The sequence below is a fragment of the Salvelinus namaycush genome, chromosome 24 (genome assembly GCF_016432855.1).
Source record: "Salvelinus namaycush isolate Seneca chromosome 24, SaNama_1.0, whole genome shotgun sequence".
Lineage (NCBI taxonomy): Eukaryota > Metazoa > Chordata > Actinopteri > Salmoniformes > Salmonidae > Salvelinus > Salvelinus namaycush.
Window position 1 is genome coordinate 26,746,291 of NC_052330.1, and position 72,089 is coordinate 26,818,379.

At 47.4% G+C, this 72,089-nt stretch overlaps 1 protein-coding gene across 3 annotated transcripts; it reads left to right on the forward strand.

The window, feature by feature from the left end:
- Nucleotides 1–19,311: 19,311 nt before the first annotated feature.
- Nucleotides 19,312–43,681, forward strand: LOC120019123 (mRNA decay activator protein ZFP36L1-like). 3 transcript variants are annotated; one of them, XM_038962395.1, is made up of 2 exons: nt 19,312–19,497; nt 40,743–43,681. In XM_038962395.1, exon 2 carries the CDS (start codon nt 40,752–40,754, stop codon nt 41,730–41,732), a length of 981 nt encoding a protein of 326 aa, XP_038818323.1. In that variant the 5' UTR covers nt 19,312–19,497; nt 40,743–40,751; the 3' UTR covers nt 41,733–43,681. The 3 variants fall into 3 exon arrangements, with proteins under 3 accessions (XP_038818323.1, XP_038818322.1, XP_038818321.1); XM_038962394.1 differs by lacking the exon at nt 19,312–19,497 and adding an exon at nt 39,216–39,335; XM_038962393.1 differs by lacking the exon at nt 19,312–19,497 and adding an exon at nt 39,239–39,426.
- The last annotated feature ends 28,408 nt before the right edge of the window (nt 43,682–72,089 follow it).

A 72,089-nucleotide genomic window follows, 5' to 3' on the forward strand; every position in this document is an offset into this window, starting at 1 on the left:
ATTGTACGAGCAAGAATTGAGTACGAGGCCGTTTGAAATGGGCACCTTTTATCCGGCTACTCAATACTGCCCCTGCAGCCATAAGAAGTTAATGCAGGGAAACTTAAATCAGTTTTACTGAATTTCTATCAACATTTTAAATGTGCAATCAGATGTAAAAAAATTCTAGACTACCTCTACTCCACACACAGAGACGCGTATAAAGATCTCCCTCACCCTGCACATCTGACCATAACTCTATCCGTCTGATTCCTGCTTACAAGCAAAAATTAAAGCAGGAAGCACCAGTGACTCGGTCTATAAAAAAGTGGTCAGATGAAGCAGATGCTAAACTATGGGACTGTTTTGCTAGCACAGACTGGAATATGTTCTGAGATTCTTCCGATGGCATTGAGGAGTACACCACGTCAATCACTGGCTTTATCAATAAGTGCATCGAGGACGTCGTCCCCACAGTGACCGTTCGTACATACCCCAACCAGAAGCCATGGATTGCAGGCAACATTCGCACTGAGCTAAAGGGTAGAGCTGCCGCTTTCAAGGAGCGGGACTCTAACCCGGAAGCTTATAAGAAATCCCGCTATGCCCTCCGACGAACCATCAAACAGGCAAAATGGCAATACAGGACAAAGATAGAATTGTACTACACCGGCTCCGACGCTCATCGGATGTGGCAGGGCTTGCAAACTATTACAGACTACAAAAGGGAAGCACAGCCAAGAGCTGGCCAGTGACACGAGCGTACCAGACAAGCTAAATAACTTCTATGCTCGCTTCGAGGCAAGTAACACTGAAACATGCATGAGTGAATCAACTGTTCCGGGATGACTGTTTGATCACGCCCTCCGCAGCCGATGTGAGTAAGACCTTTAAACAGGTCAACATTCACAAGGCCTCAGGGCCAGACGGATTACCAGGACATGTACTCCGAGCATGCGCTGGCCAATTGGCAAGTGTCTTCACTGACATTTTCAACCTCGCCCTGTCTGAGTCTGTAATACCAACATGTTTCAAGCAGATCACCATAGTCCCTGTGCCCAAGAACACTAAGGTAACCTGCCTAAATGACTACCGACCCGTAGCACTCACGTCTGTAGCCATGAAATGCTTTGAAAGGCTGGTCATGGCTCACATCAACACCATTATCCCAGAAACCCTAGACCCACTCCAATTTGCATACCTCACCAACAGATCCACAGATGATGCAATCTCTATTGCACTTCACACTGCCCTTTCCTACCTGGACAAAAGGAACACATATGTGAGAATGCTATTCATTGACTACAGCTCAGCATTCAACACCATAGAGCCCTCAAAACTCATCACTAAGCTAAGGACCCTGGGACTAAACAGCTCCCTCTCCAACTGGATCCTAGACTTCCTGATGGGCCATCCCCAGGTGGTAAGGGTAGGTAACAACGCATCCACCACACTGATCCTCAACACGGGGGCCCCTCAGGGGTGCGTGCTTAGTCCCCTCCTGTACTCCCTGTTCACTCATGACTGCATGGCCAGGCACAATTCCAACACCATCAAGTTTGCTGATGACACAACAGTGGTAGGCCTGATCACTGACACTGATGACACAGCATATAGGGAGGAGGTCAGGGACCTGACCATGCGGTGCAAGGACAACAACCTCCCCCTCAACGTGATCAAGACAAAGAAAATGATTGTGAACTACAGGAAAAAGAGGACCGAGCACTCATCGACAGGGCTGTAGTGGAGCAGGCTGAGAGCTTCAAGTTCCTTGGCGTCCACATCACCAACAAACTAACATGGTCCAAGCACACCAAGACAGTCGTGAAGAGGGCACGACAAAACCTATTCCCCCTCAGGAGATTGAAAAGATTTGGCATGGGGCCTCAGATCGTCAAAAGATTTAACAGCTGCACCATGGCAACTGCTCGGCCTAAGGACCGCAAGGCACTACAGAGGGTAGTGTGTACGGCCCAGTACATCACCGTGGCCAAGCTTTCTGCCATCCAGGACCTCTATACCAGGCGGTGTCAGAGGAAGGCCCTAAAAATTGTCAAAGACTCCAGCCACCCTACTCATAGATTGTTCTTTCTGCTACCGCACAGCAAGCGGTACCGGAGCGCCAAGTCAAGGTCCAAGAGACTTCTAAACAGCTTCTACCCCCCAAGCCATAAGACTCCTGAACAGCTAATCAAATGTCTACCCAGACTATTTGTACCCCCCACGCTGCTACTACTCTCTGAAATTATCTATGCATAGCCACTTTAACAACCCTACCTGCATGTACATAATTATCTCAATTACCTCGACACCGGTGCCCCCGCACATTGACACATTAACTCTGTACCGGTACCCCCTGTATATAGCCAAGCTAGTGTTATTCACTGCTGCTCTTTAATTATTTGTTTGTCTTATCTCTTACTTTTTTATTTTTTAGGTATTTTCTTAAAACTGCATCTTTGGTTAACCTCTAACACCTCCCAAACCCGGATCCGGGAGCACCCCCATCAGTAGAAAAGCTACTAGCATAGCCTAGCATAGCGTCACAAGTAAATAGTAGCATCTAAATATCATTAAATCACAAGTCCAAGACACCAGATGAAAGATACACATCTTGGTAATCAAGCCATCATTTCTGATTTTTAAAATGTTTTACAGGGAAGACACAATATGTAAATCTATTAGCTAACCACGTTAGCAAAAGACACCACTTCTATACTCCACCATTTTTTTTTACTCCATCAGCAGCTATCACAAATTCGACCAAATAAAGATATAAATAGCCACTAACCAAGAAACAACCTCATCAGATGACAGTCTGATAACATATTTATTGTATAGCATAGGTTTTGTTAGAAAAATGTGCATATTTCAGGTATAAATCAGTTTACCATTGCAGCCCCCATCACAACTCTCACCAAAGCGACTAGAATAACTACAGAGACCATCGTGTATTACATAATTACTCATCATAAAACATTTCTTAAAAATACACAGCGTACAGCAGATGAAAGACACAGATCGTGTGAATCCAGACAATATTTCAGATTTTCTAAGTGTTTTACAGCGAAAACACAATATAGCGTTATATTTGCTTACCACAATAGCAAACATCACCCCAGCATTGATTCAAGGCAAAAAGAGCGATAACGTATAAACCACCAAAATATATTAATTTTTTCACTAACCTTCTCAGAATTCTTCAGATGACAGTCCTGTAACATCATATTACACAATGCATATAGAGTTTGTTCGAAAATGTGCATATTTAGCGGCACAAATCGTGCTTATACATTGAGAATAGTGTCCAAATACTCAAGCAATCTGTCCGGCGCCATCTTGGAAAGGCCCCTATTCTTATCGAAAACTATTCATAAACTTGACTAAAAAAATACAGGTTTGACAGCAATTGAAAGACAAATTAGTTCTTAATGCAATCGCTGAATTACATTTTTAAAATTAACGTTACTGCGCAATACTGGGTGCGATAAAGCAAGGCTACACTGCACGTAATGGCGTCTTATGCATTTGATTTTTTTCAACAGAACAATGAATTATCAGCATAAATAGTTCTTTCTTTTTGATGACCTCCCATCAGAATCTTGGGATAGGTGTCCTTTGTCCAAAAGAATCGTTGCTAGGTTGTAGAATGTCGTCTTCCACGTTGCAATTAGCAGTAAACATTAGCCATGTGGGCCAGAGACACCCAACTTCCTACAGCGCCAAGAAAATAAATACCCGAAAATCGCAATATACTGACATAAACTGATATAATTCGGTTCAAAATAACAAGATTATGATGTCTTTAAAGCCTATATCGAATAAAAACAGAGCCGGATATAACTAGAAGCTTAAACGGGAGCTTCTAAAACGACATGCCAAGGTCCTCAGTGCGTCAGCGCGAAGAAGCAAAAGGGACACATCGATTCCAATCAATTTATAGACTTTCTGATCTGCCTAGAGACTCCATTTCAAGGCCCTCTATTCGCTGACACCCAGGGGAAGGCGTATGCAGTGCATCTCAACCAATAGAAGACAGGCAAAGTTATACACAGGTCTGAGAACAGGTTGGAAAATTCTGCATTCTCAACTCCACATAGGGAAATTGCTCTAAATCCAGTTCTGTTTCACTTAGACATAATTCAAACGGTTTTAGAAACTAGAGTGTTTTCTATCCAATAGTAATAATAATATGCATATTGTACGAGCAAGAATTGAGTACGAGGCAGTTTAATTTGGGAACATCAAGAAAAAAATAGTGCTAACAGCTCCCCCTATCGACAAGAAGTTAAGGGCTTGTAAGTTAGCATTTCACTGTAAGGTCTACACATGTTGTGCATGTGCATATTAGGCGAAATTGCCCATCCTTAGCTCATTGTTATTGATGTATCTAAAACAGATTAAACAAATGCAAATGCATCTACTTTGCTGTTATTATAGCTGCACTGTTTGACCTGACTATGTTAGCCGTAGTTGGCTAGCTAGCAAGCAAGGGATAAGAGATTTGCCAGCCAGCATGGCAACTGAACATTAGAAATAAGGACTGGGCCATGTCCGTAGATATAGAACAAAAAGACTTAACGACTGGGTCGTGTCTCTGGCAACCTAATCAGAATGAACGGCCAGCCAGCTAGGGTAGCAAACATAGATGTGTCAGGAGTCCTGACTAGGCCTATATTTTCATTGAGGGATGAAATAGTAGCCAATTAATACATTTTTCAAAACAATGTAGAAAAGTAATTGTACACTTGAGATTGTGCAAAACCACTTTTTTTGCACAGCGGTGCTGATCTACTGTACCTGGCTCTGACTCGTACATATGACCGCAGCACGGCTGTGCTGATCTACTGTACCTGGCTCTGCCTCGTACATATGACCGCAGCACAGCGGTGCTGATCTACTGTACCTGGCTCTGCCTCGTACATATGACCGCAGCACAGCGGTGCTGATCTACTGTACCTGGCTCTGCCTCGTACATATGACCGCAGCACAGCGGTGCATATCTACTGTACCTGGCTCTGCCTCGTACATATGACCGCAGCACAGCGGTGCTGATCTACTGTACCTGGCTCTGCCTCGTACATATGACCGCAGCACAGCGGTGCTGATCTACTGTACCTGGCTCTGCCTCGTACATATGACCGCAGCACAGCGGTGCATATCTACTGTACCTGGCTCTGCCTCGTACATATGACCGCAGCACAGCGGTGCTGATCTACTGTACCTGGCTCTGCCTCGTACATATGACCGCAGCACGGCTGTGCTGATCTACTGTACCTGGCTCTGCCTCGTACATATGACCGCAGCACGGCTGTGCTGATCTACTGTACCTGGCTCTGCCTCGTACATATGACCGCAGCACAGCTGTGCATATCTACTGTACCTGGCTCTGCCTCGTACATATGACCGCAGCACGGCTGTGCTGATCTACTGTACCTGGCTCTGCCTCGTACATATGACCGCAGCACGGCTGTGCTGATCTACTGTACCTGGCTCTGACTCGTACATATGACCGCAGCACGGCTGTGCTGATCTACTGTACCTGGCTCTGCCTCGTACATATGACCGCAGCACGGCTGTGCTGATCTACTGTACCTCGCTCTGCCTCGTACATATGACCGCAGCACAGCGGTGCTGATCTACTGTACCTGGCTCTGCCTCGTACATATGACCGCAGCACAGCGGTGCTGATCTACTGTACCTGGCTCTGCCTCGTACATATGACCGCAGCACGGCTGTGCTGATCTACTGTACCTGGCTCTGCCTCGTACATATGACCGCAGCACGGCTGTGCTGATCTACTGTACCTGGCTCTGCCTCGTACATATGACCGCAGCACAGCGGTGCTGATCTACTGTACCTGGCTCTGCCTCGTACATATGACCGCAGCACGGCTGTGCTGATCTACTGTACCTGGCTCTGCCTCGTACATATGACCGCAGCACAGCTGTGCATATCTACTGTACCTGGCTCTGCCTCGTACATATGACCGCAGCACGGCTGTGCTGATCTACTGTACCTGGCTCTGCCTCGTACATATGACCGCAGCACGGCTGTGCTGATCTACTGTACCTGGCTCTGACTCGTACATATGACCGCAGCACGGCTGTGCTGATCTACTGTACCTGGCTCTGCCTCGTACATATGACCGCAGCACGGCTGTGCTGATCTACTGTACCTGGCTCTGCCTCGTACATATGACCGCAGCACAGCGGTGCTGATCTACTGTACCTGGCTCTGCCTCGTACATATGACCGCAGCACAGCGGTGCTGATCTACTGTACCTGGCTCTGCCTCGTACATATGACCGCAGCACAGCGGTGCTGATCTACTGTACCTGGCTCTGCCTCGTACATATGACCGCAGCACAGCGGTGCTGATCTACTGTACCTGGCTCTGCCTCGTACATATGACCGCAGCACAGCGGTGCTGATCTACTGTACCTGGCTCTGCCTCGTACATATGACCGCAGCACAGCGGTGCTAAAAAATTATGTACAATTGCTTTATTTGCTTTATTTACCATTTGACATGATTAAAAACAAACCCTGTTGTAGGTTACCCTTACAGTAGGCCTATAGGCGATAATGAAGACTGGTTCAACAGCAATCTGGTGAGACTTTTTTTATCCTGTAGATTTTATAATATCATTTTCTGACCCCAAGCTATTTTTGTTGTTTTAAAAAAAACGATTGCTTGTTTTTAATTTCATTTGATTAAAAACCAAACTTTTAAAATGATTCATTGTCCTGGCTTTATCACAAGAACATCCATCACGCATGCAATGGAATTTAAGAACCATCTGTTATTTCTGGAGAAGTGTGAATGCAATCTGTAAGATGGTTCCATTATTTTTACAAAACATTATATTTGGGAGCAGTATGAAGGATAAGTGGACATTCTCTTCATATTAGATCTTTGTCAGACTCATGTGAAAAGTTTGAATGTGCATAAAACCCTCCATTGTCTGCGTTGCTTTAATATTATGGTGCATGTAATTGTATTTAGACATAGCCCATTTAAACCAAGTTGCGATTAGAATTATTCACTATTAATAAGGCCTAATCAATAGTTATTGACAACATCTCGCATGTTTTTGCCCAGCCATAATGAAATTATGATTATTATTTATACTTTATACTATTTATACTTTTGGAGTGGTAAAAAAAAAAAATCCTGGATATCTATGATCTTGACGGTTTACACAAATGAGCAGAAGATGGAGTACACTGGTGTAAATAAAGTACATGTCACGCCCTGGCCTTAGTATTCTTTGTTTTCTTAATTATTTTAGTTAGGTCAGGGTGTGACATGGGGAATGTATGTGTTTTTTGTAGTGTCTAGGGTGGTTGTAAGGTTTAGGGGGTTTATTAGAGTAGTTGGGTTTATGTTTAGTATAGTAGTCTAGCTGTGTCTATGGTTGAGTGTAGGTATCTAGGAAAGTCTATGGTTGCCTGAATTGGGTCTCAATTAGAGACAGCTGGTTATTGTTGTCTCTGATTGGGAGCCATATTTAAGGCAACCATAGGCTTTAGCTGTTTGTGGGGAATTGTCTATGTCGAAGTGTTTTGTGGCAGCACTTATGTTTGTATAGCTTCACGGTCGTCTGTTCTGTTTGTTGTTTTTTCCTTCTTTAAAATAAAAGAAGATGTACTTTCCACGCGCTGCGCCTTGGTCCTCTCTCAGTCCCGTTGACGATCGTGACAGAATTCCCCACCAATGCGGGATCAAGCAGCGTGAAAAGCGGCAACAGGAGCAGCGCAAGGAGGAATGGAAATGGGAGCGTAATATGGACTACACTACGTGGGAGGAGATCGACAGGTGGGCGATCGACCCAGGGCGAGTGCCGGAGCCAGCCTGGGATTCTCTGGCGCAGTGTGAGGAGGGATACCGGCGAATGGAGGCAGCACGACGACGCGGTAGGAAGCCTGTGAGTCAGCCCAAAAAATTTCTTGGGGGGGGGCTTAGAGGTAGTGGGCCGAGGGCAGGTAGGAGACCTGCGCCCACTTCCCAGGCTAACCGTGGAGAGCGGGAGTACAGGCGAACACCGTGTTACGCAGTAGAGCGCACGGTGTCTCCTGTACGTGTTCATAGCCCGGTGCGGGTTATTCTACCTCCCAGCACTGGTAGGGCTAGATTGGGCATTGAGCCAGGTGTCATGAAGCCGGCTCAACGGGTCTGGTCTCCAGTGCGTCTCCTCGGGCCGGCATACATGGCACCAGCCTTACGCATGGTGTCCCCGGTTCGCCTACATAGCCCGGTGCGGGTTATTCCACCTCCCCGCACGGGTAGGGCGACGGGGAGCATTCAACCAGGTAAGGTTGGGCAGGCTCGGTGCTCAAGGGAACCAGTACGCCTGCACGGTCCGGTATTTCCGGCGCCACCTCCCCGCCCCAGTCCAGTTCCACCAGTGCCTACACCACGCACCAGGCTTCCAGTGTGTCTCCAGAGCCCTGTTCCTCCTCCACGCACTCGTCCTATGGTGCGTGTCTCCAGCCCGGTACCACCAATTCCGGCACCACGCACTAAGCCTCCTGTACGTCTCCAGAGTCCTGTGCATCCTGTTGCTGCTCCCCGCACTAGCCCTGAGATGCGTGTCCCCAGCCCGGTACCACCAGTTCCGGCACCACGCACTAGGCCTAATGTGCGTCCCCAGGGTCCAGTATGCCCTGTTCCTTCTCCCCGCACTAGCCTGAAGGTGCTTGTCCTTAGCCCGGTGCCTCCAGTTCCGTCACCACGCACCAGGCCTACAGTGCGCCTCATCCGGCCAGAGCCATCCGTCTGCCCAGCGCCATCTGAGCCATCCGTCTCCCCAGCGCCGTCTGAGCCATCCGTCTCCCCAGCGCCGTCTGAGCCATCCGTCTCCCCAGCGCCGTCTGAGCCATCCGTCTGCCCCGAGCCATTAGAGCCGCCCGTCTGTCCCGAGCCGTCAGAGCCGTTAGTCAGTCAGGAGCCGCTAGAGCCATTCGTCAGTCAGGATCTGCCAGAGCCGCCAACCAGACAGGATCTGCCAGAGCCGCCAACCAGACAGGATCTGCCAGAGCCGCCAACCAGACAGGATCTGCCAGAGCCGCCAACCAGACAGGATCTGCCAGAGCCGCCAACCAGACAGGATCTGCCAGAGCCGCCAACCAGACAGGATCTGCCAGAGCCGTCAGCCAGCAATGAGCAGCCAGATCCGTCAGCCAGCAATGAGCAGCCAGATCCGTCAGCCAGCCATGAGCAGCCAGATCCGTCAGCCAGCCATGAGCAGCCAGATCCGTCAGCCAGCCATGAGCAGCCAGATCCGTCAGCCAGCCATGAGCAGCCAGATCCGTCAGCCAGCCATGAGCCGTACAGCCAGGATCCGCCAGAGCCGTCCAGCCAGGATCCGCCAGAGCCGTCATCCAGCCAGGATCCGTTCCTCAGTCCGGAGCTGCCGTCCCTCAGTCCGGAGCTGCCCCTTATCCTGGTGCTGTCCCTTATCCTGGTGCTGCCCCTTAGTCCGGTGCTGCCCCTTAGTCCGGTGCTGCCCCTTAGTCCGGTGCTGCCCCTTAGTCCGGTGCTGCCCCTTAGTCCGGTGCTGCCCCTTAGTCCGGTGCTGCCCCTTAGTCCGGTGCTGCCCCTTAATCCAGTGGGGTTAATGTGGAGGGTGGCCATTTGGAGGAGGCTACGTAAGCGGGTAGTGACTATGGTGGGGTGGGGACCACGACCAGTGCCGGAGCCGCCGCCGTGGACGGACGCCCACCCAGACCCTCCCCTAGACTATGTGCTGGTGCGCCCGGAGTTCGCACCTTAAGGGGGGGTTATGTCACGCCCTGGCCTTAGTATTCTTTGTTTTCTTAATTATTTTAGTTAGGTCAGGGTGTCACATGGGGAATGTATGTTTTTTGTAGTGTCTAGGGTGGTTGTAAGGTTTAGGGGGTTTATTAGAGTAGTTGGGTTTATGTTTAGTATAGTAGTCTAGCTGTGTCTATGGTTGAGTGTAGGTATCTAGGAAAGTCTATGGTTGCCTGAATTGGGTCTCAATTAGAGACAGCTGGTTATTGTTGTCTCTGATTGGGAGCCATATTTAAGGCAACCATAGGCTTTAGCTGTTTGTGGGGAATTGTCTATGTCGAAGTGTTTTGTGTCAGCACTGATGTTTGTATAGCTTCACGGTCGTCTGTTCTGTTTGTTGTTTTGTTTTTTCCTTCTTTAAAATAAAAGAAGATGTACTTTCCACGCGCTGCGCCTTGGTCCTCTCTCAGTCCCGTTGACGATCGTGACAGTACAAAACAAGTCGGTCCAATTACACAGATCAGGTCAAGTAGTTTTATTAGGGAGATAAAAAATAATACAAGATAGTCTCTGTAACCTTCCTCAAAATAACAAAAGCACAGTGTAATATCTTGACTACACCGCTCACGTTGCAAAATAAATTTAGAAATCTGTATTATTCAATTATTGCACCCACACTGCTCGCGCTCGTCAACGAGCATCTGCATTGCCAAGGGACTAGAAACGATTCGGTTGACCGTTATATGTGTGGATTAATTGTCGGAGTAGAGGACCTTGTGCATTTCAGGTAAAATAACAACTCAATGCTTATATCCCAGGACAAATTAGCTAGCAACAGCAAGCTAGCTAAATAGGACAAATTACCTAGCAAGTGCAAGCTAGCTAGCTAAATTGCCATAAATGTTAAATGCTTTTCGACCTGTCCCCAATATAATGTAATTGGTTCAGAGTTTGTTTTGATATTTTAACCTGCGTGTCGTGATTGCGTTTGGTGTTGGGGGACAAAATAACAATGGCTCAATGGCTCACGCACGCAGCCGGCTTGGGTTCCGTGTAAGGGAAACATTCTAAATAAAGTAAAGTACTGAACTGATATCACCCAGACCAAGGAAGAGTGTTTTAATATGGTTTGAAACTATTCCTTTGTAAATATAAAAAAATGAAAAAACATTGACCATTTAATTAATCATAGAGTACAACCAGGTGAGCTGGTTCTACTCTTTATTGGACATGTTGTGGTGGAAAACTGAGTGGGTCGAGCATAACACGTCAACCCTGTTGCCGACAGATAGACAGGATTTTGTGAAGCTTGCATTCAATTGCCACTCCCTGTTGCACACAACAAGCGTCCATTCTCCCAGTCATGAGGGGATTTTTGGCTGATTTAAGATGAAATCATCAACCCTGTTATGGTCAACCCCGTTATGGTCAACCCCGTTATGGTCAACCCCGTTACGGTCAACCCCGTTATGGCCACCCTGTTACGGTCAACACTAGTACGGTCAAACCTGTTATAGTCAACATGTTACGGTCAACCTCGTTACGGTCAACCATGTTACAGTCAACCCCATTACAGTCCACCCTGTTACGGTCAACCCTGTTACGGTCAACTCTGTTATGGCCACCCTGTTATGGTTAACACTATTACGGTCAAACCTGTTATAGTCAACATGATACGGTCAACCATGTTATAGTCAACCTGTTAAGGTCAACTTTGTTACTTTATTTGGCACTTAATTGACACTACAATAGTATTTTCTTTTATTTAACCTCTTGAGATGAAAAACATGTTTTTTATGAAGTTGAACATGTGCTCTTTATGACAATGTTCAAGATACACTTCTTAAAAGGCACGGAATTGTTGGAATGATACCCAATTACACTAGGAGGTGAATGAGGAGCCTAATAGACTCCCTGCAGGCCTGCACTTTGTGCCCTGGTCTTCTACTACCATTACAGCCCTTTGTAATCTGTGTGTTGTTGTCTGCTGTCTTTAGGAGTGATGACATGCTGATATATTTGTAATCAACCCACCTGTCTGTTTGTCGGGTCTCAAACCCTAACCATTTTTCTGACCATGCAGACATCAAGAGTTGTGAAAGAAACTCTTTCTGGCCTTGTTCTGTGTGTGTGTGTGTGCGTGTGTGTGTGCATGTGTAACTTGAGAACTAGAACAAAATCATGTGGGACAGGTGTTGTGCGCAGGAAAGCATTCCCTCCCCATACACACTGACCTATTTCTGTTGTTTCCCAGCAACACTGCTGCCACGTGCAGGTTAGACACACACACAGAAACTGTGCTGTGTGATGACACAATCGTCAGAGCCATCACCATTATTCATTACAAATCAGACCTTGAATAAAATCCAGGCTGCCACATCACTACTAAAAAACAGTAACAGTGGGGACTGTGAAGAGACATACAGGTACAGACACACGCATACGCACACACACGCCAGCACACCCACTCTACACACAAGTACATTGTAATATTGTTTTATGGTAGTGTTATAAATGTTTTATTGTAGATATGTAGTGATGTAATAATGTTATATGATGTACTGTTTAATCTTTTGTTTTATGTGTGCTGTAAGTGCCTTAATGTGTTTGGACCCCAGGAAGAGTATCTGCTGCCTTGGTAGGAACAAATGGGGAACCATAATAAACCCCAGGAAGAGTATCTGCTGCCTTGGTAGGAACAAATGGGGAACCATAATAAACCCCAGGAAGAGTAGCTGCTGCCTTGGTAGGAACAAATGGGGATCCATAATAAACCCCAGGAAGAGTAGCTGCTGCCTTGGTAGGAACAAATGGGGAACCATAATAAACCCCAGGAAGAGTATCTGCTGCCTTGGTAGGAACAAATGGGGAACCATAATAAACCCCAGGAAGAGTATCTGCTGCCTTGGTAGGAACAAATGGGGATCCCTAATAAACCCCAGGAAGAGTAGCTGCTGCCTTGGTAGGAACAAATGGGGATCCCTAATAAACCCCAGGAAGAGTAACTGCTGCCTTGGTAGGAACAAATGGGGATCCATAATAAACCCCAGGAAGAGTATCTGATGCCTTGGTAGGAACAAATGGGGATCCATAATACACCCCAGGAAGAGTAACTGCTGCCTTGGTAGGAACAAATGGGGATCCATAATAAACCCCAGGAAGAGTATCTGATGCCTTGGTAGGAACAAATGGGGATCCATAATACACCCCAGGAAGAGTATCTGATGCCTTGGTAGGAACAAATGGGGAACCATAATAAACCCCAGGAAGAGTAGCTGCTGCCTTGGTAGGAACAAATGGGGATCCATAATAAACCCCAGGAAGAGTAGCTGCTGCCTTGGTAGGAACAAATGGGGAACCATAATAAACCCCAGGAAGAGTATCTGCTGCCTTGGTAGGAACAAATGGGGAACCATAATAAACCCCAGGAAGAGTATCTGCTGCCTTGGTAGGAACAAATGGGGATCCCTAATAAACCCCAGGAAGAGTAGCTGCTGCCTTGGTAGGAACAAATGGGGATCCCTAATAAACCCCAGGAAGAGTAACTGCTGCCTTGGTAGGAACAAATGGGGATCCATAATAAACCCCAGGAAGAGTATCTGATGCCTTGGTAGGAACAAATGGGGATCCATAATACACCCCAGGAAGAGTAACTGCTGCCTTGGTAGGAACAAATGGGGATCCATAATAAACCCCAGGAAGAGTATCTGATGCCTTGGTAGGAACAAATGGGGATCCATAATACACCCCAGGAAGAGTATCTGATGCCTTGGTAGGAACAAATGGGGATCCATAATAAACCCCAGGAAGAGTAACTGCTGCCTTGGTAGGAACAAATGGGGATCCATAATAAACCCCAGGAAGAGTATCTGCTGCCTTGGTAGGAACAAATGGGGATCCATAATACACCCCAGGAAGAGTATCTGATGCCTTGGTAGGAACAAATGGGGATCCATAATAAACCCCAGGAAGAGTAACTGCTGCCTTGGTAGGAACAAATGGGGATCCATAATAAACCCCAGGAAGAGTAACTGCTGCCTTGGTAGGAACAAATGGGGATCCATAATAAACCCCAGGAAGAGTAGCTGCTGCCTTGGTAGGAACAAATGGGGATCCATAATAAACCCCAGGAAGAGTAACTGCTGCCTTGATAGGAACAAATGGGGATCCATAATAAACCCCAGGAAGAGTAACTGCTGCCTTGGTAGGAACAAATGGGGATCCATAATAAACCCCAGGAAGAGTAACTGCTGCCTTGGTAGGAACAAATGGGGATCCATAATAAACCCCAGGAAGAGTAGCTGCTGCCTTGGTAGGAACAAATGGGGATCCATAATAAACCCCAGGAAGAGTATCTGCTGCCTTGGTAGGAACAAATGGGGATCCATAATAAATACAAATACTAAACATGAAGGAATTCATGATCTACAGCGTGCTGCTGCATACACGACATGGCCAAAAGTATGTGGACACCTGCTCGTTGAACATGTCATTCCAAAATCATGGGCATTAATATGGAGTTGGTCCCCCCTTTGCTGCTATAACAGACTCCACTCTTCTGGAAAGGCTTTTCACTAGATGTTGGAACATTGCTGCAGGGACTTGCTTCCATTCAGCCACGAGCATTTGTGAGGTTGGGCACTGATGTTGGGCAATTAGGCCTGGCTCGCAGTCGGTGTTCCAATTCATCCCAAAGGTGTTCGATGGGGTTGAGGTCAGGGCTCTGTGCATCGCAGTCAAGTTCTTCCACACCGATCTCGACAAACCCTTTCTGTATGGACCTCGCTTTGTGCACGAGGACATTTTCATGCTGAAACAGCAAAGTGCCTTTCCCAAGCTGTTGCTACAAAGTTGGAAGCACAGAATTGTCTATAATGTAATTGTATGCTGTAGCGTTAAGATTTTCCCTTCACTGGAACTAAGGGGTCTAGCCCGAACCATGAAAAACAGCCCCAGACCATTATTTCTTCACCACCAAACTTTACAGTTGGCACTATGCATTCGGGCAGGTAGCGTTCTCCTGGCATCCGCCAAATCCAGATTCTTCCGTCAGACTGCCAGAAGATGAAGTGTGATTCATCATTCCAGGGAACTCATTTCCAATGGCGGCGAGCGTAACACCACTCCAGCCGACGCTTGGCATTGCGCATGGTGATCTTAGCCTTGTGTGCGGCTGCTCGGCCAACAAACAGCTCTTGTGCTGACGTTACTTCCAGAGGCAGTTTGAAACTCGGTACTGAGTGTTGCAACCGAGTACAGACAATATTTACACGCTACGCGCTTCAGCACTTGGTGGTCCCGTTCTGTGAGTTTGTGTGACCTACCACTTGGTGGCTGAGCCGTTGTTGCTTCTAGATGTTTCGACTTCACAATAACAACACTACAGTTGACCCGGAGCAGCTCTAGCATGGAAGAAATTTGACAAACTGTCTTGTTGGAAAAGTGGCATCCAATGGCGGTGCCACGTTGAAAGTCACTGAGCGCTTCAGTACGGGCCATTCTGCTGCCAATGTTTGTCTATGGAGATTGCATGACTATGTGCTCCATTTTATACACCTGTCAGCAACTAGTATGGCTGAAAAAGCCAAATCCACTCATTTGAAGGGGTATCCACATACTTTTGGCCATGTAGTGTAAGTGCAGAAAATATCTAAAGCTTCAGAGGCTGAAATGTGTCTCCTTAAGGTTCTAGCTCTGAAATGGTCTGTGACATGATTTAAGGCGATAGCATTCCTCAGAACCCCTGAGATAACATAAAGCAGTGTAAAGAAAGGTGGGAAGAAAGAGTGAAAGAAAGATGAAGAAAGGAACACAAGAGGAAAAGAACGAAGGCCCGTTTGTGGTCGTTCACTAACAGCCGTGAGCATCTCTTTCATTCTAACTCACATGACACCATCTCAGGTCTCTACGGCAACCGTCCACAATGACCAAGATGCAACTGGGAATAATGACCTCATGAATCCTCGTCTCAGGCCGAGGAGAAAGGACAGGAAGCCTAGAGTGAGGTCATTTGTGTTCTCAATGAGTTGGGATAACAACAGCAAAACCGTACAATGACTTTGGAGTTGACACTTGACACAAGCGCTGCCCATTGCCATTAGGCCTTTGAACATTTAGGGGAGAAACATTTACTTGACCATTCTGTGATCTTCAGTTGAGTGCTGACGCACGGCAAAGCTATGATGGTCACAGTTCATTATGGCGGGTTCACTTGATAGCTAACATCCTAGCTGTAATTCAGATATGGCAGTTGACCGTGTGTTTATCAAGTTTTGAAGCGAAGGGACAGATGCATTGTGAAATATGGAGTGTTTGATTTGGCAGCCCAGCTGCAGTGCAAGGTCCACTGTCTGGGGTATGAGACTGTGAGAGAGAAACAGAGAGAGAGAGTCAGAGGGATCGAGCGAGAGAGCATGTGTGTTGTGTGTGTGTATGCACACGTCGGCCAGGGAAAGTCCCCAGATTCTCCAATCAGAGAAACACTCGCCCTCCTCCGTCATTTCATTTTGATGAATGATAGCCCAATTTTACCATACCAATCCGAATGCCACGATTACAAAAAAAATATCCTTCTTTGGAAACAATTGTGTAAAAAATGCTTATTTTCCTAGTAAAAGTGGAGGAATCATTCAAGGACGTAACCACTTCCATCTTTGTGGCTTTGAACATCCTGAAATAGTGTGCTGACTTCTCAGCACAAAGGATCTTGGTCTTTCATGTGACATGACAGAGTATTTCTGTCATGTTCATGGTCGACAGTGAGGTGACCATCATCACCTCTAACCACACAGGCTGGGGTAGATGGTCGGGTAACCTTACAACCATATGGTTTGATGTCACCTCCAGTTTGATGTCACCAAATCCCCAGAATGTCACGTCCATATCATGTCCTGTCCATCCTGAGGCTATGGGCCAGTGACCTCACATAGCATGTAGAGGAATCCCTGTCATAATAGTAGAAACAATAGCTATTCTCTCAGAGAAGTGGAGAGAAATAGAAGACAGCACTGTACTGTATCTACAGTCAACGGCACTGTGATCACACAGAGCGTAGCTCGGTACCCGATCTCTGTACTTCTGTATAGACAACTTGTTCTTCATTACATTGACTACAGGAGTTGGCAAGACAGCAGATCAGGCTACATATAGAGAGCTCAGCAGGAGAAAGTTATTACCATTGACCTACAGTCAGGGTTAGTGGCAGGAAAAAAAGCACTATATCAGTTCAAAATAATCAGATAAACATTATGTCATTCAAGTCAGGCGACTAGTATGGCTCTGAGCCAGGGGTGACATCATCATCACTGTCCACAGAGCTCAAAACATAGCTTGCCTTACTTCCTCACAAATCCTATAAACACATTAGCTCTCTTCAGGTTGCCCTAGGAGGTCTCACCAAGGTTTGAGTTTCATAGCAAAGTTTTTGCGATGGTAACCTCTGATCTTTACCTCTCGACAGCTCTATAAATACGTTATCTGTGTGTGTATGTGCGTGCGTGAGTGCATGCTTACCTGTGTGTGTTTGTGTGTGTGTGTGTGTGTGTGTGTGTGTGTGTGTGTGTGTGTGTGTGTGTGTGTGTGTGTGTGTGTGTGTGTGTGTGTGTGTGTGTGTGTGTGTGTGTGTGTGTGTGTGTGTGTGTGTGTGTGTGTGTGTGTGTGTGTGTGTGTGCTTGTGCTTGTGTGTACAAGCATGTTCCTCATAAAATATCTGCTCTGGAAATCTTTGCCCTCACGATTCGTCTCGTTTCATTATGTGAGGACATGGGTTGGGAATGTGAAGCAGGGGGATATTGCGTGACCAGGGGCTATTTCTGGTTATTGGATATTTACCCTTTACTATGAACGGATAGATATTTATGAGACTATGCCAATAGAAAATGAGAACAGACAAGGCTGTGTACCAAATGGTACCCTTTTCCTTGTACAGTGCACTACTTTTAACCAGAGCCCTAACTCAAATATAGTGCACTACTTTTAATCAGAACCCTATCTCAAATATAGTGCACCACTTTTAACCAGAGCCCTAACTCAAATGTAGTGCACCACTTTTAACCAGAGCCCTAACTCAAATATAGTGCACCACTTTTAAACAGAGCCCTATCTCAAATATAGTGCACTACCTTTAACCAAAGCCCTAACTCAAATATAGTGCACTACTTTTAACCAAAGCCCTAACTCAAATATAGTGCACCACTTTTAACCAGAGCTCTAACTCAAATACAGTGCACTAATTTTAACCAGAGCCCTAACTCAAATATAGTGCACCACTTTTAACCAGAGCCCTAACTCAAATATAGTGCACCACTTTTAACCAGAGCCCTAACTCAAATATAGTATACTACTTTTGACCAGAACCCTATCTCAAATAGAATATAGTGCACCAAATAGGGTGGCATTTGGGACGCATATGCTTTAAAAAAAATAATCTCTGAATATTCTTCACGTGTTTGAATGTTGATCTTACGTCAGTTGGAGATTGTGCTGTTTGCTAGCCAGCTAGACAAGGGTTAGGACATATCCAGAAATATACACAGCGATCATACATGGCTAGAACCAATGCTCTAGATAGTACTCTAGTTCTTACAGATAGTACTCTGCGTTCTTACAGATAGTACTCTGCGTTCGTACAGATAGTACTCTGCGTTCGTACAGATAGTACTCTGCGTTCGTACAGATAGTACTCTGCGTTCGTACAGATAGTACTCTGCGTTCGTACAGATAGTACTCTGCGTTCGTACAGATAGTACTCTAGTTCGTACAGATAGTACTCTGTGTTCGTACAGATAGTGCTCTGCGTTCGTACAGATAGTAATCTGCGTTCGTACAGATAGTACTCTGCGTTCGTACAGATAGTACTCTGCGTTTATACAGATAGTACTCTGTGTTCGTACAGATAGTACTCTGCGTTCGTACAGATAGTACTCTGCGTTCGTACAGATAGTACTCTGCGTTCGTACAGATAGTACTCTGCGTTCGTACAGATAGTACTCTGCATAGTACTCATGTAGATAACAGCTATTTGGTCATAAAAGCATGAAAGATGAAAGTGAACTGCTTACATAGCTTACATATTTAAGAGCTGCTATGGCATCCTTATATTCTTGTATTACTCATTCTAATATTATTCAATAACATTTTTGATCAAAACTGTTTTATATATAGGATTGTATCATATAGAATCATTAGCCTACATAGTTGTAGTATGTCATCACTCTTTCTCTTTACGGTCTATCCTTTAGTAATAGCCAGATTATTATCTTATAATTTTGCCAGTTCTGATTCATTATGAAATCTAATGGCCATGTTCGTTTCCAGATGTAATTCTAGATGATGAGACCCATGAGTCCAACGCTTTTGCCACTGCCAGAGGGACAACGGGCCTTATGTAAGGGTGAGAACGGAGTGGACATGCGAGATAGAGAGAGGGGGGAGAGAGATAGAGAGGAATGAAAACTGGGTCGACTACGTGTGACCCCCCCCTCCATCTCCTCCCCCTTGCCTTTCCTCTGCCCTCTCCGTCCTTCCTTCCTCCTACTTCCTCCTCCTACTTCCTCCTCCCAGCCATGCAGCACATGTTGCCAACACATGGACGGCTTCCTCAGTTGTGAGAAATGGTTAAGTCACATCGGCAAGCGTCCCCACAGTAGTTCTGACATGACAGAGCATTTTGTCCCCACACACTATCTCACTCGGGGGCGGCAGGTAGCCTAGTGGTTAGAGCGTTGGACTAGTAACGGAAGGTTGCAAGATCGCTGACAAGGTAAAAATCTGTCGTTCTGCCCCTGAACAAGGCAGTTAACCCACTGTTCCTAGGCCATCATTGAAAATAAGAATTTGTTCTTAACTGGCTTGCCTTGTTAAACAAAGGTACATTTAAAAAACTATACAACTCTCTTCTTCGCTTTACAACTCTGTCTTTTTCTTTGACTCACTGCCCTCCAGTTAATACCTTTGCTTTCACTTTCTCCTCCCCTCTTTTTGATCATCCTTCTCTACTATCTCCAAATCAATTCCCTCCTTTTTTTCATGCACACATGACAAGTAACAAAAGAGTGATAGACAAGGACAGTAATTCATTTAAATTACAACAATATACAAACTATACAACAACAAAAAGATATGTGTGTCTGTGTGTTTGTTTGTTTCAAATCAAATCAAACTTAGTCACATGCCGAATACAACAAGTGTAGACCCTACCGTGAAATGCTTACTTACAAGCCCTTAACTAACAGTGCAGTTCAAGAAGAGTTAAGTGTGTCCCCTTGCAGCTGTTCCATGAGATGTTGTTGAATCTTTTTTTTAAAGGTAATTTTGCTGTTTGCTTGAGATGGAAGGGAGTTCCATGTGATCATGGCTCTGTATAATACTGTGCTACCGTTCTCTATAGTTTCCCATCCAGGTTGTCTATACCTGGTGGTAATACAGTCTGCTACCGTTCTCTATAGTTTCCCATCCAGGTTGTCTATACCTGGTGGTAATACAGTCTACTACCATTCTCTATAGTTTCCCATCCAGGTTGTCTATACCTGGTGGTAATACAGTCTGCTACCGTTCTCTATAGTTTCCCATCCAGGTTGTCTATACCTGGTGGTAATACAGTCTCCTACCGTTCTCTATAGTTTCCCATCCAGGTTGTCTATACCTGGTGGTAATACAGTCTGCTACCGTTCTCTATAGTTTCCCATCCAGGTTGTCTATACCTGGTGGTAATACAGTCTGCTACCGTTCTCTATAGTTTCCCATCCAGGTTGTCTATACCTGGTGGTAATACAGTCTGCTACCGTTCTCTATAGTTTCCCATCCAGTTTGTCTATACCTGGTGGTAATACAGTCTGCTACCGTTCTCTATAGTTTCCCATCCAGGTTGTCTATACCTGGTGGTAATACAGTCTGCTACCGTTCTCTATAGTTTCCCATCCAGGTTGTCTATACCTGGTGGTTATACAGTCTGCTACCGTTCTCTATAGTTTCCCATCCAGGTTGTCTATACCTGGTGGTATTACAGTCTGCTACCGTTCTCTATAGTTTCCCATCCAGGTTGTCTATACCTGGTGGTAATACAGTCTGCTACCGTTCTCTATAGTTTCCCATCCAGGTTGTCTATACCTGGTGGTAATACAGTCTGCTACCGTTCTCTATAGTTTCCCATCCAGGTTGTCTATACCTGGTGGTTATACAGTCTGCTACCGTTCTCTATAGTTTCCCATCCAGGTTGTCTATACCTGGTGGTAATACAGTCTGCTACCATTCTCTATAGTTTCCCATCCAGGTTGTCTATACCTGGTGGTAATACAGTCTGCTACCATTCTCTATAGTTTCCCATCCAGGTTGTCTATACCTGTTGGTAATACAGTCTGCTACCGTTCTCTATAGTTTCCCATCCAGGTTGTCTATACCTGGTGGTAATACAGTCTACTACCATTCTCTATAGTTTCCCATCCAGGTTGTCTATACCTGGTGGTAATACAGTCTGCTACCATTCTCTATAGTTTCCCATCCAGGTTGTCTATACCTGGTGGTAATACAGTCTGCTACCGTTCTCTATAGTTTCCCATCCAGGTTGTCTATACCTGGTGGTAATACAGTCTGCTACCGTTCTCTATAGTTTCCCATCCAGGTTGTCTATACCTGGTGGTAATACAGTCTGCTACCGTTCTCTATAGTTTCCCATCCAGGTTGTCTATACCTGGTGGTAATACAGTCTGCTACCGTTCTCTATAGTTTCCCATCCAGGTTGTCTATACCTGGTGGTAATACAGTCTGCTACCGTTCTCTATAGTTTCCCATCCAGGTTGTCTATACCTGTCACACCCTGGCCTTAGTTATCTTTGTTTTCATTATTATTTTAGTTAGGTCAGGGTGTGACATGGGGAAGTTTGTGTGTTTTTGTATTGTCTAGGGTGTTGTATGGTTTAGGGGGTTAAATAGAGTAGATGGGTTAGTGTTCAGTGTAGGTGTCTAGGAAAGTCTATGGTTGCCTGAATTGGTTCTCAATCAGAGACAGCTGGTTATTGTTGTCTCTGATTGGGAGCCATATTTAAGGCAGCCATAGGCTTTAGCTGTTTGTGGGTAATTGTCTATGTCTAGTCTATGTTGCATGTTTGCACTTAGTCATTTATAGCTTCACGTTCGTCATTTTGTTGTTTTGTTTGTTCTTTTTCAAAATAAAGAGAAGATGTATTTTGCACACGCTGCGCCTTGGTCCACTCTTTCTAAAGAAGACGATCGTGACAGAATTACCCACCAATCTAGGACCAAGCGGCGTGTCAAGTGGCAACAGGACCCACCTACACAGGATTCATGGACATGGGAGGAGATACTGGATGGTAAGGGACCTTGGGCACAACCGGGAGAATATTGCCTCCCTCGTGAAGAGCTGGAGGCAGCTAAAGCCGAGAGGAGGCGATATGAGGAGGCAGCACGGAAGCAAGGCTGGAAGCCCGTGAGTACAACCCAAAAATTTCTTGGGGGGGGCCTTAAAGGGAGTGTGGCGAAGTCAGGTAGGAGACCTGCGCCTACTCCCTGTACTTACCGTGGAGAGCGAGAGTACGGGCAGACACCGTGTTACGCAGTAGAGCGCATGGTGTCTCCTGTACGCGTGCATAGCCCGGTTCGGTACATTCCAGCTCCACGTATCGGCCGGGCTAGATTGAGCGTTGAGCCGGATGTCATGAAGCCGGCCCAACGCATCTGGCCACCAGTGCGTCTCCTCGGGCCGGCTTACATGGCACCAGCCTTACGCATGGTGTCCCCGGTTCGCCTACATAGCCCGGTGCGGGTTATTCCACCTCCCCGCACTGGTCGGGCGACGGGGAGCATACAACCAGGTAAGGTTGGACAGGCTCAGTGCTCAAGGGAGCCAGTACGCCTGCACGGTCCGGTATTTCCGGCGCCACCTCCCCGCTCCAGCCCAGTACCACCAGTGCCTACACCACGCACCAGGCTTCCTGTGCGTCTTCAGAGCCCTGTGCCTCCTCCACGCACTAGCTCTATGGTGCGTGTCTCCAGCCCTTTACCACCAGTGCCTACACCACGCACCAAGCCTCCTGTGTGTCCCCAGAGTCCTGTGCGTCCTGTTGCTGCTCCCCGCACTAGCCCTGAGATGCGTGTCCTCAGCCCGGTACCACCAGTTCCGGCACCACGCACTAGGCCTAATGTGCGTCCCCAGGGTCCAGCATGCCCTGTTCCTTCTCCCCGCACTAGCCCTGAGATGCGTGTCCTCAGCCAGGTACCTCCAGTTCCGGCACCACGCACCAGGTCTACAGTGCGTCTCAGCCGGCCAGAGTCTGCCGTCTGCCCAACGGCGCCTGAACTGCCCGTCTGCCCAACGGCGCCTGAACTGCCCGTCTGCCCAACGGCGCCTGAACTGCCCGTCTGCCCAACGGCGCCTGAACTGCCCGTCTACCCAACGCCGTCTGAACTGTCCGTCTGCCAAGCGCCGCATGAACTGCCCGTCTGTACTGAGTATTCAAAGCCGCCCGTCTGTACTGAGCCTGCAAAGCCGCCCGTCTGCCATGAGCCTTCAGAGCCGTCCGCCAGACAGGAGCCGCCAGAGCCTTCCGCCAGACAGGAGCAGCCAAAGCCTTCCGCCAGACAGGATCAGCCAGAGCCTTCCGCCAGACAGGATCAGCCAGAGCCTTCCGCCAGACAGGATCAGCCAGAGCCTTCCGCCAGACAGGATCAGCCAGAGCCTTCCGCCAGACAGGATCAGCCAGAGCCTTCCGCCAGACAGGATCAGCCAGAGCCTTCCGCCAGACAGGATCAGCCAGAGCCTTCCGCCAGCCATGAGCAGCCAGATCCGTCAGCCAGCCATGAGCAGCCAGATCCGTCAGCCAGCCATGAGCAGCCAGATCCGTCAGCCAGCCATGAGCAGCCAGATCCGTCAGCCAGCCATGAGCAGCCAGATCCGTCAGCCAGCCATGAGCAGCCAGATCCGTCAGCCAGCCATGAGCAGCCAGATCCGTCAGCCAGCCATGAGCAGCCAGAGCCGTCCAGCCAGGATCCGCCAGAGCCGTCCAGCCAGGATCCGCCAGAGCCGTCATCCAGCCAGGATCCGCCAGAGCCGTCATCCAGCCAGGATCCGCCAGAGGCAGCCAGCCAGGATCCGCCAGCCAGCCAGGATCCGCCAGAGCCAGCCAGCCAGGATCCGCCATCCAGCCAGGATCCGTCCCTCAGTCCGGAGCTGCCGTCCCTCAGTCCGGAGCTGCCCCTTATCCTGGTGCTGCCCCTTATCCTGGTGCTGCCCCTTATCCTGGTGCTGCCCCTTATCCTGGTGCTGCCCCTTATCCTGATGCTGCCCCTTAGTCCGGTGCTGCCCCTTAGTCCGGTGCTGCCCCTTAGTCCGGTGCTGCCCCTTAGTCCGGTGCTGCCCCTTAATTCAGTGGGGTTAATGTGGAGGGTGGCTATTTGGAGGAGGCTACGAAAGCAGGTAGTGACTATGGTGGGGTGGGGACCACGACCAGTGCCAGAGCCGCCACCGTGGACAGACGCCCACCCAGACCCTCCCCTAGACTTTATGCTGGTGCGCCCGGAGTTCGCACCTTAAGGGGGGGGGTTATGTCACACCCTGGCCTTAGTTATCTTTGTTTTCATTATTATTTTAGTTAGGTCAGGGTGTGACATGGGGAAGTTTGTGTGTTTTTGTATTGTCTAGGGTGTTGTATGGTTTAGGGGGTTAAATAGAGTAGATGGGTTAGTGTTCAGTGTAGGTGTCTAGGAAAGTCTATGGTTGCCTGAATTGGTTCTCAATCAGAGACAGCTGGTTATTGTTGTCTCTGATTGGGAGCCATATTTAAGGCAGCCATAGGCTTTAGCTGTTTGTGGGTAATTGTCTATGTCTAGTCTATGTTGCATGTTTGCACTTAGTCATTTATAGCTTCACGTTCGTCATTTTGTTTTGTTTTGTTCTTCTTCAAAATAAAGAGAAGATGTATTTTGCACACGCTGCGCCTTGGTCCACTCTTTCTAAAGAAGACGATCGTGACAATACCTGGTGGTAATACAGTCTGCTACCGTTCTCTATAGTTTCCCATCCAGGTTGTCTATACCTGGTGGTATTACAGTCTGCTACCGTTCTCTATAGTTTCCCATCCAGGTTGTCTATACCTGGTGGTAATACAGTCTGCTACCGTTCTCTATAGTTTCCCATCCAGGTTGTCTATACCTGGTGGTAATACAGTCTGCTACCGTTCTCTATAGTTTCCCATCCAGGTTGTCTATACCTGGTGGTAATACAGTCTGCTACCGTTCTCTATAGTTTCCCATCCAAGTTGTCTATACCCCTGCACACCCTGCAATCCATGAAACACCCTTGCACTCTGTGGAACACCCCTGCACTCTGTGGAACACCCCTGCACTCTGTGGAAGACCCCTGCACTCTGTGGAAGACCCCTGAAATCTGTGGAACACCCTTGCACTCTTTTGAACACCCCTGCAATCCGTGGAACACCCTTGCACTCTGTGGAAGACCCCTGCAATCTGTGGAACACCCTTGCACTCTGTGGAACACCCCTGCACTCTGTGGAACACCCCTGCACTCTGTGGAAGACCCCTGCAATCTGTGGGACACCCTTGCACTCTTTGGAACACCCCTGCAATCCGTGGAACACCCCATCCATTCTTTGGAACACCCCTGCATTCTTTGGAACACCCCTGCATTCTTTGGAACACCCCTGCATTCTTTGGAACACCCCTGCAATCCGTGGAACACCCCTGCACTCTTTAGAACACCCCTGCAATCCGTGGAACACCCCTGCAATCCGTGGAAAACCCCTGGAATCTGTGGAACACCCCTGCACTCTTTGGAACACCCCTGCAATCCGTGGAAAACCCCTGGAATCTGTGGAACACCCCGCCTTCTGCGGTAGTTTTTTGTTATTTCAAGCTTTCAAATTGTTGCATGTGTCTTCTTCTTAAGGGGGTGGAAAGATTTGTTTTTGTTTGAGTGGTCTGAACAAAACCAACTGTGACATGGACCACACAACTCCAGATGTGTTAATTCGTCTAAAGCGCTGAGCCTTTTGTCAGGCCTTCTTCCCAGCTGCGGTGGGGCCTCTCCCTGTGCAAACATTGCTTTTGTACAACATTCAATGTCAATCGGCTCGACATGAAGAAATCTCGGCCCTTTATTATTAGGCTAAGACTTGACATCAAGAAAAACTTCCTTGCATAATAACTTAATAGGCTCTTTCCTGCCTTTCAATCATCTCTCCTTCACTTGGTGGGAAAAAGAGAGAGTTCAAAAAGAGAAGACGTACGGAAGAGTTGTCTCAAAGGCTAAACGAACGCTTTGCATCCAATTCAGTACACATGATGGAGGAGTGACTCAATCCATCATGGATTTTTATGGGGAGCTCTTATCTTGCCATGAACTTCTTGTGAAATAACATACCATGAATGAACTCAACCCCCCCCCCCCCCCCCCCCCCCGCTCTCTCTTCCTCTCCCTCAATCAAAAGCACACAGACTTTAATCCACTAGAACAATAAAAGAAAAAAAAAGTGGGAAAATTGAGTTGCAACATGGTAGAAAGAAAATATGTTTCAGAAAATAAACCACATTCCATTTTGTATTGCAAAACAGCACCATGTCAACAGTGTCAGGCGTCCAACACTCTGCGCCAAGGTCTCTGGGCTCTGGTCAAGCAAAACATTATGGTCGGAAGATTGCCATGGGAGACTGAAATGGAGACTGTACGGAGGGATAGAGAGAAGGGGGAGAGGAGAGAGAGAGAGAGGAGAGAGAAAGATGGTTTACTCGTAATGTGGTTTTGTACAATTGGATTACTGCTTCCTGAAATCTGCACATTGCAAGCTTTGTGGGACAACGACCAGATACTGCAGTATACTGTAGCTATAGCTGTTTCCTTATATTCCTCAGCTACTAGAACAGCAACATTTAACACAATTTTTCTTTCACTATCTACACTCTTACACTATCTACACACTATCTACACTCCTCTGTGCTCACTTTCTCCCCCTCTTTAGATAATCTGTTCATCCTGTATGCGCCACCATAACTCTTTTGGTATTTTTCAAACGCTGTCATTCTCACAGAGGAATAAGTTCCTGTCCTACATTCAATTCTCTGAAAGTAATTACACAAATGATGTAATTAATCAACCAAATTGACATAATGGCTTTTTCCCCACAGCCTGTTTCATTGATTTGATGAGGACCAGTTAAGTCAAGCCTAATGGGTCGTCTTACTAAACAGCAAACATTAATCCATTTGACTTGGCCATCACTACAGATCAGTCAGACTTGGCCATCACTACAGATCAGTCAGACTTGGCCATCACTACAGATCAGTCAGACTTGGCCATCACTACACATCAGTCAGACTTGGCCATCACTACAGATCAGTCAGACATGGCCATCACTACAGATCAGTCAGACTTGGCCATCACTACAGATCAGTCAGACATGGCCATCAGTACAGATCAGTCAGACTTGGCCATCACTAGAGATCAGTCAGACATGGCCATCACTACATATCAGTCAGACTTGGCCATCACTACATATCAGTCAGACTTGGCCATCACTACATATCAGTCAGACTTGGCCATCACAATAGATCAGTCAGACTTGGCCATCACAATAGATCAGTCAGACTTGGCCATCACTACAGATCATTTCACACTGATGATTTTGGATCATTGGTCAGTGAATCAGATCTTCTTTGCCTCCTATGTTTTGGAGAATGCTTTATTTTTACAAAACCGAATGTAAATAGTTGAAAGATTCAGTCGCCCACATTGCATGAGGATGACTCTGTCCCTCTGAGCGTACCCTCCACACAGCACCAATGACAAAACGTAGGCCTACATTGTGTGTGTGTGTCTGCGTGCGTGTCAAAGCATACATTGGTCTCTCTGGTACCAGGCTCACACGGAGAGAGATGTTGAAATTGCAGTGGAATATGGAAGCAGCATGTTACATGATATATTTCCTTAGGGCCTCAAGCAAACCAGCACCTTCGACACAAAGCTATCATCCTCCTGCATGGCATGGGGAATTAAGCAGCACTGTGTTTTGTCATGGCTAGTTGTCATACACCCACTGGGCACAGACGTCAATTCAACGTCTATTCCACCTTGGCTCAACGTAATTTAGTTGACATTTCGTGGAAACAACATTCATTCACAACAACCAGTGTGTGCACAGTGGGCAGTTGTCACACCCTGACCTTAGAGAGCCTTTATATTTCTCTATTTGGTTAGGTCAGGGTGTGATTTGGGTGGGCAATCTAGTTTTCCTATTTCTTTGGTTGGCCTGGTATGGTTCCCAATCAGAGGCAGCTGTCTATCGTTGTTTCTGATTTGGGATCATACTTAGGCAGCCTTTTTTCCCACCTTAGTTTGTGGGATCTTGATTTTGTATAGTTACTGTGTAGCCTGCAGAACGTTACGTTCGTTTATATTTTGTTGGTTTTTTGGTGTTCATCAAATAAAGAAAGATGTACACTTACCACGCTGCACCTTGGTCTCATTCCAACAACGGACGTGACAGCAGTTACTATTATTTCTAATGAATCACCTTGAACGTCTCAGTTAAATGTTCCTTGGATGGAAACTTAGTTTTTTTCATCACTTGATAACACCTCTTATACTATTTTGGAGGTTAGGAAAAACTGTGAACAGGTGTGATAATTACGTCGCTGTATTTTGGCTAATCATGTCACGCGACCTGTATTTGAACCTTTATTTAAACTGTTTTCATCAAACTGTCCCCAAACTGTCAGATGGTCCATCACTGTCCTCAGGCAATTGTTTTCATTTTTGGTCTAACACTCATTTCTGGAAAATGCTTAAAAATCAAGTTTCAAATCCAGGTCATGTGACATGATCAACCACAACATAGGGCCCTAGTAATGTACAAGGCCTTAATGCCATGAGTTGTGTTATATGTTTTTGGTTGGGGAAATACAAGCATAGGTTTCCCTGCCCTGAAGGAAGTTACGGATTATATAATTCTACGAAAACCATGGAAAGTATGTGCATGTCCCTCTCATACACCATGAGGACTCAAACCAATAACCAAAAACTGGATGAAAATAAGCTGACTGCTGCAACACTGTGGTGACCACCATCCAATATGGCAGAATCTAACCGCCTCTCTCTCCATCTCGCACGTTCACACACAATATCAGAGAGAATATTGTCAAACCAAATCATGAAACAGTTTTTCATTAATAAGAAAAACAAACGTGCTTCGACCAACAGTTCATCTAGAAGTGTAACGCTCGTCTTTCTCCTCTGAGGAGGAGGAGCAAGGATCGGACCAATATGCAGCGTATTGTGAAGACATGATCTCGTTTATTTAAACGAAGACGAAAAAACACTTAAACAAACTACAAAATAACAAACGACGTGAACAGACCTGAACTTGCGAACAAAACACATGAACGCACGAACAGGACGGAACACACGAACGAACGAAACGAAACAGTCCCGTGTGGTACAAACACTGACACAGGAACAATCACCCACAAACAAACAGTGAGAACAGCCTACCTTAATATGGTTCTCAATCAGAGGAAACGTAAAACACCTGCCCCTGATTGAGAACCATATCAGGCTAATTGAAAATGAACCCAACACAGAAACACATAACATAGAATGCCCACCCAGCTCACGTCCTGACCAACTAAACAAAGACAAAACAAAGGAAATAAGGTCAGGAACGTGACAGTACCCCCCCCCCCCCCCCCCCAAGGTGCGGACTCCGGCCGCAAAACCTGAACCTATAGGAGAGGGTTTGGGTGGGCATCTGTCCACGGTGGCGGCTCTGGACGTAGTCCCCACCCCACCATAGTTAATCCCCGCTTCCGTGGCCTCCTCCTAATGGCTACCCACCATATTAACCCCACTGGATTAAGAGGCAGCACCGGACTAAGGGGCAACACCGGACTGAGGGGCAGCACCGGACTGAGGGGCAGCTCCGGACTGAGGGGCCGCTCCGGACTGAGGGGCCGCTCCGGACTGAGGGGCCGCTCCGGACTGAGTGACGGCTCTGGCAGGTCATGGCTGGCTGACGGCTCTGGCAGGTCATGGCTGGCTGACGGCTCTGGCAGGTCATGGCTGGCTGACGGCTCTGGCAGGTCATGGCTAGCTGACGGCACTGGCAGGTCATGGCTGGCTGGCGGCACTGGCAGGTCATGGCTGGCGGGCGGCACTGGCAGGTCATGGCTGGCTGCTCCTGTCTGGCGGGCGGCTCTGGCTGCTCATGTCTGGCGGGCGGCTCTGGCTGCTCATGTCTGGCGGGCGGCTCCTGACTGACGGACGGCTCTAGCGGCTCCTGACTGACGGACGGCTCTGAAGGCTCAGAACATACGGGCGGCTTTGAAGGCTCATGACAGACGGGCGGCTTTGAAGGCTCATGACAGACGGGCGGCTTTGAAGGCTCAGGACAGACGGGCGGCTTTGAAGGCTCAGGACAGACGGGCAGTTCAGACGGCGCTGGGCAGACGGATAGCGCAGACGGCACTGGGCAGACGGGCAGTGCAGGCGGCTCTGGGCAGACTGGCAGTGCAGGCGGCACTGGGCAGACGGGCAGTGCAGGCGGAACTGGGCAGACGGCAGACTCTGGCCGGCTGAGGCGCACAGTAGGCCTGGTGCGTGGTGCCGGAACTGGTGGTACCGGGCTAAGGACACGCACCTTAAGGCTAGTGCGGGGAGCAGCAACAGGGCGCACAGGGCTCTGGAGACGCACAGGAAGCTTGGTGCGTGGTGCCGGAACTGGAGGTACTGGGCTGGAGACACGCACCACAGGGAGAGTGCGTGGAGGAGGAACAGGGCTCTGGAGACGCACAGGAAGCCTGGTGCGTGGTGTAGGCACTGGTGGTACTGGGCTGGGGAGGTGGCGCCGGATATACCGGACCGTGCAGGCGTACTGGCTCCCTTGAGCACCGAGCCTGCCCAACCTTACCTGGTTGAATGCTCCCCGTAGCCCAACCAGTGCGGGGAGGTGGAATAACCCGCACTGGGCTGTGTTGGCGAACTGGGGACACCATGCGTAAGGCTGGTGCCATGTATGCCAGCCCGAGGAGACGCACTGGAGACCAGACGCGTTGAGCCGGCTTCATGGCACCTGGCTCAATGCTCAATCTAGCCCGGCCAGTGCTGGGAGGTGGAATAACCCGCACCGGGCTAAGCACACGTACAGGAGACACCGTGCGCTTTACCGCATAACACGTGTCTGCCCGTACTTTCGCTCTCCATGGTAAGCTCGGGGAGTTGGCGCAGGTCTCCTACCTGACTTCGCCACACTCCCTTGTAGGCCCCCCCCCCCAAGAAATTTTTGGGGCTGACTCACAGGCTTCCTACCGCGTCGTCGTGCTGCCTCCATTCGCCGGTATCCCTCCTCACACTGCTCCAGAGAATCCCAGGCGGGCTCCGGCATTCTCCTTGGGTCGATCGCCCACCTGTCAATCTCCTCCCACGTAGTGTAATCCAGATTCTGCTCCTGCTGCCGCTGCCTGTTACCCCGCTGCTTGGTCCTTGGTTGGTGGGTGATTCTGTAACGCTCGTCTTTCTCCTCTTCTGAGGAGGAGCAAGGATCGGACCAATATGCAGCGTATTGTGAAGACATGATCTCGTTTATTTAAACGAAGACGAAAAAACACTAAACAAACTACAAAATAACAAACGACGTGAACAGACCTGAACTTGAGAACAAAACACATGAACGCACGAACAGGACGGAACACACGAACGACCGAAACAGTCCCGTGTGGTACAAACACTGACACAGGAACAATCACCCACAAGCAAACAGTGAGAACAGCCTACCTTAATATGGTTCTCAATCAGAGGAAACGTAAAACACCTGCCACTGATTGAGAACCATATCAGGCTAATTGAAAATAAACCCAACATAGAAACACATAACATAGAATGCCCACCCAGCTCACGTCCTGACCAACTAAACAAAGACAAAACAAAGGAAATAAGGTCAGGAACGTGACAAGAAGACCCTACTGACACAACATACCTGGCTTTTCTTTGAGGTGTTATTGAATCCCCAACCAAAAACATAATAGGTTCTGAATGGACCCTTACAAAAAAAGATTGCATTCAGAGTGCAGTATATCTGCAGTACTGTAGTATTTACTGCCTATACACTGAAGTAGAGGTCGACCGATTATGATTTTTCAACGCCGATACCGATTATTGGAGTACCAAAAAAGCCGATACCGATTAATCGACAGATTGTTTTAAAATGTATTTATTTATTTGTAATAATGACAATTACAACAATACTGAACAAACACTTTTATTTTAACTTAATATAATAAATGAATAAAATCAATTTAGCCTCAAATATAATGAAAAATGTTCAATTTGGTTTAAATAATGCTAAAACAAAGTGTTGGAGAAGAAAGTAAAAGTGCAATATGTGCCATGTAAAAAAGCTAACGTTTAAGTTCCTTGCTCAGAACATGAGAACATATGAAAGCTGGTGGTTCCTTTTAACATGAGTCTTCAATATTCCCAGGTAAGAAGTTTTAGGTTGTAGTTATTATAGGAATTATAGGACTATTTCTCTCTATACCATTTGTATTTCATATACCTTTGACTATTGGATGTTCTCATAGGCACTTTAGTATTGCCAGTGTAACAGTATAGCTTCCGTCTCTCTCCTCGCCCCTACGTGGGCTCGAACCAGGAACACATCGACAACAGCCACCCTCGAAGCATCGTTACCCGTCGCTCCACAAAAGCCGCGGCCCTTGCGGAGCAAGGGGAACAACTACTTCAAGATCTCGGAGCGAGTGACGTCACCGATTGAAACGCTATTAGCGCGCACCCCGCTAACTAGCTAGCCATTTCACATCGGTTACACCAGCCTAATCTCGAGAGTTGATAGGCTTGAAGTCATAAACAGCTCAATGCTTGAAGAGCTGCTGGCAAACGCACGAAATTGCTGTTTGAATGAATGCTTACGAGCCTGCTGCTGCCTACCACCGCCCAGTCAGACTGCTCTATCAAATATCAAATCATACTTAATTATAACATAACACACAGAAATACGAGCCTTAGGTCATTAATATGGTCAAATCCGGAAACTATCATTTCGAAAACAAAACGTTTATTCTTTCAGTGAAATACGGAACCGTTTTTATCTAACGGGTGGCATCCATAAGTCTAAATATTCCTGTTACATTGCACAACCTTCAATGTTATGTCATAATTACGCAACGAGCAACGAGCCAGGCGGCCCAAACTGCTGCATATACCCTGACTCTGCGTGCAATGAACGTAAGAGAAGTAACACAATTTCCCTAGTTTAATATTGCCTGCTAACCTGGATTTCTTTTAACTAAATATGCAGGTTTAAGAAAATATACTTCTGTGTATTGATTTTAAGAAAAGCATTGATGTTTATGGTTAGGTACATTTGTGCAACGATTGTGCCTTTTCGCAAATGCGCATTTGTTAAATCATCCCCCGTTTGGCGAAGTTGGCTGTCTTTGTTAGGAACAAATAGTCTTCACACAGTTCGGACTGACGCCGAGGAATCCAACTCCTCTCCTCTGGGCCATATCCTTCCCAATCCACGAGATACTGGAACCCTCGACCCCGCCGTCTGGAGTCCATGATGCGGCACACCGTGTAGGCAGGACCACCTCCGATCATCCGAGGAGGAGGAGGACGAGGAGGAGGGGGCAACAGAGGACTGAGGAGAACCGGCTTGAGGCAGGAGACATGAAAGGTGGGGTGTACTCTAAGCGTTGCAGGCAACTTGAGTCGAACCACAACAGGATTAATGATTCTCTCCACCACAAACGGACCAATGAACTTCTGTGACAGTTTCTTCGACTCAGTCCGTAGAGGAAGATCCCGTGTAGCCAACCAAACCTTATCTCCGACGGTATAAGCGGGGGCAGGAATACGGCGACGATTCGCCTGGATCTGATACCGGTCAGAAACTCTGAGGGCCTTCCTGGCCCGATGCCAGGTCCGGTGGCAACGACGAATGTGGGCCTGGACAGAGGGAACCGAGAGATCCCTCTCCTGAGAAGGAAACAAGGGAGGTTGGTAGCCGTACAGGCACTGGAAGGGAGACATCCCAGTGGCAGATGAAGGGAGAGTATTATGGGCATACTCGACCCAGGGTAACTGAGAGGACCAAGAGGTGGGATCAGAGGAGACAAGGCAGCGCAGCGTGGACTCCATCTTCTGGTTGGCTCTCTCCGCCTGACCATTAGATTGGGGGTGAAATCCAGATGTGAGACTGACTGTAGCTCCAATGGCCAAACAGAAGGATCTCCAGACAGCAGAGGTAAACTGAGGACCACGGTCAGAAACAATGTCACTGGGCAACCCGTGGACCCTGAAAACCTCTCTAACAAGGATCTCGTACGTCTCAGTGGCAGATGGAAGCTTGGAGATGGGGACAAAGTGAGCGAACTTGCTGAATCTGTCCACAATGGTCAGAATGACCGTGTTCCCAACAGAAGAGGGCAACCCCGTGACAAAGTCCAGAGCCAGATGCGACCAAGGTCGCCGGGGAATAGGTAGGGGGTGAAGAAGCCCAGAGCTGGGCCGATTGGTACTCTTATTCTGCGCACAAACAGGACAAGCGGCAACAAACCTCCGGGTATCTTCTCCCATGGCAGGCCACCAAAATCGTCTGCGCAGTAGCGCCATCGTCCGAGCAACGCCAGGGTGACAAGCTATCTTGCTGGCGTGGGACCACTGAAGGACAGCAGAACGGACCGACTCAGGCACGAACAACCGACCGGGTGGACCGTTACCGGGGCCGGGCTGCGTCCGAAGGGCCGCCATCACATCCTCCTCAATCCTCCATGTAACGGCTCCCACGACAAAGTTCTGGGGAAGAATCGTCTCAGTCTTGGCCCCACTCTCCTCCGTCTTGGAGAACATCCGGGACAAGGCGTCCGCCTTGCCGTTCTTCGACCCAGGTCGGAACGTCAGGGAAAAATTGAAGCGTCCAAAAAACAAAGCCCACCTGGCCTGACGGGAGTTGAGACGTCTAGCCGATTGCACGTAAGCCAGATTCTTGTGGTCAGTCCAGACCACAAACGGTTGCTCCGCTCCCTCCAACCAGTGGCGCCACTCCTCCAAGGCAAGCTTCACAGCGAGAAGCTCCCGGTTACCCACATTGTAGTTTCTCTCAGCTGGTGAAAGACGACAAGAGTAGAAGGCGCAGGGATGGAGTTTACCGTCAGTGGAGCTACGCTGGGACAGGATGGCGCCCACTCCCACATCAGACGCGTCCACCTCAACAACAAACTGACGGGAGGTGTCAGGTTGAGAGAGAATCGGGGCGTTGGTGAATCGGCTCTTCAAGTTCAGAAATGCTCGGTCTGCCTCAGGAGTCCAACAGAAAGTTCTGGTGCAAGACGTCAGGGCAGTTAAAGGGGCGGCCACCCGGCTGTAATCACGGATAAACCTCCGATAGAAGTTCGCAAACCCCAGGAATCCCTGGAGCTGCAATCTCGTACCGGGCTGGGCCCAATCCCGAACCGCCCGAACCTTCTCTGGGTCCATCTTGATCTCACCCCTGGAGATGATGTACCCGAGGAAGGATGTAGTGTGGGCGTGAAAATCACACTTCTCTGCCTTCACAAACAGACGGTTCTCCAATAACCGCTGCAGGACCTGCTTGACATGCTGGATGTGGCTGGAAAGCTCCTTTGAGAAGATAAGGATGTCATCCAGGTAAACGAACACAAACAGACCGATCATATCCCTCAGCACGTCATTCACCAAACCTTGGAACACTGCTGGGGCGTTGGTAAGTCCAAACGGCATCACCTGGTACTCGAAATGTCCCATAGGTGTATTGAACCCAGTCAACCACTCGTCCCCCTCTCTGATTCGAACCAGATGATACGCATTGCGTAGATCAAGCTTCGTAAACACAGTAGCACCCTGTAAAGAGTCGAAAGCGGAGCTCATCAAGGGCAGGGGGTACTTGTTCTTAACCGTAAAATCATTCAACCCCCGATAATCAATACACGGTCGAAGAGAGCCATCCTTCTTACTCACAAAAAAGAATCCAGCTCCCAGGGGTGATGACGAGGGACGAATGAGACCTGCAGCTAGAGACTCCTTTATGTAGGTCTCCAGGGCTTCCCGCTCAGGTCGAGAGATACTGTATAACCGTCCCTTGGGAAAGGCAGCTCCAGGGAACAGATTAATCGCACAATCATAAGGTCGGTGGGGAGGAAGTGACTGAGCCTTCTGCTTACTGAACACCTCACCCAACTCGTGATATGTTTCAGGAACCAGGGACAAATCAGGAGGAGCAGACTCACTGACCCGACTGGGGACAGCATGAGAACAGGCAGTCCTGAGGTAGTTAGCATGGCACTCAATGCTCCAACTAGTTACCTTTCCAGTCACCCAATCGAACGAGGGATTGTGTTCTCAGCCAGGGGTATCCAAGAACCAGAGGAACATGGGGGGGAAGGCAAAATGAGGAAGGAGATAACCTCTGAATGATTCCCCGACAACAGCATCTTTACCGGTTCAGTCCTCATAGTGATCCGAGCCAGACTACTGCCATTCAGAGTGGTAGCTTCAATGGCTTCCGGTAATTGCTCCTTAGAAAGCCCCAGCTGTTCCACTAAGTCGGCATCAATGAAGCTGCCATCGGCACCTGAATCAATGAACGCGTTAATCGCTAAACTCTGATTCTTATTCATGAGGGTAGCAGGAAAACGAGGTCTGACAGGGCTCTTGAGAGGTTGAAACTGGCTCGCTAAAAAACCTCCCAAACTTAGCGAGCCGAGCAGTTTAACGGGCGCTGAGGACAAGCGGAGATGTAATGTCCCGAGCTACCACAGTAGAGGCAGCTGTTGGTCTCACGTCTACGTTGGCGCTCGTCCTTAGTTAACCCGTGCCGCCCCACTTGCATAGGTTCAGGATCTGGCGGCAGGACTCCTCCACTAATCCCGTGTGGGGAAACATGATTGACACGTTCTGGTCCACTCGCTGACCTGAATGGTAACCGAGTAGCTGATTGATTGGACGGGACCCACTGCTTCTCCCTCCTCTCTCGGACTCTGTTATCCACCCGAATAGATAATGGGACCAAACTGTCCAGGTCACTAGGCTCTGGATAGGAGATCAGCTCATCCTTGAGTTGCTCCGACAACCCCTGGTAAAAAGCCGCTTGTAGTGACTCCTCATTCCACCCACTCTCCACAGCCAATGTCCGGAACTCAATCACAAAGTCTGCCACGCGACGAGCTCCTTGGCGAAGAGAGAACAAACGCTTAGCTGCGTCCTTACCTCGGACTGGATGGTCAAAAAGCTTTCTCATCTCTGCCGTGAACTCCTGGTATGACGCCATGCAGGTGTCCTGTTGTTCCCAAACAGCTGAAGCCCATTCCAAAGCTCTACCACGCAGCAGTTCAATAACAAAAGCTATCCTAGCCTTGTCTGTGGCGTAAGAGTGGGGCTGCAGATCAAAAATTAAACCACACTGCATAAGAAATTAACGGCATCTTCCCAAATCCCCTTCGTACTTATCAGGCGTTGGAACCTTGGGCTCACGGAAGGAAACAGCTCCAGAAGCGGCAGGTGACAGGGGTGAAGCAGGTGGTGGATGATCCGCCGGCAAACTGAGCTGAGCCTGGATACTCGTCAGACTAGCAGAGAAGTTCTGAACCGAAAACGCTAACTCCTGTAGCGCCGTACTGTGTTGTCCCAACATCCTCCCCTGATGGGTAATGGCATGGCGAACGGAGTCCAGGTCCGCTGGGTTCATCCTTGGCCGGATCGTTCTGTCACGGTTTTCTAAACTAGAACCCAGAAGCAGACCAGGACAAGGAGAGTAGGACGAAGGTGAGTATTTATTTACAAGTTTAAACGTAGAGGTAGAATGATCCAGGTGGCGGAGCGGGCAGCGGAGGTGAGTTGATGGGAGTGAATAGGCAGATCCAAGGGAGTAACAGAAGCCACCGACGACCAGGCAGGGATGGGGTGAGTGTTCCGGGTGAATGACTGTAGACAGAACAAACGGAGGTAAGTTCAAGGCAAACAAGACGTACAAAACAACAAAACAAACTCTATCAAACTGGAGGCTGATACGCTGGCACAACATACTGTTCATGGCTAACGATCCGGCAGGGAATGGATGTCAGGTCAGAGCTTATGAAGTGGAGGGGTGATGATCAGGACCAGGTGTGCAGATAGCTGATGGGATACAGGTGCGGGTAATCAGATCTCCCAACTAGCTACGTCGCCCGGCAACCAGACAGGGTGCGTTCCAGGACACCGGAAACACACTCCAGGACAGAACACAGGCAAAAACAGACTCAGGAAGCGGGATTCGTGACACAGGCGGCCCAAACTGCTGCATATACCCTGACTCTGTTGCACAGAACGCAAGAGAAGTGACACAATTTCCCTAGTTAAAAGAAATTCATGTTAGCAGGCAATATTAACTAAATATGCAGGTTTAAAAATACATACTTGTGTATTGATTTTAAGAAAGGCGTTGATGTTTATGGTTAGGTACACATTGGTGCAAAGACAGTGCTTTTTTTGCGAATGCGCTCGTTAAATCACCCGTTTGGCGAAGTAGGCTATGATTCAATGATAAATTAACAGGCACCGCATCTATTATATGCAACGCAATACAAGCTAGATAAACTAGTAATATCATCAACCATGTGTAGTTAACTAGTGATTATGTTAAGATTGATTGTTTTTTATAAGATACGTTTATTGCTAGCTAGCACCTTACCTTGGCTCCTTGCTGCACTCACATAACAGGTAGTCAGCCTGCCACGCAGTCTCCTCATGGAGTGCAATGTAATCGGCCATGATCGGTGTCCAAAAATGCAGATTACCGACTGCAGTTACTGCACTTTTACTGCAGTTTCAAAACTGCAGTCTTTTTTTGTGAGGGGAGAGTTTCTTCTCTTTTCTATAACCTGTAGGGAACACAATATATGGTATAATGGGGAAGGGGGATACCTAGTCAGTTGTACAACTAAATACATTCAAATGAAATGTGTCTTCTGCATTTAACCCAACCCCTCTGAATGAGAGCAGTAAGGAGATTACCTTATTTGACATCATAAATACTTGGAAAGTAGGTTTCTCACTTACGGGGGGCACAAACTGGGATATGGTGGGGGGGAATGGGCAGGGTACATGCAAATTAAATACTGTAGTATTTAATATAGTTTACACAAATGTAGTGTTTTTGCATACATTTCTGTAGTATTTACTACAGTGTTTTTTTTGTGGATACCACCGTGTGTAGTATAGTATTCTACAGTATACTACATAATTATATAGTAAGTACTGTAGTATTCTATAGTAAACTGCAGCATTTTTTCGTGGGTAAATCTGAAATGTCAGACTACAATTTGCAATCACAGATCACTCTGGAGTCAGATGTTAACAGAATGTGTAATTTGGCCTATTAAACACAAAAATATTTTCACATTTTCATATGTCAATCGAACTCAAGCCCCTCCCAGCCAACATAACCATGCATACATGCCGCGTTTTAAAAGGGAACTGCGCTCAACTTTTGCAGGATAGAGGGGGCTCTCTGCAGGGCAGAAAGGACACTTAAATCTGGACTAACCACAAGCCCTGTGTTTTAGGTAACTTTATTGTTTTCTCTTTACAATAGCTACAACAAAAATGACAGCAACTATCGTTCCTCCTTTCTTAGAATACACCGACGTGAACAAGGTAACGAATGTTCATTGATTGCTTTGAGCTCAAGCTAACGTACCTGGCTAGCTAATTGTTTAACTAATTTATCATCGCCTAGCTAGCTCATTAACTTTTTCGGGATTGTTCAGCAAACGTCAGTGAGTACTAGCTGTATGCATGGCATGTAGGTGACAAAGTATAAAGTGCTTAATGGCTGTTAACAATTCAGTACATTTATAATAATTCGCTTAGCAGGCAATTTATGTTGTCGCTGTTCATGTCACATGTTAAGTTCGGGTCTAGATAAGAGTGCTTAGCGTCGCAAGCTTACAATCTAACATTACCATTTTAAATGTTACCTAGATAGTTATGTAGTAACAAACGATTATTTGACAATACAACGCTTTGCCATCAAACTATGGGTTCACGTCACATGGTATTGAAAATTATTTGATGAACAGGCGGATTCAACACTAACGATAGCTACTAGTTTTCTTGCAACCATTTGCGCCGTTGACGTGTGCAATGCATGCCTTGCTGAAAAGCTGTGTCGCGCAGAGAAATGGCAATTCAAATCAAATGTTATTGGTCACACGCATAATTAGCAGATGTTATTGCGGGTGTATCGAAATGCTTGTTTTCCTAACTCCAACAGTGCATTAGTATCTAACAAATCACAACAATACACGAATCTAAAAGTAAAATAATGGAATTAAGAAATATCTAAATATTAGGACGAGCAATGTCGGAGTGGTGTTGACTAAAATACAGTAAAATGGAATACAGTATATACAAGTGAGATGAGTAAAGCAGTATGTAAACATTATTAAAGCGACCAGTGTTCCATGTCTTTGTATATAGGGCAGCAGCCTCTAAGGTGCAGGGTTGAGTAACCGGGCAATCCCCACTCAGTACGAATTGTAAACAGCTGTGCCTCAGTTTGAAAACATATTGGATGTCAGCATTTGAATACTGTTTATCTATATCCCTTTTGAAATAGATAACCAGTAAACATCTGCTGAAAGTTTTAATCGATTGTCTTATCTATGTAACTAGCATTTGTGCATATTGCTGTCACATGCACATACTAAGGCCATAATTGTTAGGCAGTGCTTTTTGTTTGTTAGTAGCCCATTTGTCTTTACCATGTGACTATGGAGATGAGTCTTTCTATATTGTTGTTCAAGAGCTACCTAGTAGAATGAATATTCTGTTCAATGCAAGTAATAAAAGGTCTGGACTGTAACCTCGGTCAAAGTACTGCTAGATCAAAACTTTATTTTTTTTCATTCACTACTGATTGACATTGACACTTTATCTACATGTTTATGTGACTGTTCTTTTCTTTGCAGAACAATAAGATGTTGAATTACAACAACAACACTTTCGGTGGGCCCCACAACAACGGCTCCTCCTTGCTGGACAGGAAGGAGGTGGGGGGCAGTGGGCTGTTGCAGAACTGTGACTCGGTCACCCTTCCCAACGCTAAATTCAACCAGAACCAGTTCATCAACAGTCTGAAGGTGGACCCCTTCTCGCTCCTGATTGGTGGTTGCGGCAGTAAAAACAAGGAGAACTGCTTCCGAGATCGCTCCTTCTCAGAGACCGGGGAGCGCCTCAAGCCGGGCAGTCAGCTCCAAGCTCTCGGCATCGGACAGAGCCAGGGCCAGCAGCAGGTCAACTCCAGCCGCTATAAGACGGAGCTGTGCCGGCCCTTCGAGGAGAATGGCTCCTGCAAGTATGGTGACAAGTGCCAGTTTGCCCACGGCATGCAAGAGCTGCGCAGCCTGAGCCGCCACCCCAAGTACAAGACAGAGTTGTGTCGCACCTTCCACACTATGGGCTTCTGCCCCTATGGCCCGCGCTGCCACTTCATCCACAACGCAGAGGAGCGCCGCGGCCCACCGCCACCCCTCTCCACTTTCAACAAGATGGAGCGCCCTCGCCTCCAGCACAGCTTCAGCTTCGCTGGCTTCCCCAGCCAGGGCGGTCTGCAGGTCAGCCCCACCTCGGTCACCCCGCCACCTATCTCCACCGATGAGGACATGAGTGACTGGCCCAACAAACCCTTCACCTACACCAGCCAGGAGCTGGCCAACCTGTTCAGGCCCAGCTTAGGGGGGGGCCTCCCTGTCTTGGAGCCTGGTCTGCTGACCCCGGCAACGCCCTCCCCCACCGCCCCCTGCTTCTTCCGGCCCATGTCGGAGTCTCCCGCCAGTCCCCCGGACTCTCTCTCAGACCTGGAGGGCTACCAGAGCAGTCAGAGCGGCTCTGAGTCCCCCAGCCTGGACGCCTCACGCCGCCTGCCCATCTTCAGCAGGCTCTCCATCTCTGATGATTAGTGTCTACACCCCCCCCCCCCCCCCCCCCCCCCCATGGTCCCGTCCCTCACCTTGTTTACAACCCAGAAGTGGACATGGTAGTTCTATGCAGCAGTGTTGTAGCCACTTAGTCCAATCAAAAAGCAGATTTCCTCCTCTGCAGAGGAACCTCCGCTCCCCCCCTGCCCTCCTCATCTCAGATTAATCCGATTAGCCAATGAACAGAGGTGTCTTATTTTACCCAAATGGTCACTAAAGAATCGTGATACGTAGCGGTTAACATGAGAACACTAGTTCAAGACAAGTCGTCCTTGGGTGAAGGGCTACAATAACGCTGAAAGGTAGAAGAGATGGATCAGAACATGTCAGTGACAGCTCCAGTGTGTCCCATGTCACGAGTGCCCTGTCGTTTTGGTGCATAGCAGTTCTGCATATCGTCACGTGACCATTGCTGCCTGTGCCACAGCTATCTTCAAACCTCTCATCCTTCTACGCCTCGAGAGGACTTGTGACAAATCAGTGCTCCATTTACAATGGGTCACCTTTTTCTTAAAATTAAACCAGCAAAAATATTATTGGACAATCAGTTCTGATGAAGTGCCTTGGTGATGTCCGATCAATGTGTACCAAGACACCTGTGGGACTACAATGGTTACTTTTAATGATCCCACTTTTTTTCCTGCCCCTCTATTTTTGAATTGTGTAATTTTTGGATATGAGGACTAGACAAACGCACAGATAACTTTTGTTTAGAATAAGGGGGGGAAGAATTCAAATTTTATTTTGGTGCTGATATGTGCTCTCTGGCACCATGATCACAACCCCTAAGAATAATCTGTGGTGCCCTTAGAAAATGTCTATCTGTAGTCGTGTTGAAGGTCGGAGGAGTAGGACTGTTCATATGAGTAAACTCTGGCCTATTAATATTTGAGCTTGGCCTGTCCTCTGTCTCCCAGGACCACCACCACCCAGTTTAATAGCTGACTGAGAGGACCCCTCTGTCAAAAATCTGAGTGAAAAGCTCTTCCATTAATTCCACCTTGTTCAACATTATTGTTTAGTTTGTTTTGAAAACCTTGAAGTTTTTCCCTTGTCACTGATTATTTAACTTATCAGAATGTATTTATTGCTGATCTTAAGGCATTTTTTTGTATTTATCTTGATAATGAAACAATAGAATATATTTTCCTTTATGTTAAATTATGATCTTCTGTATTGATTGAAGACTTTTTTTATTTTCTCCGACAGTTAATATATTATACAGCAATTAAATTTTTCTGTTTTGTAACTACACTTTGATTTATTTAGAAAGTTAATCTTAATTTAAAGTTATTTTTGTTGTATTTATTGTTTTTCCCCTTCCCTGATGTTGAACTGTGGTGTTCAGGTTGTGTTTTCTATCCTAATCCTCCTTCCAGTCGTGGATTGCAGCAGCTCTCCAAGGTTCTCTAGAATGCAGACTTGGGTGTCAGTCCTCTTCCTGTTATTTCACTTTCTTTTGACCAGGACAAACATTAATTTTAGTATTTAAGTCACTCTTAGCCTATATAACAGCGTTTTTATGCTGCTAACAACAAATGGAAATGTCTTGAATTAGTTAATTATGGACGCTCGCAAATTCCACAATGCCATGTACACATTTATTAGCTTTTTTTTTACCAAATAAGGTGATGTTGTTTTGGTCATTTTTGTTGGACCAGTCATTCCCATTTAAGTACCTATCAATACATTCCAGGTATCCCCAAGCATTGTGCCTTTATCACACGTTTTAGAACACAGAGCAGATTTAAGCCTAAACCCCTTGTAGTGGAATAAAGGTTAACAGGGTTGACGTCAATCAACAGGTGAATGTATTCTCTTTTTAGCAGCTGTTGCTGTTCTCTATAGTCTTCTTCATTCTCATGTATTATTTTTGTAATGACAGATTGCAGTTTAAACTTTAAACCAATAAAACCCATATTTCTATTGAACGTCTGTCTTCCTGATTGACAAGGGCTGTTTGCGGCTGAGTTTGGGAAAATGTTCATTGTAATCTTTTCATTGTTTTTGATGTAATCATTAAACGTCAACACTCATCACATGACAACGGTGAGAAAATAGTTTCCGTGGGGAAAGCAGCCTGTGTCCTAGGAGCTGGCTTCATTTGGCCTGGGCATCGAATGGGGACCATAGAGTTCATGTTGGTGATACAGTGCTAGATTATTTGTATCCTGCCGCATATCTTCGACTTATTCTCTCACGTCTATACACCAGCAAACTGGGGAACTTGGTTTGAAAGGCTTGGGTTTGAGCACGGCCAAGTAGCTAACCTAACCCCAAATATAGTCAAACAAAATTACTTAAACTGTTTTCCAGGAAAACAACATTTCCAAGACAGGAAATCTAACTTCTGTTCTCTCTCAGGGCCTCAAACTATTGTTGGTGGGCTGCTTTACTCTGATTAGAAGCAACCGAGGAACAGCAACAAACTTTCAGTGTTGCTCCCTATCTCGAGGACCTAGATCAGGCTTTCACAGGCTGTGTCACCATGGTTACTGTAAGGTAGGAAACTTGAGCTTTTATGGTGTTGACTCTCCCATGTGTTTTGGCCCTAATTCTCTCTTCTCCCCCCCAGTCCCTCAGTTAGGCCTGTTACAGCTGATGAATTGCGGGTTCAGTTTATTTGTTATTCCACGCTAGGCAGAGCCAGGGCCGGGCCCCCCGAGGCCTGGTCTTATCTCTAATTTCCTCACAGAGACAAGTTAGACTAATGGAGCAGCCGTGTTCCTAAGTCAATACAAACTTGAAGCAAAACAGTGGGTCTTTCATTGTAGTACGCCGAGCTGCAAAGCTAAAAACATCTTGTTTTGCTTACTTCTTACCTCATGATGCAGCTAAGACCTTGTTGGTTTGGTTTTCAGAACAGGGTTTCCCAAAATCTGAGCAGTATTACGGTCTTACCTCAATTAGCCACTAAATCCCTAATTTGAAAGTGACTGCTTTTCTGGAAGCTCTGCTGCACCATTTTCCCCCACGTGAGCCAGCTCCCTAGCAATTTAGGTTATAGCCAATGAGCTCAGACTCTCGCCATTTGAGTGACAGCTAACAACACGGGCACCCTCATAGATAACATCCTAACCAACTTGCCCTCCAAATTTACCTCTGCTGTTTTCAACCAAGATCTCAGCGATCATTGCCTGCATCCGTAACGGGTCTGTGGTCAAAAGACCACCCCTCATCACTATCAAACACTCCCTAAAACACTTCAGCGAGCAGGCCTTCCTAATCGACCTGGCCCGGGTATCCTGGAAGGATATTGACCTCATCCCATCAGCAGAGGATGCCTGGTTATTCTTTAAAAGTGCTTTCCTCACCATCTTAAATAAGCATGCCCCTTTCAACAAATTTAGAACCAGGAACAGATATAGCCCTTGGTTCTCTCCAGACCTGACTGCCCTTGACCAGCACAAAAACATCCTGTGGCATTCTGCATTAGCATCGATTAGCCGCTGTGATATGCAACTTTTCAGGGAAGTTAGGAACAAATATACACAGGCAGTTAGGAAAGCTAAGGCTAGCTTTTTCAAACAGAAATGTGCATCTTGTAGCACAAACTCAAAGTTCTGGGACACTAAAGTCCATGGAGAGTAAGAGCACCTCCTCCCAGCTGCCCACTGCACTGAGGCTAGGAAACACTGTCACCACCGATAAATCGACTATAATTGAGAATTTCAATAAGCATTTTTCTACGGCTGGCCATGCTTTCACCTGGCTACCCCTACCCCGGTCAACAGCACTGCACTCCCCACAGCAACTAGCCCAAGCCTCCCCCATTTCTCCTTCACACAAATCCAGATAGCTGATCTTCTTAAAGAACTGCAAAACCTGGACCCCTACAAGTCAGGCTGGCTAGACAATCTGGACCCTCTCTTTTTTAAATTATCTGCCGAAATTGTTGCAACCTCTATTACTAGCTTGTTCAACCTCTCGTATCGTCTGAGATTCCCAAAGATTGGAAAGCTGCCGCAGTCATCCCCCTCTTCAAAGGGGGAGACACTCTAGACCCAAATTGCTACAGACCTATATCTATCCTACCCTGCCTTTCTAAGGTCTTCGAAAGCCAAGTCAACAAACAGATTACTGACCATTTCGAATCCCACCGTACCTTCTCTGCTATGCAATCTGGTTTCAGAGCTGGTCATGGGTGCACCTCAGCCACACTCAAGGTCCTAAATGATATCATAACCGCCATCGATAAAAGACATTACTGTGCAGCCGTATTCATCGACCTGGCCAAGGCTTTCAACTCTGTCAATCACCACATTCTTATTGGCAGGTTCAACAGCCTTGGTTTCTCAAATGATTGCCTCGCCTGGTTCACCAACTACTTCTCTGATAGAGTTCAGTGTGTCAAATCGGAGGGCCTGTTGTCTGGAACTCTTGCAGTCTCTATGGGGGTGCCACAGGGTTCAATTCTCGGGCTGACTCTCTTCTCTGTATACATCAATGATGTCGCTCTCGCTGCTGGTGATTCTCTGATCCACCTCTACGCAGACGACACCATTTTGTATACTTCTGGCCCTTCTTTGGACACCATGTTAACTAACCTCCAGACGAGCTTCAATGCCATACAACTCTCCTTCCGTGGCCTCCAACTGCTCTTAAATGCAAGTAAAGCTAAATGCATGCTCTTCAACCGATCGCTGCCCACACCTGCCCGCCCGTCCAGCATCACTACTCTGGACGGTTCTGACTTAGAATATGTGGACAACTACAAATACCTAGGTGTCTGGTTAGACTGTAAACTCTCCTTCCAGACTCACATTAAGCATCTCCAATCCAAAATTAAATCTAGAATCAGATTCCTATTTCGCAACAAAGCATTCTTCACTCATTTTGCCAAACATACCCTCGTAAAACTGACTATCCTACCGATCCTCGACTTCGGCGATGTCATCTATAAAATAGCCTCCAACACTCTACTCAACAAATTGGATGCAGTCTATCACTGTGCCATCCGTTTTGTCACCATAGCCCCATATATTACCCACCACTGCGACCTGTACACTCTCGTTGGCTGGCCATCGCTTCATACTCGTCGACAAACCCACTGGCTCCAGGTCATCTACAAGTCTCTGCTAGGTAAAGCCCCGCCTTATCTCAGCTCACTGGTCACCATAGCAGCACCCACCCGTAGCACGCACTCCAGCAGGTATATCTCACTGGTCACCCCCCAAAGCCAATTCCTCCTTTGGCCGCCTTTCTTTCCAGTTCTCTGCTGCCAATGACTGGAACGAACTGCAAAAATCACTGAAGCTGGAGACCCATATCTCCCTCACTAGCTTTAAGCACCAGCTGTCAGAGCAGCTCACAGATCACTGCACCTGTACATAGCCCATCTGTAAACAGCCCACCAAACTACCTCATCCCCATACTGTATTTATTTGTTTATCTTGCTCCTTTGCACCCCAGTATCTCTACTTGCACATTCATCTTCTGCACATCTACCATTCCAGTGTCTAATTGCTATATTGTAATTACTTTACCACCATGGCCTATTTATTGCCTTACCTCTCTTATCTTACCTCATTTGCACTCACTGTATATAGATTTTTATTTTTTCTACTGTATTATAGACTGTATGTTTGTTTACTCCATGTGTAACTCTGTGTTGTATGTGTCGAACTGCTGTGCTTTATCTTGGCCAGGTCGCAGTTGTAAATGAGAACTTGTTCTCAACTAGCCTCCCTGGTTAAATAAAGGTGAAATAAATCAAATAAATAAATAAATAAAAACAAGATGAACACACAGCAGAACAAGAGAGTGCAATGACGTGGTGCACATCTGCACATGTGTGACGCAGTTTTCGGGGACCACCTTTAGCTCATGAGCGCTACTTTCAGAACTACGGTATATAATAAAATGTAAACAAAAGTACAGGAGAATATCTTTAACCCTTTTGTGATTGTAACCTAGAAACCAAACCACTACTTGTTAATGACTTAACACACCCAAGTCACGAAACTTGACTAGAGAGAGAAGTGTACTTGTTTCAACGAGCGGGTGGGTGTTGCCTGAGGGACAGGGTATAACACATTCTCAAGTGCTGCAAAACCTTAGCACACATCAGTGATTCCTGTTTCATGGTAATGACTTGTGAAGGAGGGTTACTGTGCCTTTAAGAAGTGCAGCTGCAGGGGAAGAGAAGAGGCCAGTTCTGTAGTTGTTGAGTAATGTTTCTGCTGCTGCTACAGACTTTGCGATATCTCTATTCGCTGTTTTACCCTGTTTGAGAACGAGGAGAACAAACCGACAGGTGTCCATACCTCCTCTGTAGCTCAGTTGGTAGAGAATGGCGTTGGAATGCAAAATGGCATATATTATAAACTCAGCAAAAAAAGAAACGTCCTCTCACTGTCAACTGCGTTTATTTTCAGCAAACTTAACATGTGTAAATATTTGTTTGAACATAAGATAAGATAAAACAACTGAGACATAAACTGAACAAGTTCCACAGACATGTGACTAACAGAAATTGAATAATGTGTCCCTGAACAAAGGGGGGGGGGGGGGGGTGAAAAGCAACAGTCAGTATCTGGTGTGGCCACCAGCTGCATTAAGTACTGCAGTGCATCACCTCCTCATGGACTGCACCAGATTTGCCAGTTCTTGCTGTGAGATGTTACCCCACTCTTCCACCAAGGCACCTGCAAGTTCCCGGACATTTCTGGGGGGAATGGCCTTAGCACTCACCCTCCAATCCAACAGGTCCCTGACGTGCGCATTGAGATCCAGGCTCTTCACTGGCCATGGCAGGACATTGACATTCCTGTTTTGCAGGAAATCACCCACAGAACGAGCAGCATGGCTGGGGGCATTGTCATGCTGGAGGGTCATGTCAGGATGAGCCTGCAGGAAGGGTTCCACATGAGGGCAGGAGGATGTCTTCCCTGTAACGCACAGCGTTGAGATTGCCTGCAATGACAACAAGCTCAGTCTGATGATGCTGTGACACACCGCCCCAGACCATGACGGACCCTCCATCTCCAAAATCGATCCTGCTCCAGAGTACAGGCCTCGGTGTAACGGTCATTCCTTCAACGATAAACACGAATCCGACCATCACCCCTGGTGAGACAAAACCGTGACTTGTCAGTGAAGAGCACTTTTTGCCACTCCTGTCTGTTCCAGCGATGGTGGGTTTGTGCCCATAGGCGACGATGTTGCCGTTGATGTCTGGTGAGGACCTGCCTTACAACAGGCCTACAAGCCCTCAGTCCAGCCTCTCTCAGCCTATTCCGGACAGTCTGAGCACTGATGGAGGGATTGTGTGTTCTTGGTGTAACTCGGGCAGTTGTTGCCATCCTGTACCTGTCCCGCAGGTGTGAATGTACTGATCCTGTGCAGGTGTTGTTACACGTGGTCTGCCACTGCGAGGACGATCAGCTGTCCGTCCTGTCTTCCTGTAGTGCTGTCTCACAGTACGCACATTACAATTTATTGCCCTGGTGTCACGTTCTGACCATAGTTCTTTTGTGTTTTCTTTGTTTTAGTGTTGGTCAGGACGTGAGCTGAGTGGGCATTCTATGTTGTGTGTCTAGTTTTCCTGTTTCTGTGTTTGGCCTGATATGGTTCTCAATCAGTGGCAGGTGTTAGTCGTTTGTCTCTGATTGGGAGCCATTCATGTAGCCTATTTTCTGTTGGGATTTGTGGGTGGTTGTCTTCGTGTGTCTGCACCAGACAGAACTGTTTCGGTTTTTCACATTTTGTTGTTTTGTATTTTGTAGTGTTCACGTTTATTGGCTTTAATTAAACATGATGAACACTAACCACGCTGCGCTTTGGTCCGATCCTTCGTCCACAGAAGAAAGCCGTTACACCTGGCCACATCTGCAGTCATCATGCCTTCTTGCAGCATGCCTAAGGCACGTTCACACAGATGAGCAGGGACCCTGGGCATCTTTCTTTTGGTGTTTTTCAGAGTCAGTAGAAAGGCCTCTTCAGTGTCCTAAGTTTTCATAACTGTGACCTTAATTGCCTACCGTCTGTAAGCTGTTAGTGTCTTAACGACCGTTCCACAGGTGCATGTTCATTAATTGTTTTTGGGTCATTGAACAAGCATGGGAAACAGTGTTTAAACCCTTTACAATGAAGATCTGTGAAGTTATTTGGATTTTTACGAATTATCTTTGAAAGACAGGGTCCTGAAAAAGGGAAGTTTATTTTTTTTCTGTTTATATGATATATTATACCTCCTGGGTTCTCCCCATCAGACTAAATCATTTGGCTCTGCCTACACCAATAGCACTGAGGAAAGTCCGTATTTAAAAAGATGTGATGAACACACACAAGGGTATAAATTAGCATAAGGGAAGGGGTGAGAGAGAGAAGTTTAGCTCTGTGGGCAGGGTAACATATCAGCAGGCCTATTTGACTGGCCGATTCACACACAGGCCTACTTGACTGATAAGTCACTAAGCGGAGTTTTCCAAAGTAAAGGCATGATTGAGTTGATCAATTATAAAAGGGAGGAGGAAATCGAATTTCTCTGATTAGTTTTTCTTGACACACTGCTCGTTTAACCCGGAAGCCAGCCGCACCAATGTGTCGGAGGAAACACCATACAACTGGTGACCGTGTATGCACCCGGCCGCCACAGGAGTCGCTAGAGCGCGATGGGACAAGGACATCTCGGCCGGCCAAACCCTCCCCTAACCCGGACGACGCTGGGCCAATTGTGTGTCACCTCATGGGTCTCCCGGTCACGGCTGGCTGTGACACACAGCCCGGGATCGAACCCGGATCTGTGGTGACGCCTCAAGCCCTGCAGTGCCTTAGACCGCTGCGCCACTCGGGAAGTCAGTAAAGGATTTATTACACTCGCAGACAGAATAACAAACCAGGAAAACGTAAACAAAAGCAGAGTGAATATGGAGCAGGGGGGCCATTCCATCTATCTCCCCCAGGTTCTGTCCTCATTCTGTTTCTCATTGGGCAGGAGACAGTGTAGTGAAAGAGGTGAGCTGATTGAGACAGACGGAGTGTGCGAACTTCGCTCCCTCTCTCCCAGCCCTGTGAACTTCGCTCCCTCTCTCCCAGCCCTGTGAACTTCGCTCCCTCTCTCCCAGCCCTGTGAACTTCGCTCCCTCTCTCCCAGCCCTGTGAACTTCGCTCCCTCTCTCCCAGCCCTGTGAACTTCGCTCCCTCTCTCCCAGCCCTGTGAACTCGCTCCAATTCTTCAGCCATTATGTGACACGCTATTTCCAAGACACCAGTGCTGTCGTGGCCAAGTCCACCTGCAGGAGCGGAGCTCTGGAGTCCAGTCACGGGGTGCTCCCAGCCTCCTACAGGCCGTGTCATAACTCCTCGCTTCTGACTGTCTATGACGGCGGCGTTTGGGGAAATAAGCAGGTGCGAGGAGAACAGTGATTTGAGATGTGCGGTCTTGGCACTGATTAGGCTCTAGGAAAAGGTGGGATGAGTGAGATACTGCCTCTGGGTCTACTGTACCCAATCAGACTACCTGTAAAAACATGTCAGCTTTCCAACCATCATAAGGGTGTTTGAAGGAAAACAAAAGCTGACACCCCGGTGAGGGAGTGCTGTCTGTCTGTCCCTGAGGCTGTGGTCCTGTCTAAACACTCTAAGCGAAGACTCAACAGCACCGGTTTCTCCAACAAACCGCTACAGACTGGCATAGCCGTTAGCACTGCACACCTATGACAGAGACTAGCGGTGTGTGTGTGTGTGTTTGTGTGCACGCACACATCATACCTTACTCCTGTTCTTTCCCTTTGAGAGCCCATCAAGTGAAATAGTGGTGCGTTTGGACTTGACAGAACGTTCTAATTGGGCGAGTTGACCAAACCCAGAACATTACACTTGTGTGAGGATAACTGAGGCGAACACTCTTGGGAAAACTCCCATTGCTCTTTGATTGGCGTGAAAATAATGCCTCTGGAACAAAGCATATGACTAGAAAGACAAACATACTGCCTTTTGATACTTATGAAGACTTTATTGCTGTTCCTCTTCTCTTTGGCATTGAGCTATAACAGAACACACGCACATCAAGCAAAAGCATGCGACTACTGTATGATGTATGTAGAAGCACACACACACACACACACACACACACACACACACACACACACACACACACACACACACACACACACACACACACACACACACACACACACACACACACACACACACACACACACACACACACACACACACACACACACAGAGTGTGTGTATAGAGGTAAGTGTTGGTGGAAAATATCAGAAATAGGAAGAACCAGCCAAAATAACACCATTGTTCATCTAACCAGCCACACTTCCTCTTAAGGCACAGGAGGAGCCATGGAAACAGAAGTCATGGGAATGGGCACCATAGCAACGGCCTCTCAAGGTCCTTTAGTGTCAGCAGAAGATTGATGGGTCTTCTTCCAACCAAAGGGAGGTTCAGGAATCCTGTCAATTAGTAGCTGACTGAAACGGCATTTTTCAGTCTCCTGGTAAACTCTCCCAGGTAATCTTCCACTGAGATTAGGGCCATGATTGTGTGTGTGAAACCTGTCCAGACCCCCCCCCCCCCCATGGACAGGAGAGTTCTGAACATTCAGTTACAAAGCATTATTTAAATATTCCCTGTGTAATGTTAATGGTTACCTAGGTTACCCCATTGGCTCACAGCAAAAATGAGCTTTTTTTAATGCAATTTTCTTGTCTGCTTGTTTTAGTCAATTACAAACCTACATTTTAAGAAAAGTACAACATGTCTAAAGATGTATTTTCAACATTGCCAGCGCCCTAGCATTCTCACTACTTAGAAAATTGTAGTATTGTAGAGCTTCCTTCAGGCCCCTTTTCATGAAGGCACTAACGTTAGCCACTTGAGTGTTAGCTAGCTACCAACTGGAACATTTCACACACATAGCTACGTATAGCCTACTGGAATCATCGCGTCCCCACATTTCCCACTCGCCCACAGCGAATAGCCTGAAGCCTCAGGGCTCTTCTCGCTCTTCCCTGCATGGGAGCATTGTGAATCGTACGTTTTTGATTTGGTTACATGTATATTGAACAACACAGCAGCTTTACGGCATGTTTTGTTATTTCTGTGTAACAAAAAAAAAATCTACGACGAAGCTGCTTTTAAAATGGAGGTCAGTAGGAAAGCGTGTTTGTTTTCACCAATTTCTGGGCGTAGTCGAGGGTAATTCCTTATTATTACGTGAATAACGACTGGGACTATGGCTGCCATTAGAATGTTGTAGTGTCATGTAAATGCATCAGTGTCCCAACTCTCTAAATACATGGCTCTGGCCACCACTCTACACAATAAGCCATTACACAGCAGCCACAGCACACAGAGCGTCACTACTTAGTACTTACATCCCACCACTGAGCAGGCCAGGGAGACACATCTGTACATACAGATGTAGGATCTTAATTTGATCACCTTTGTTGCTGAGAATATTCCTGCACCGCAGGAAATGTAGATGAGCTTCATGATTTACATGCATTCGCACAAAACCCACACAAACACGAGGTTATATTAACAGTTTTGTACTTTTCATGTAGCGTCATTTTGGCCAGCTAATAGCCTAACCAGCTATCCAGCAACGTTATGGACTAAACGTTCAAATACTGTTGCTGCAGGATTATTTTGATGCAACAATACTGGTCAAATTAAGATCCAACACCTGTACATTCAGGCCTGGTGGTGAAAGGTCCAGAGACTGGGATGAGTTAGTACAATATGTTTTATACTGTACTGTCCTGTGGGATCATGACAGGATAGGATAGTCACTGATTGGTGTCCAAGAGGAAATCTGCTCAGCTGTGTATATGTGTAACGATCGTCTTCGGGAGAAAGAGAGGACCAAAGCGCAGCGTGGTAAGTGTTCATGTCTTTTTAATAAATCCAAAACTGAACACAGGAACAAAAACAAACGAAACAGTACCGTGTGGTGACAAACACTGACACGGCAACAAACACCCACAAACCAAAAGACAAAACAGGCTACCTAAATATGGTTCCCAATCAGAGACAACAACTAACACCTGCCTCTGATTGAGAACCATATCAGGCCAAACACAGAAACAGACAAACTAGACATACAACATAGAATGCCCACTCAGATCACACCCTGACCAAACAAAACATATAAACATACAAAGCAAACTATAGTCAGGGCGTGACAATATGAGAGATTCTGGCTTTCATCACCTCTGTTCCTAACACTGAGTACTACTACTGCTATGAAACATTGTCAGATCTGCCTGGCTGGAACTCCTATCAGGCTCCCCCAGAGCAAACTCTTTGAACTACAGTAGCTTCCCCTGTCCTTCACCCCAGACAGAGAAGACAGATAGCGGCATTGCAATAGAACTATGACCAATCCTTCTTTCGCCTACACAGGAACTGATAAAGGGTTAATAAAACCCTGACCTCGGTCTGGTAAGTCAGTTGGTCTGGTAGGTAGGTTGGTTGGTCTGGTTGGTAGGTTGGTTGGTCTGGTTGGTAGGTAGGTTGGTCTGGTAGGTAGGTAGGTTGGTAGGTAGGTAGGTCAGTTGGTCTGGTAGGTCGTAGGTAGGTTGGTCTGGTAGGTAGGTTGGTAGGTAGGTAGGTCAGTTGGTCTGGTAGGTCGTAGGTAGGTTGGTCTGGTAGGTAGGTTGGTTGGTCTGGTTGGTAGGTAGGTAGGTTGGTCTGGTTGGTAGGTAGGTAGGTTGGTCTGGTAGGTCGTAGGTAGGTTGGTCTGGTAGGTAGGTTGGTAGGTAGGTAGGTAGGTCAGTTGGTCTGGTAGGTCGTAGGTAGGTTGGTCTGGTAGGTAGGTTGGTTGGTCTGGTTGGTAGGTAGGTAGGTTGGTCTGGTAGGTCGTAGGTAGGTTGGTCTGGTAGGTAGGTTGGTAGGTAGGTAGGTTGGTTGGTCTGGTTGGTAGGTAGGTTGGTCTGGTAGGTCGTAGGTAGGTAGGTTGATCTGGTATGTCGTAGGTAGGTTGGTCTGGTTGGTAGGTAGGTTGGTCTGGTTGGTAGGTAGGTTGGTCTGGTTGGTAGGTAGGTTGGTAGGTAGGTAGGTAGGTAGGTAGGTAGGTAGGTAGGTAGGTAGGTAGGTAGGTAGGTAGGTAGGTAGGTAGGTAGGTAGGTAGGTTGATCTGGTATGTCGTAGGTAGGTTGGTCTGGTAGGTAGGTTGGTTGGTCTGGTTGGTAGGTAGGTTGGTCTGGTTGGTAGGTAGGTTGGTCTGGTAGGTAGGTAGGTAGTTAGGTAGGTAGGTTGTGCTTGCTTGCATGCGTGCACGCATGCACGCACGCACGCACACACACACAACTGTGGAAAGCATAGGAGTCAACATGGGCCAGCATCCCTGTGGAATGCTTTCGGCTCCTTGAGTCCATGCCCTGACATTCTGAGGGCAAAAAGGGGGTGCAACTCAATGTCAATGTTCCTAATGTTTGTACACTCTGTATTGTTCATGGTATTTTGAGAACATTGTCACAAAAAGGGGAATGTTATAGACACTAAGACACAGACAGACACATACTGTAAGCAGACATGTGCGTGCAAGCTGACAAATTTACGCATGTACGCACACGTACTCATGCACTCCCCTCCCCCAATACACGCACGCACGCACTCATGCACTCCAAGCCCCTCCCCCAATACACACACACGCACACACACGCACGCAAGCACACACGCACGCACGCACACCCTCCCCCAATACACACGCACGTCAGCACGCATGCACTCCAAGCCCCTCCCCCAATACGCACACGCATGCACTCCAAGCCCCTCCCCAATACACACACACACACACGCACACGCATGCACTCCAAGCCCCTCCCCCAATACACACACACACGCACACGCACGCACTCCAAGCCCCTCCACCAATACACACGCACGCGCACGCATGCTCGCACACACACACACACACACACACACACACACACACACACACACACACACACACACTCTCTCTCTCTCTCTCTTACAGAAAATGTTGGTCCCAAACAGACTTTGCAAAATAAAACCCGACCCAAAGAAAAACGAGATGGATTACTACTTCCAGAACTATTGATGTCATCGTTTTTTAAATTTTATATAACATCTATTTGTTTTGCCATTTCATCAAGAGGAACGGAGCTGAGTTCAGAAAGCATAGGATTGTGGGTTCAGAAATGTGGTGTCATTGTTAGGTAATAACTATGTTGGGTAATAACTATGGTGGGTAATAACTATGGTGTCGCTGTTGGGTAATAACTATGGTGGGTAACAACTATGGTGGGTAATAACTATGGTGGGTAATAACTATGGTGGGTAATGACTATGGCGTCTCTGGTTGGTAACTTCTGTGGAGCTGGGAGGAAGTTCAAAAGGTGATGAACGCCTGCATCTAGGTGTGGTTAGAATGATGGAGGATAGGAATGATTTTGTTGTGACTTTCACCACAAAAAGGGTTCAGATCTAAACCTGTTGAAGCTACCATACTGTATCTTACCTACTAATGAAGACACCCTACCCAGCCAGTGTCCTGCCGCCCGATCCTCACGGCCCACATTTAGCTTTTGATAACAATAAAAACTGTTCTCTTTAGTCTCAAAAGATCATCTTGCTCCAGAAAAAGGCTGAAATCATAGTAATAGGTGATTGTCCTGAGAACAAAAAGCCATTGAGGAGAAATCAATCTTAAAGGGAAGCAGCAGGACAATGAGGAACCCAGGAGACTATTCTGAACCCTGCCAGGACCAAACCTAGCCGTTCTCCCACCTGTTTCTGTTTCCATCACGGACATGGCCCAGACACCAGGAAGTAAGCCGCACTGAATCACTACTCTGTATCAATGGGAAATCCTGGAGGTTTATAAATGATCCCTTTACTGTATGTATGCTGATGGCTTAGTATAGTATTTGTCTTGAATAGGTCTTGTATAGCTATAGCTATTACTATAACTAAGAGGTGTTACAGAATGGGTTATACAATGCCTCTGGAGCGCCCCCCCCCCCCCCCCCCCCCCTCCTTACAAAAAAAAGGTTTGAAATTGTGCAGTATTTTGGACGCAATTGCAGAATAACTGCAGTGTACTGCAGCCGAACTGCAGTTATACAGCACTCTAACTGTAGTTACACTTCAAAATTACTGCAGTAATTTACATTTATTTTGGATGCAGTATATGCAGCATACTGCAGTTATACTGTACTCTGACTCCAATCTTTTTTCGTAAGGGCAGTCTGCCAGGATGCAAGAAACATACAGTAAGTTAAACAATGTTCCATCGAGGCCTAGTGCTTCAGCTCTTCAACTCCCTCACAGCAACGCTGTTGAGTGGAAACCGTTGAGATGTCAAATCAAATGTTATTGGTCACGTACACATATTTTGGAGGCATTTCTGAACATGGCGCCAATGTAAACTAAGATTTTGGGATATAAATATGCACATTATCAAACAAAAAATACATGTATTGTGTAACATGATGTCCTATGAGTGTCATCTGATGAAGATCATCAAAGGTTAGAGATTCATTTTATCTCTATTTCTGCTTGTTGTAACTGCTATCTTTGGCTGGGAAAATGGCTGTGTGTTTTTTGGACTTGGCGGTGATCTAACGTAATCATATGTTGTGTTTTCGCTGTAAAGCATTTTTTAAATTGGACACGATGGGTAGATTAACAAGATGTTTATCTTTCATTTGCTGTATTGGACTTGTTAATGTGTGAAAGTTACATATTTCAAAAAAATATTTTTGTATTTCCCGCGCTGCCTTTTCAGGGGAATGTTGTGGGGGGGGGTTCCGCTAGCGGAACGTGTGTCCTAGAAAGGTTAACCTGTCCCCTCCCTTTCATCTACACTGATTGAAGTGGATTGAACAAAATCAATAAGGGATCATAGCTTTCACCTGGTCAGTGTATGTCATGGAAATAGCAGGTTTTCTTAATGTTTTGTACACTCAGTGTATATTGTATATTCTTGTTCAGATGGGATAGGACAGTGTGCGATTTTATCGTCTGTGGACCTATTGGGGTGGTATGAAAATTGTAGTGTGTCTAGGGTGTCGGGTACGGTGGAGGTGATATGATAAGCACTTCATGATGACAGAAGTGAGTGCTACGGGGCGATAGTCATTCAGTTCAGTTACCTTTGCTTTCTTGGGTACAGGAACAATGTTGGACATCTTGAAGCATGTGGGGACAGCAGACTGGGATAGGGAGAGATTGAATATGCCCGTAAACACTCCAGCCAGCTGATCTGAAGATGCTCTGAAGACACGTCTAGGGATGCCGTCTGGGCTGGCAGCCTTGCGACGGTAAACTGTGACAATCCAGAGGCGGATGCAAGATGCAAGCAACGATGGTTTAATGAATACAGTTTACAGCAGCAACAGGACAGACAGACTGTACTCAGACGGAATCCGACCCAGGGACTAGGGCGCATATACCGATGATAGCGTGCTGAGAAATCCAGGGGAATGTGTCCGGATGGGTAGGAAGGAGCACAGAAGATAATCCACACAAGGGCGGCGAGAGAAAGAGCCCAGACACACGACACAACCTCAGGGAAGTAACAATGATCTGACAACAAGAAACACTGGTTACAGAACATATAAAGGGAAGATAAGTGATTCCAGCTGGCGCAGACAATCAGGCCGAGATTGGGAACCACGCCCACACAAACACGGGAGAGAGAGAGAGAGAGAGAGAGAGAGAGAGAGAAAAAGAGAAAGAGAAAGAGAGAGAGAGAGAGAGAGAGAGGGAGGCAGTGGATTCATGAACCGTGACAATACCCCTCCCCCTAGGAACGCCTCTTGGCGTTCCCAGGCGAATCTACCTGTCGATTGAAATCATCGATAAGGAAGTGATCCAGAATGTCCCTAGCAGGTACCCAACTTCTCTCCTCCGGACCGTAACCCTCCCAGTCCACCAGGTACTGGATTCCGCGTCCCCTCCTTCTAGAGTCCAAAATACGATTGACAGAAAAGGTGGGTTCCCCATCAACAAGTCGTGGCGGCGGGGGAACCGGGACCGGCGGGTTAATGCGTGCCTGAAACACAGGTTTTATTTTAGACACATGAAAGGTAGGATGAATTCTCCTATACGCCGGAGGAAGCTTGAGCCGGACCGCCACCGGACTAATGATCCTGGTGACTTTGAACGGGCCGATAAATTTAGGGGCAAGCTTGTTCGAAACGGATCGGAGTGGAATGTTCTTAGTAGAAAGCCACACTCCTTGGCCAACGACGTATACCGGAGGCTTCGACCGGCGGCGATCGGCCTTAGCCTTGGTGCGCGCCCCCACCCGGAGAAGAGTCTCACGGGCTCTGCTCCATGCGTGACGGCACCTCTGGATGAAAGCGTGAGCGGAGGGAACAGTGACCTCGGACTCCGTACTGGGAAAGATAGGTGGCTGGTAACCTAAACTACACTCAAACGGAGAGAGACCCGTGGCTGCCACTGGCAACGAATTGTGAGCGTACTCAACCATAGAGAGTTGTTGACTCCAGGAAGAGGGATTCTTAGAAACCAAACATCGCAACACTCTCTCCAAATCTTGGTTGGCCCTCTCCGTTTGACCGTTGCTCTGGGGATGAAACCCTGAAGACAGACTGACACTCGCTCCCAGTAACCTACAAAACTCTTGCCAAAACTTGGACACAAATTGGGGCCCCCTGTCAGAAACTACGTCCATAGGCAGGCCATGTAAGCGAAAGTCGTGATCCACGACAGTTACCGCTGTCTCCTTGGCAGATGGTAATTTAGGCAAGGGAATAAAATGAGCCGCCTTCGAGAACCGGTCCACCACGGTCAAAACAACCGTCTTGCCCTGGGAGGGCGGGAGGGCGGTAACAAAATCTAGCGCGATGTGGGACCAGGGTCTCGAAGGGACCGACAGCGGTTGGAGTAACCCATCTGGAGGTCGATTAGAAGTCTTCCCAGTGGCACAAACCGAGCAAGCCAAGACAAAACTGTGAATGTCACGAGCCATCAGTGGCCACCAAAAGCGTTGCTTAACCAAAAAGCTAGTGCGGCTGACTCCTGGATGACACGCTACGTTGGAGCAATGCCCCCACCGAATAACATCGGACCGACACCCCTCCGGCACAAACAACCGATTAGGCGGGCAACCGGGCGGAGGCTTTACCCCTTCTAAGGCCGTTTTGACCCTCGATTCAACCTCCCATGTGAGTGTGGAGACCACTAGGGTCCCGGGTAGGATGCACTCGGGAGTGGATGGGTGTTCGGAATGGTCAAAAATGCGAGAAAGGGAATCGGGTTTGACATTCTTGGAACCCGGGCGATACGAGAGAGAGAAGTCAAAACGTCCGAAAAAGAGTGCCCACCGCGCCTGCCTGGAGTTGAGTCGCTTGGCGGTTCTGATATATTCCAAATTTTTGTGATCGGTCCAAACTATAAAAGGTACCCCCGAACCCTCTAACCAATGGCGCCACTCCTCCAGTGCTAACTTCACTGCCAACAACTCTCTGTTGCCAATGTCGTAGTTGCGTTCCGCAGGTGATAACCGATGGGACAGGAACGCGCAAGGGTGCATCTTGTCGTCAGAAGAGGAACGTTGGGAAAGTACCGCACCTACCCCCACCTCTGAAGCGTCCACCTCCACCACGAACTGACGCGAGGGATCGGGAGCTATGAGGATGGGGGCCGAAACAAAGCGGCTCTTGAGTTTGGCGAATGCAGCCTCGGCTGTATCGGACCACCTGAACGTCACTCTGGGGGAGGTTAAGGCGGTAAGAGAAGCGACTATCTGGCTAAAGTTGCGAACGAAACGCCGGTAGAAATTGGCGAATCCCAGAAACCTCTGTAGGGCCTTACGGGAATCTGGGCTTGGCCAATCCACCACAGCCTTAACCTTGTCAGGATCCATGTGAATACCTTCAGTCGAGACGATGTAACCTAGGAATGGAACGGATTGTGCATGAAAAATGCATTTCTCCGCCTTGACAAAAAGTCCATTCTCCAACAACCTCTGAAGCACTCGTCTGACGTGCTGAACGTGTTCCTGGAGAGAAGAAGAAAAAATCAGTATGTCATCCAGGTAAACATATATGAACTGATCAATCATATCTCTCAGCACGTCATTGACGAGTGCCTGGAAAACCGCTGGGGAGTTGGATAGCCCAAAAGGCATGACCAAATATTCGAAGTGCCCTCTGGGGGTGTTAAACGCGGTCTTCCATTCATCCCCCCTCCTTATGCGAACCAAATGATATGCATTACGTAAATCCAACTTAGTGAACACGGATGCTCCCTGTAACCTTTCAAAGGCTGAGGACATCAACGGTAAGGGATAGGTATTCTTCACTGTGATGTTATTCAACCCACGGTAATCAATGCAAGGACGCAGAGATCCGTCCTTCTTCCCCACAAAGAAGAACCCCGCCCCCGCTGGAGAAGAGGAAGGACGAATGAATCCAGAGGCCAGAGAATCAGAGATGTATCTCTCCATAGCCTCCCTCTCAGGAACAGAGAGTGAATATAACTTGCCTTTAGGCGGAGACTCACCTGGCAATAATTCTATTGCACAGTCATAGGGACGATGCGGAGGAAGAGAAGCAGCACGGGACTTGCTGAACACCTCCTTCAGGTCGAGGTATTCAACGGGCACGTTAGACAAATCCACTGCCTCCTCTAGAAACACAGAATCAGACACAGATGAACAAGCAGACACTAAACAGGACTCAAGACACTTGTTACTCCACATGGATATAGAGTTATGACCCCAGTCAACTCTGGGGTTGTGTTGGGTGAGCCAAGGGTGGCCGAGAACTAATGGTGCAAGGGGTGAGTTCATGAGTAGAAATGATAGTGTCTCAGTGTGATTGCCAGAAGTGATGAGTGTGATAGGTTCAGTGGTGTGAGAAATGTTGGTGAGTTCTTGACCATTGAGAGCGTTGACGGATATCTTGTGCGTGAGTGAGGTGATAGGAATCTGGAGTTTGTGAGCGAGCTTGAAGTCCATAAAATTACCCTCGGCTCCTGAGTCCAGTAAGGCTTGGGTGTCGTGCGTGTGGGTGGCCCATCTTAGTCTTACCGGGAGGAGAGTAGATGATGAGGTCTTCTCTGTGGTGACACCACCCGATAGTAGCCTCATACTTACTACCGGGCCTGATCTTTTACCGGGCAGGAGTGGATAAAGTGGCCCGCTCTACCACAGTAGAGACAGAGTCCTTGGGATCTCCGCCTCTCCCTCTCTTCCCGGGAGAGGCGAGCTCTCCCCAGCTGCATGGGTTCGTGAGCGGAGGCTGAACTGGCCGTGTTCCCGCCGCTGGCATGCCAGCCCTCCGTGTCGTTATACGGTCTGTTAGGGCATGCTCGGCGGCCAATACGACTCAGACGAGCGTCGACCCTCAAGGCTAGTTCCACTAGTCCATTTAAACTCCTGGGAAGGTCCAGAACATAAATCTCCTTCTGGATCCGGTCCTCCAGCCCATGCAGGAACATGTCCCACTGCGCCTCCTCGTTCCACTGACACTCTGCGGCCAGAGTGCGGAATTGGATGGAGTATTCCGATACTGAACGGTCTCCTTGGCGAAGGTCAGCGAGTAGTCTGGCCGCCTCCCTACCCGCCACGGCCCGATCGAAAACCCTTCTCATCTCCTCGGAGAGTGTCTGGAAAGAGGTGCAGCATGGGTCCTGGTTCGCCCACACCGCCGCTCCCCAAAGAGCCGCTTTGCCTGATAGCAGTGTGAGTACGAATGCTACCTTAGACTGTTCACGGTTGAAGGTCCGTGGCTGCAACGAGAAATGCATGGAACATCTCGTAAGAAAAGCTCTGCAATAGTCAGGATCACCTGAATAACCCTCTGGTGTCGGTAGCCGTGGCTCTAGCTGGGAATCCGGCTCTGGCGGGGCGGGTTGAACTGCCGGTGTAGGTGGCGCAGCGAGACCCCTCAGATGTTGTAATTGTTGGGTCAGCTGGGATACCTGCGTCGCAAGGGCTTGTACTGCCCGACCTGTGCTGGAGATGTTCTCCTCTTGTTGATCCATTCTCGTGATACTGCGGGAAATGAATTCGGTCAGACTCGTTGAACTCGCTGCATCCATGGTAGGGTCAGATCATTCTGTGACAATCCAGAGGCGGATGCAAGATGCAAGCAACGATGGTTTAATGAATACAGTTTACAGCAGCAACAGGACAGACAGACTGTACTCAGACGGAATCCGACCCAGGGACTAGGGCGCATATACCGATGATAGCGTGCTGAGAAATCCAGGGGAATGTGTCCGGATGGGTAGGAAGGAGCACAGAAGATAATCCACACAAGGGCGGCGAGAGAAAGAGCCCAGACACACGACACAACCTCAGGGAAGTAACAATGATCTGACAACAAGAAACACTGGTTACAGAACATATAAAGGGAAGATAAGTGATTCCAGCTGGCGCAGACAATCAGGCCGAGATTGGGAACCACGCCCACACAAACACGGGAGAGAGAGAGAGAGAGAGAGAGAGAGAGAGAGAGAAAAAGAGAAAGAGAGAGAGAGAGAGAGAGAGAGAGAGAGAGAGAGAGAGAGGGAGGCAGTGGATTCATGAACCGTGACATAAACATGCTTAAATGTCTTACTCGTGTCAGTCACGGAGAATGAGAGCTCAGTCCTTGTGATCGGCGGCCCACATCGGCGGCTCAGTGTTTTCCTCGAAGCGGGCGAAGGAGTTTATTTTGTCTGGGAGCCAGGTGTCTGCGACGTGGCTGGCTTTCCCCTTTTAATAATTCACAATTGTCTGGAGTCCCTGCCACATACGTCTTGTGTCTGAGCGGTTGATTTGTTACTCCACTTTGTCTCTGAGGACAGAGTGAAGGGTGGAGCAGGCGGCGCGTGATGAGAGGAAGATAGAAGGCAGAAAGACAGGAGCAAAATTCCAGTTTCCGGAGGACATTTATTGACTTTATCCACAGAAGGAGTTTCCATGACATTACTGGCACATGCCCCCTTATTTCAGTCCCCAGAATCTGACCTCTTGACCTTCCAAGAGTCTGTCGTGCAGCACGCTGCTACGCCCTCCCTGAAACCGACAAGCAAACAACTGTCACGCCCTGACTTGTATTGTTGTGTATGAGTGCCTATGTGCGCTACGTATTTCACGATCGTTATATCTTTATTGTTTTGGAAGTTTCACTATCATTAAAATGTGGAACTCTACTCCTTGGTCCATTTATTCATATGACGGTCGTGACAGAATAGTCAGGACCAAGCAGCGTGCCCAGGAGGTGAAGGAGAGTTGGTCATGGGAAGAGATATTAGGTGGATGCGAGACCCTTTCTTGGCGGGAGTCGCCGAGGAGTAAAGGAGGACAGCGACGACGCCGGGGTCCGCGGCCACAAACAGCCCAAGGGCAACCCCAAGATTTTTTGGGGTGGGGGCACAAGGGTCGGTCGGCCGAGGAGAGAGCCAGAGACCGTCTGGGAGTCGATGGAGCAGCTTGAGGAGAGAGCCAGAGACCGTCTGGGAGTCGATGGAGCAGCTTGAGGAGGGATATCAGAGACCGTCTGGGAGTCGATGGAGCAGCTTGAGGAGGGATATCAGAGACCGTCTGGGAGTCGATGGAGCAGCTTGAGGAGGGATATCAGAGACCGTCTGGGAGTCGATGGAGCAGCTTGAGGAGGGATATCAGAGACCGTCTGGGAGTCGATGGAGCAGCTTGAGGAGAGAGCCAGAGACCGTCTGGGAGTCGATGGAGCAGCTTGAGGAGGGATATCAGAGACCGTCTGGGAGTCGATGGAGCAGCTTGAGGAGGGATATCAGAGACCGTCTGGGAGTCGATGGAGCAGCTTGAGGAGGGATATCAGAGACCGTCTGGGAGTCGATGGAGCAGCTTGAGGAGAGAGCCAGAGACCGTCTGGGAGTCTGTGCCGGCTCCACGCACCAGGCCTCCAGTGCGCCTCCCCAGCCCGGTACGTCCTGTGCCGGCTCCCCACACTCGTCCACCAGTGTGTGTGTACAGTCCAGAGTCTCCAGCGACAGTCTACAGCCCGGAACCTCCAGCGACGGTTCACAGTCCAGAGCTTCCAGCGACGGTTCACAATCCAGAGCTTCCAGCGACGGTTCACAGTTCAGAGCCTCCAGTCACGGTCCATGGCCCAGAGCTTCCTGCGCCGGTGCCTTGGCCGGAGCCTTCCACTGCGCCGATGCCCAGTCCGGGCACGGTGTCCAGTCCCACTCAATGGCCGGAGCCTTCCTCTACGCCGGTGTCCAGCCCGATTTCATGGCCAGATCCGCGGTCTGAGCAGGTGCTACGTCCCACACCGGAGCCGCCACCAACGCTAGTTGCCCACCCTAACCCTCCCCATCTAGAGCCCTCGGGGTTCTCTATGGTGTTTTAGGTCAGGGCGTGACTAGGGGGGTTTCTAGGTATTATATTTCTATGTTGGTGTGTGTGTATGGTTCCCAATTGGAGGCAGCTGATATTCATTGCCTCTAATTGGGGATCATACGTAGTGTCCATTTTCCCACCTGCTATGTGGGATATTGTTGTGTATGAGTGCCTATGTGCGCTACGTATTTCACGATCGTTATATCTTTGTTGTTTTGGAAGTTTCACTATCATTAAAATGTGTAACTCTACTCACGCTGCGCCTTGGTCCAATTATTCATACGACGGTCGTGACAACAACAAACCCAGACAATCCAGTGTACATGCCTACTAAACGTGTCTCCCTAAACACATTTGCATGTTTTAGTCCTCCATTTTTCTACCTAAACTTTTGGGTCGTACCAAAGCAGAAGTTCACTCCAGCAGTGAGCTAAACATTCATGTGAAACTAATGTTCCATTTCACTGCCTCTCTCCGTGCCGCTAAGGCTGTTATTACTACCACACAGAGTCATAACCGATGCAGCTCAAATGAATTTCCACTGAGTTTTAACACGACCACACTCATAAACTAGCCCTGAGATGAGTCAAGATAATAGTTATGGAGGATTTTCTTATGACGGACTTTCCCCCGATTCCATAAATACTCAAAAACAAGACAAAATGGGTCCTAGTGAGGCACCAGAGATAATAACAACTGGGATGGAGGAAGACAGATCCTCTCTTATCCTCGACAGGGCACTGAGTGGAAGCAGAGATGCCATTTAGGAGGAGAGAAGAGTGAGGCATTCATGAGAAATTAGATGGTGTGTGTGTTCCTACAGATGTAGGATCTTAATTTGAGGACATTTTTTCTAGAGGCTGATACATTTTTTGTTAGAGCAAATTAAGTCTGACATTTTAAAGTGTAAATTACCTTGTTTAGAAGCCTTTTTAAACCTCAAATACACTACAAGTTTGCATTTTCTGCTGTGCAGGAAAATTCTCAACAACAGAGAGATCCAATCAAGATCCTACGTGTGTGTGTGTGTGCATGTGCCTGCCTGCCTGCCTGCCTGCCTGCCTGCCTGCCTGCCTGCCTGCCTGCCTGCCTGCCTGCCTGCCTGCCTGCCTGCCTGCCTGCGTGTCCCTATGTGTGTGTGTTAGCACTCCGCAGGCAGGGGTCCATGTTAACGATAAGGGATGGGAACAGGAGCTCTGCGTCTGTTTGTCAGAGGCTCTTGTATCCAGCCCTCCACCCTAAACCTTCCACCCATAACCCTCCAGCTTTCCTTTGATTTATGGCTCCTCAAATGGAGACCGCAGGGATCGGGGAAGGAGATAAAAAGCTGTCTTGAAATGAACACCTTCGTGAAACCTGCCACTGTATAAAGTAACACAGGGGGGGTCAAACACCACCTCCGTCCCACCGAATGCTCCACTGGCCAGTCCATTACCAGGGTAAACCTATGGCTAAAATGTAGCAGGGTGGTTGTGTGTGTGTGTGTGTGTGTGGGAGGGGGTTGTTTGGCTAGGAGTCTAGGGCTACAGTAGGTCAGACAGACAGAGTGAGGGGACCTAAAAGACCCCAATCCTTCACACTACTCTGGCCCTCTGCTGTACTGACCACTCCGCCTGTTTGAAGTCTTACATACTAGTTTGTAATGAGCCCCTTCTGTCTCCCAGGCCCAAGAAAAAAAACTCACCAATAATGAAACCTAACTGCTAAATTACAGAGGGGCTATTACCACGCGGCACGCAGTTCAACTTCTTCTCAGCGCAGTCCCCCAGCCAGAGCCCCAGCCAGTCATGTGAGCTTGGCCCTGGCGGAGCTCCAGAACTGCAGCTAAAGGGTTCCAGAGCCTCTGACTGCTAATAATGAGTCAATGTACTTGGAGCTTGTATCTCCTGCAGGCAGGGACTCTGCTGGGCCGTGCGGTTACGTTTCCCCACTCTCTCCGCTCCTCCACCCCTCAGGCCCGCTGGAAACATTGAGTCAGCCAAGCCAAGGACCCTTTTGTTTCATGTTTATCTATGCGCCTCTAATGGGAGGCCTTGGACCACACTGGAGTACAGAAGAACATTGCAGCTACACTCCGCTATGTTGTTGCTGTCTGTCTGTCTGGACTACTAATAAGCAGACCCTAGTCCAAGTACTATTTGAACATTTTTCAAATACGTTGATCGTTTGTGTTAGCCTGCCTGGAGTGCCAGGTGGGTGGGGGTTTGCACTTTTGGAACTGTTCTATTGGTTCCGTTGTGAAAGGCAAGCTCAGTCAAGTGCAGATAAAGAATTTGAAATTATTTCAAACCCAGGTATTTGAACCCCGGTCTGCTTCTAATAAGCTCCTCGCTCCCCTTCAGCCCTAACTAAATAAGCTATATGCTTCTAATAAGCTACTCTTCAGCCCCAACTAAATAGGCTATCTGCTTCTAATAAGCTCCCCTTCAGCCCTAACTAAATAGGCTATCTGCTTCTAATAAGCTCCTCTTCAGCCCCAACTAAATAGGCTATCTGCTTCTAATAAGCTCCTCTTCAGCCCTAACTAAATAGGCTATCTGCTTCTAATAAGCTCCTCTTCAGCCCTAACTAAATAGGCTATCTGCATCAATTAAGCTCCTCTTCAACCCTAACTAAATAGGCAATCTGCTTCTAATAAGCTCCTCTTCAGCTCTAACCAAATAGGCTATCTGCTTCTAATAAGCTCCTCTTCAGCCCTAACTAAATAGGCTATCTTCTTCTAATAAGCTCCTCTTCAGCCCTAACTAAATAGGCTATCTGCTTCTAATAAGCTCCTCTTCAGCCCCAACTAAATAGGCTATCTGCTTCTAATAAGCTCCTCTTCAGCCCTAACTAAATAGGCTATCTTCTTCTAATAAGCTCCTCTTCAGCCCCAACTAAATAGGCTATCTGCTTCTAATAAGCTCCTCTTCAGCCCTAACTAAATAGGCTATCTGCTTCTAATAAGCTCCTCTTCAGCCCTAACTAAATAGGCTATCTGCATCAATTAAGCTCCTCTTCAACCCTAACTAAATAGGCTATCTGCTTCTAATAAGCTCCTCTTCAGCTCTAACCAAATAGGCTATCTGCTTCTAATAAGCTCCCCTTCAGCCCTAACTAAATATGCTATCTGCATCAATTAAGCTCCTCTTCAGCCCTAACTAAATAGGCTATCTGCTTCTAATAAGCTCCTCTTCAGCCCTAACTAAATAGGCTATCTGCTTCTAATAAGCTCCTCTTCAGCCCTAACTAAATAGGCTATCTGCATCAATTAAGCTCCTCTTCAACCCTAACTAAATAGGCTATCTGCTTCTAATAAGCTCCTCTTCAGCCCTAACTAAATAGGCTATCTTCTTCTAATAAGCTCCTCTTCAGCCCTAACTAAATAGGATATCTGCTTCTAATAAGCTCCTCTTCAGCCACCAACTAAATAGGCTATCTGCTTCTAATAAGCTCCTCTTCAGCCCTAACTAAATAGGCTATCTTCTTCTAATAAGCTCCTCTTCAGCCCTAACTAAATAGGCTATCTTCTTCTAATAAGCTCCTCTTCAGCCCTAACTAAATAGGCTATCTGCTTCTAATAAGCTCCTCTTCAGCCCTAACTAAATAGGCTATCTGCTTCTAATAAGCTCCTCTTCAGCCCTAACTAAATAGGCTATCTTCTTCTAATAAGCTCCTCTTCAGCCCTAACTAAATAGGCTATCTGCTTCTAATAAGCTCCTCTTCAGCCCTAACTAAATAGGCTATCTGCTTCTAATAAGCTCCTCTTCAGCCCTAACTAAATAGGCTTTCTTTAGAGAAACCCATTGCCGTACATTATATATTTCTCTCTCTTGTCCGTACTCCTTCCACCAGGTGTCATGTTGAATTGGGTTTGGCTTGCAGAACATAAACAAAGGGCCCATAACATAACCGGGCCTACTAGGCTGAGCTGAGGGTATCTGTGTGCTAGGCCAATGAAATACTCAGGGTAATGCCATCAGATACTATAGAGGAACAGAGTAGGGCTTGCATAACTGATTCAAATTAGAGTTCATCTAATGCAAGCCAGAATGACACTAGGATGATGTGTGTGTGTGTGTGTGTGCTAACCCCCGAACACTGTGCCTAAATATGGAGAGAACAAAAGTGGTTGTGTAATTCCACTTATATAACCAACGCATTGAAACCCTCACCAATATGGTTCTTGTTTGACAGTTGACTATGAGCGTGTTTGCGCAACAGACATTCACTTCAGAACTGACGCATACCCAAGGATGACAGATGACTAGTAATTCACACCGTGGTCATGTTCATTAGGAACCGAATGGATAAAAATGGACTGAAACACGGGGGAACGACCTGGATTTTTCCAATAAGAAATGCTATTTTTTGTTTAAAAAGTTCTGCTACATCTGCCCTAATGAACACTACCCCATGCACATTTCCACAAATAACCTCTCTTGTGAAAACACAGGAGATGTTAGATTATTGTGTATATATTTCAACAGTATTTACAAAACAGGGCCTGGGTCCAGGTTCTGAGTCATTGAACGGAGTAGGTGGTACATTTATTTGTCTTTTATGGCTGTGGTTATTACTGTGTTAGTGCATGTGATGCCCTTGGCTGGCAGGGAACAGGTACTGGGAGGGTGGAGGGCTCAAGCTGTGATAGAGGGTGACTCATCTTGGGCTCCAACTTACAGCACACACACACACTACCGTTCAAAAGTTTGGGGTCACTTAGAAATGTCCTTGTTTTTGAAAGAAAAGCACATTTTTTGTCCATTAAAATAACATCAAACTGATCAGAAATACAGTGTAGACATTGTTAATGTTGTAAATGACTATTGTAGCTGGAAACAGCTGATTCTAATGGAATATCTACATAGGCGTACAGAGGCCCATTATCAGCAACCATCACTCCTGTGTTTCAATGGCATGTTGTGTTAGCTAATCCAAGTTTATCATTTTAAAAGGCTAATTGATCATTAAAAAACCCTTTTGCAATTATGTTAGCACAGCTAAAAACTGTCGTGCTGATTAAAGAAGCAATAAAACTGGCTTTATTTAGACTAGTTGAGTATCTGGAGCATCAGCATTTGTGGGTTTGATTCCAGGCTCAAAATGGACAGAAAGAAATAACTTTTCTTTTGAAACTCATCGGTCTATTCTTGTTCTGAGAAATGAAGGCTTTTCCATTCGAGAAATTGCCAAGAAACTGAAGATCTCGTACAACGCTGTATACTACTCCCTTCACAGAACAGTGCAAACTGGCTCTAACCAGAATAGAAAGAGGAGTGGGAGGCCCCGGTGCAAAACTGAGCAAGAGGACAAGTACATTAGTGTCTAGTTTGAGAAACAGATGCCTCACAAGTCCTCAACTGGCAGCTTCATTAAATAGTATCCGCAAAACACCAGTCTCAACATCAACAGTGAAGAGGCGACTCCGGGATGCTGGCCTTCTAGGCAGTTCCTCTGTCCAGTGTCTGTGTTCTTTTGCCCATCTTAATCTTTTATTTTTATTGGTCAGTCTGAGATACAGCTTATTCTTTGCAACTCAGGCTAGAAGGCCAGCATCCCGGAGTCGCCTCTTCAGTACCCAATGGAATGACTGAGGAGCACATGTTTTACTGCTGCTCTCTGTTTATAGTAAAGGTCTCTCTCACACACACACACACACACACACACACACACACACACACACACACACACACACACACACACACACACACACACACACACACACACACACACACACACACACACACACACACGTCGCTCAGACACAAACACACACTCACACGCGCGTCTCTCACTCACACACACACACGTGTCTCTCACTCACACACACACACACGTGTCTGTCACTCACACACACACACACACACACACACACACACACACACACACACACACACATACACACACACACACACACACACACACACACACACACACACACACACACACACACACACACACACACACACACACACCACACACACACACACACACACACACACACACACACACACACACACACACACACACACACACTAACCCCTAAACCTAACCCTTACTCTTATCATAACCCTAACTTTAACCCTAACCCCTAAACCTGACCCTTACTCTTATCATAACCCTAACTTCAACCCTAACCCCTAAACCTAACCCTTAGTCTTATCATAACCCTAATTTTAACCCTAACCCCTAAACCTAACCCTTACTCTTAACATAACCCTAACCTGAGTCTAGCCTGGAGAGCCTTCTAGCTACTTATGTAATATGATGAAAAACTCCATTCACGCACTGAGGCAGCCCAGAGTGGACTGACACCGGAGTAACACTGAATGAACGGCATGTGACAGATCACACAGCCAGGCTATAAAACACTATTGTACTGTAAGCAGAAGTGATCAACAACACATTGGCCGTACTCGTAACCAAAGCAACCTATAACAGTCTGTCTCACCTACTCCCAATACAGTCTTGGTTTCACTCAGGCTATACTTGTGACTGTCTCTCCCCTTGCTCCACATGCAGTCCATATGCAACCCTTTCTCTCTCCAGACTTTGACTAGTTTTTCCTCAACTACTCTCCCTCTCTCTTTCTCAGTCTCTTTCTTTCTCTGAGTGGATTATATGCCGTTGTGAGGCACAGGAGATTGAAGTCCTCCAGATTCCGTGTGCTGCCAGCTAGGGGGTCTGAAAATATTGTCTCTCTTTTTCATTTCCCCTCCCTCACCTTATTTTATTTTCTCTCCCAAGATAGTCTTTCTCGATATGCAGCAGCAGCAACCTTGACACTATTCAAACCCTCAAGGAAATGAAAAAAGAAAAGGCTTTGGAGAGAAATATGATATTTTGAAGTGTGAGGTGGAAAGGGGGAAAACAACAGAGGGCTTAGATCGAGAAGACAGGAGGGGGGAGGAACAGAGAGAGGGATGGAGGGAGACAGGAGGGGGGAGGAACAGAGAGAGGGATGGAGGGAGACAGGAGGGGGGAGGAACAGAGAGAGGGATGGAGGGAGACAGGAGGGGGGAGGAACAGAGAGAGGGATGGAGGGAGACAGGAGGGGGGAGGAACAGAGAGAGGGAAG

Bases quoted from the DNA above. Each gene is read 5' to 3' on its own strand.
- LOC120019123 (XM_038962393.1), top strand. From the start codon at position 39,376: ATGACAGCAACTATCGTTCCTCCTTTCTTAGAATACACCGACGTGAAC. The intron at 39,427-40,742 runs GTAACGAATGTT...TTTTCTTTGCAG, and splicing joins AATACACCGACGTGAACAAG to AACAATAAGATGTTGAATTA.